Source organism: Ostrea edulis, chromosome 7, assembly GCF_947568905.1.
Source record: "Ostrea edulis chromosome 7, xbOstEdul1.1, whole genome shotgun sequence".
Taxonomy (NCBI): domain Eukaryota; kingdom Metazoa; phylum Mollusca; class Bivalvia; order Ostreida; family Ostreidae; genus Ostrea; species Ostrea edulis.
This window is the reverse complement of record NC_079170.1, coordinates 83,404,042-83,476,130: the sequence shown is the minus strand read 5'-3', so window position 1 is coordinate 83,476,130 and position 72,089 is coordinate 83,404,042. Positions and strand designations below refer to the sequence as shown.

Here is a 72,089-nt window from a genome sequence, read left to right as displayed (position 1 = left end):
GTCATATAACACAGTCGACGTACACAGTTCATTGTGACGTCACATTTAGTTTCGATGTTTTGTCTTTCAAACTAAGCTATTATCAACAATAAATGAACGATAGTATGGGAAAACTTGTCTGGTTATTAAAAATGTTTTGGTACTTTCCAAACAGTTCATCGATTTCCTCGGCATTTGAAATACTGCAGTGACGGCGACATTTTTCCAGAGCTCTTTGGGTATTCCTTATCATTTTTCAGCTGCTGAAGAGTAAATGAGGAGAAAGTCATATGGAATATATCGTCGCTTCGTTATAATGCACATTTTGTATTTGTTGAAAGAGTAAACATTATATCGTGAAAACTGTTGTAGACATCTTGATTATTTGATAAGCCGTTATTGACTTTTGATTCGGTCTCCTCGTGACTACACGGACTTAGTCAGGTATTGTTTGGTTTGACCGAGGTTGTATACTTTCATATAAAATACTCGAATCTGATTGGCCAAGAAACGATTGAATGGCCATAATTTCTCCAAAGTAGTAAAAGGCATATCCCCCAAAGTGATATTATCTATCAACAGGAAACATTACCTGACAATGAATTCATACATTGTATGCATTGAATTGATGCGCAGACGGTTAGTCGTACGTATTCAAAGATGGGATCTGCAGTGCGTCATGGCGACATCTTGATTGAAAGCGTTTAAACAACTGGGACTGCCATGGACAGTTCAAAGAGGCTACTGACGTACTGCTTCTATGCATTTGGAAGTCCGTTCCTTTTCATTCCAACTATCTTGATTGAAAGCGTTAATCAAAGGAAGCACACGCTAATAGGCAGGCTCACTGGTATATTGGAACAGATATGTAACTATGGTAGAAAGTTACTTACGTTAGTATATACATTTCGAAGTAACATGCAAACTTTGGTTTAATTTCTTTATGTTATATGATTATTTCATTCTAGACGAAAATCAATTCAGGTGAGTATTTGTGCTTTGTTGATATATATGCAGGGGATGCTTACTCCCCATAGGCACGTGGTCCTACCTCTGGTGTGTCCAGGGGTCCGTGTTTGCCCAACTATCTTTTTTGTATTGCTTATAGCAGTTATAAGATTGATCACTGTTCGTTATTGTCACCTTTCATGATATAACAATTGCAGTATTTCCATCTCTTGGAAAGCATTTGATATTAATCTTGGTTCCGCCTTTGCTGACAATGGTCTCAGGGAAAATTTTCAAAGTTAACTCAACTTCATGTCTTATCTATATGAGATACATGTGATGCAATATAATATACATGAAATGTGAATATAACGAACAGTGATCAATTTCATAACTCCCATAAGCAATACAAAATAGATAGTTGGGCTGTAGCATTCTGTAATATGACGTAGTTGTTCATGTTATTGAATTCCTCTTTCTTATTTTGAAGGAAAATGAAAACCTCAGAGTTAGTCATTCAAAATACCAATCAACGTCTGAAACAGAAACAGTGACACCCCTCAACCAGACACAAATATCACACAAACCAACTGCCTCATTGTTGGCGGATCTAACAACATTTGATCCACATCAAGAAGACATAGATAGGATAGCAACACAGTTTGATACTCCAACACAAAAACGGCCTTCTTTACGAACACCGCCATCTCCTCCTGCAACGACAAGTCTTCTAAGACATCCCTTTACAAGCACATCACAGTCACCAACTTCTGTTACACCATATCTGTCATCACCTGGTCAAATCCTTCCTTATTCATCCTCAATAAGACGTACAGTGACTCCAGAAATTACGCCACCGCCATTGACAAGTACTTGGGGACTACAACCACTTCCTCCTGCCGTCGTAAGTCTTCGAAGCCAATCCTTATCAAACACATCACAAAATCCCCCTGCATCATTACCTGTACAAGTCCTTCCCTTTTTATCAGCAGTAGGAAGAACATTGACTCCAAAACCACTGATGATTCCTCCAGAAATTACACCACCACCACCACGAAGTACTTGGGGACCACAGCCATCCTTTTGCCCTCAATCAATTGGTTCTTTGTTTGGTGATTCTGATTGTCGTAACAAAGTGGTTGTAACACCTAACAATATACCAGAACGACCAGTGAGGACAGAATATTTCACACCGTATCCACTGCCACCACAAAGAACACCGAATCCACTGCCACCACAAAGAACACCGAATCCACTGTCGCCACAAAGAACACGGAAACCACTGCCACCACAACGAATACCGAATCCACTGTCGCCACAAGAAACACCGAATCCACTGCCGTCACAAAGAACACCATACCTATCGTCATCACAAAGTACATTACCATCATCTACACCATATCCACCACGAACCACTACACAATACCCATCACCATCAAATACACAATACGTACCATCAAAAACTACACCACCACCAACTACATCATACCCAAATATGCTACGTTGTCCTCTACCACCGGGTTCTCTGTTTGGTTATTCTGATTGCCATAAGAAAAAGCCTGTAGTACTTGACAATATATCAGAACGGCCAGTGAGGACAGAATATTTTACACCGTATAAACGGTCATCAACATCACTATACCCACTCCCATCAACTACACCGTATCCATCACCAACACCTACACTTCCAAGTTCATCATTATCAACTAATTCACCACTAAGTACACCATACTCATCACCGACTACATCAGTCTCATTAAAAAATATACCGTATATATCATTTCCAACACGACCATCTTATCCATTGATACTACAAAATGTCACCAAACCACCATTATCAACAATGTATACATCACTTTCAATAGTCATGTCTTATCCATCATCAATACCATTATTCATTACACGTCTTGCATCATTACCAAGTTCACAAAATTCCCCATCAAGAACACAAACTATATCACCAAGAATAAACTCATTATTAAGTAAACGGACTCTTTCACTGAGAGTAACGTTAGATTCAACATCAAATAAACAGACTCCATCACCGAGAGTAACGCCATTTCCGACTTCAATTAAACGGAATCCATCAACGACAGTAACCACAAATTCCACGATTAAAACGAGAGAACTAGGCATAAAGTACAAAGTATTTGATGAATATAAGGTATTGTATATTTAGATACATACATGATAAGCGTTGAGTTCATTTATTGTATGTGCATACGATATCATAAATACCATATCACGTGTAAAAATATAAACAGCTGATGACAGCGATTTCTTTTCAGAACTCATCAAGGGAAGTAATGTGCTTCAAACATTTCGTGTTCAGGAATGGTGACTGTCAATTCGTAAATACCAAAACCTTTATGAAGATCACAGCCATTCTTGTAATCAAACTGCATAGAGAACATGCAACTAGCAATCATATTTTTGACCGTTTTATTGTGTGGTTAAATATTTTGTTTATAAAGCATTTCTCATTGCCTAAATTAGCGGAAGTGAAAAGTATTACCATTTACCAACATGAGAATAGTTCAATGCTATATCGTGCAAATGTTGTCACTGTTGTATCTTCTAAAGTGGATCTCAAAGACTATATTTCAACATTAATTTCGGTTTTCCATGGTCGAAACTTATCAGAAGAAAACATGATAAAAGAAACAATGGTCACGCCCTCCTTTCACTGTTACTTCCATTTTCAATCTGCATCTGATTATTTGAATCATCCGGGGTTTACAAGGGTAAAGGAAACCAAATATAGCATTCACGGAAGATTCGAATATTTTACATGCACTTTTTCGAAAACAATATTTTGTCCAATGTTTATTCTCAACAAAAGTGAGGTATTTTTCAACGATAAGTACAAGCTGTGCCTGACGCACTTCAACGTATGTTTTGATTCGTTAGTCTATCACCAGGGAAATTCGATGCAGGTATGCATGGACGACTATTTTGCAATATTAGATAGGAATTTCAGGAAAACAGCGAGAAAAGATATTTGGATGTACAAATACACACCGGAAGGGGTGTTGTCTCTAGTGTTGATGTGTCTATCAGCTCTGTGTCTCATAATAACGCTCGTAATTTACTTCCTGTGTCCAGAACTACGAACCTTGCCAGGCAAAAGTAATATGTTTCTGTCGGCTTCACTGCTGTTTGCTCAATTAACGTTCCAATTTGGGATGACACAGAATGATTTCCCATTGCCGTGTAAACTGATAGGGCTTTTTATTCACTACTTTTGGTTGCTTAGTTTTTCCTGGATGAGTGCATGTTCAATTCAAATGTTTCTAAACTTTGGTCGCTTTACAACTGGGACTACCATGAACAGTTCAAAGAGACTGCTGAAGTACTGCTTCTATGCATTTGGAAGTCCGTTCCTTTTTATTTCAACTAACATCGTATATTCTTTGGTTTCATCAAGCGGAAAAGAATATGGTTATGGTCTGGATTTGTGCTATATATCATACCCGCTCATGATTTTCATCACTTTCACAGCACCGGCTTTTCTAGTGACGATAAATAATGTAGCATTGTTCGTTATCGTTTGCTGTCGTATTGGACGACATAGACAGTTACAGTCAGCAAGCTCCCAATTTAGTAGAAGTAAAGTCCTTGTAAAGTTGTCATGCTTGACTGGATGTCTATGGTTGGTTGGTTTTGTGAATCATTGGGTTAAACTGGATGTATTGCAATACGTATTTATAGTTTTAAATGCGTCTCAGGGTATTTTCATTATGGCGTCTTTTGTCTGCACTAAAAGAGTTTTCGCCATGTTGCAAAAGAGATGGCAATCGTTTTCTTCATGTTGCAAAATATACAGATAAAAATGCAAAAATGAATTGATTTGAATTATTTTCAAACAGGACGTTGTTTCCAAATTAATTTCAAATAAGAGTAAACCTTCCTTCATACTCCATCCTCACTATTTGGAAAACTAACAATGAGAGTCAATATCAGGAATCAACCATTAAAACATGGTGTAGTTCTACTACATACCCATGTAGTTTATTGGTGATAACATGTGCCTCGATACTGATTCTAACTACGGATAACTCCTTTTTTCCTGATCAAGATATAGGGCTCAGGGGGTGTAACTGGTCGACAGAGAATGCTTATCCATCTTCAGTACCTAATCCAGGGGGTCATTGTTTGCCCAACTCTCCAATTTGTCAGTATTTCGCAAATGCTATGGTCGTTATAACGATCTAGTTTGCCTATACAACCTATCATTGTGTCATACCGATTGTTAGATAGTTTTTGGCACACCGATTTCGACAACGGATGACTCCGTTTGCCTGATCAAGATATAGGGCTCACGGCGGATGTGACCGGACGACAGGGGATGCTTACTCCTCCTAAGCACCCAATCCCACCTCTTGTGTGTCCATGGGTCCGTGTTTGCCGAACTATCTATTTTGTATTGCTTTTATGAGTTATGAGATTGATCCCAATTCGTTATCTTCGCCTTTCTTTTATCTATCATTGCTCGTTATCTTTACCTGTTTATGTACCAGCTATCACGATTTGGTATATGAACTGCTATAGTGGTACATTGTAACGCTGTCCTCTGATACTTTCAATTTCGCATTTTGGTTTTTTTAAGGCTCTCTTCTGTACATAAAAAATTCCAATGCAGTAATACTTGAAAAGATGTGCTGTAATTCTCTCAATTGTGTACTACTCGATATGATGTACTCTAGTGCATGCAATACAGCATTGTAGTTGTTGTAATGTTGTATTTTAATCCCGGTAATGTTGTATTCAATGTATTGAAATGTTTGTAATTCTTGTAATTCATTGTAACATTTTTATTGTTATTAGTATAACAATATTAATTAAGGAACGTAGCTTCGTTGGGCTCGAGTAGACACGTGCCTACAGTTTTTGTTGGGATTTTTTCATATTCAAAACACATTTTTGTTCATAAATGTTTGCAAAAAATAGTATGTTCATATTACATTTCTAGTTTTTAAATTCGGATTATACTTGATACTTTTCTTTAGAGGGGTGGATGATATAAAATTGATTGTGAAAATTTATCATCCTATATGGCTTATCTGATAGATTGGATAGTTTGTACAATACTTCAATGTAATTTGCAGATGTGCATATTGTAGGGGCAGGAGGACCCAATTGTTGTCCTTAAAGTTGTAGTGGATCTGAGGGGTGGAAGTATAAAATAGTTTGTGAACTCTTCTCCTATGTAGTTTATCAGCTTTCATAATGTCTATGTTCCTGCTCGTGCTTTCTTCTCCATACCATGCAGTACATAAAGAGGAGGAGGCTTTCTTTGGTGGACTTCCAATTTAAGGAACAATGAAGACATTTGTTTTGTTTTCATAAAATAATCTCTACTTTAGTAATATGCAAGTAAAGTTTATAAAAAAGAAGTTCATTCAATTAATTACTAAATTTTTATCATAGTGATTTATGATTTTTACCTATAGATTTTTTAAGACTGTTATTTCATCTAAACTTATGCACAGGAAACTTCCAAATATTACGTTTGGAAAATTGAGTGCAATACAAGGTAGAGAGATAAGATATTCCATAAATAAATCAAGGTAAGTTTAAGGTGTCGGCATAATGTATGTAATTACATTGTAATACAATGTATTCAATTTTCAAATAAAATCATTCGCCGCAGGCATGCTTATGGATATTTCCGTACAATGAAGGGTGTTTATAAATAAATGCAGAGTTTACATCGCATTGTTTACTTTTTGATTGTATTACTTTTTGATGGTATAAATATACTTCATTGCGAAGCACATGTATATTATATGGGGTGGAAGTCACTCGCCCCTTTCTTCTGACAAAGAACATATCCTTAAGCTTATTATTTGAAAAGAAGAAAATAAATATACCAGCCATGTGACCTCTTCCCACATTTACTGATATGAACTTTGGATAAGTACTACTAAAATTGGTAATGTATTTAAGAATGTACTCTCGTGGTAATTTTACCGCGAGTGGGTCGCCATACTTTTTAAAGTCGTAAATCTGGGAATGCATGTATTTTTGTATGCACACAGTATAATATTAATATCTGTTTTTGTTTGTAAAGTAATGTTAATAAACTAATAAAAATTAATTAAAACATGACAATTTTTTACTTTTTTTCTCATTTTATGACATTCATAATGACGTTACGATTGTAAACAAACTCGAGCTCGAAGACGCACACTGTAGGATTTCACATTTAAAGTCTATTCTAAAGCAGTCCAGAAACATACATGGGCGATTCGTTAGAAGTAAACCGGTAGTTATAGATCAGGCTGCATCCAATATTCTCACAAGTGAGTGGCAGACAAAGAAAATTACAGACAAGCAGGCACAACCACACACATGGTGACACAGTACGTGTACTGTACATAGTGTCAGACGAGAGGGGAGAATGGAAAAATGTTAGCGATGTAGTACCCGAACCAGAGTTGCTGATATAGTGTTGAATGAATTTGTAAGTTTTTCAATATACAAGACAGTTTTTTTATGAAAATAAAATCAGTATATGCACCCAGGGGTGCATGAGCCGAGTTGCATGGGATACATTGTAAAGCCAGGAATGATGTAGTATATTTATAATTGTGAAGAACTAATTTCAGTTTTAAACTTTTCGAGTTACTGTCCAGAAACCATATTTGTCTGAAGTTTTCAATCTATATTCGGACACTGTGACTTTGACCTTTGTTCTCCAAAATCAATAGAGGCCTTACTTTGCTGGTATCCATCAATCTATCCAAGTTTCATTTGATTCAAATTAAAAAATTTCGAGTTATCCTCCGGAATCCAATTTTTTTGGAATTTTAAATCTATTTTCGGTCACTGTGACCTTGACCTTTGACCTATTTTCTCCAAAATCAATAGGAGTCTTCCTTAACTGGTACACAACCATATCTTAAAATATCATTTGATTCGGATTTAAACTTTCGGAGTTATCATCCAGAAACAAAATATTTCTGAAATTTTAATTCTATATTCGGTCACTGTGACCTTGACCTTTGACTTTTTTTCTCCAACATTAATAGGGGTCTTCCTGACATGGTACCCAACTATATATCAAAGTTTCATTTGATTCGGATTTAAACTTTCGGAGTTATCATCCGGAAACCAAATTTTTCTGAAATTTTCATTCTATATTCGGTCACTGTGACCTTGACCTTTGACCTATTTTCTCCAAAATCAATAGGGTCTTCCTTACCTGGTACCCAACAATATATTAAAGTTTCATTTGATTCGGATTTAAACTTTCGGAGTTAGTATCCGGAAATAAAATATTTTTGAAATTTTCATTCTATTTTCGCTCACTGTGGCCTTGACCTATTACTTTTTTTCTCCAAAATCAATAGGGGTCTTCCTTGTCTGGTACCCAACAATATATTAAAGTTTCATTTGATTAGATTGTAAACTTTTCGAGTTATCATCCGGAAACCAATTGTTGACGCCCACCCGCCGGCATCACCAAACCAATAGCCGAGTTCAACTTCGTTGCAACTCGGCTAAAAATCTTCAAACTAATAGATGCAAGGCGAAGATAACGAACAGTGATCAATCTCATAACTCCTATAAGCAATACTAATAGATAGTTGGGCAAACACGGACTCCTGGACACACCAGGGGTGGGATCAGGTGCCTACGAGGAGGAAGCATCCCCTATTGACCGGTCACACCCACCATTATGGAACGCCGTTTCTGCCTTATAGTGTAAATCAGCCTTACGTTATGTCGATACATCTTTATATTATGTGGTTACATCATTACGTTATGTCGATACCTCTTTATTTTATGTGGTTACATCATTACGTTATGTGGTTACATCATTACGTTATGTGGTTACATCATTATGTTATGTGGTTACATCATTACGTTATGTGGTTACATCATTATGTTATGTGGTTACATCATTATGTTATGTGGTTACATCATTACGTTATGTGGTTACATCATTACGTTATGTGGTTACATCACTATGTTATGTGGTTACATCATTATTTTATGGGGTTACATCATTATGTTATGTGGTTATATCATTATATGATGTGGTTACATCATTACGTTATGTCGATATATCTTTATGTTATGTGGTTACATCATTATGTTATGTGGTTATATCATTATGTTATGTCGATACCTCTTTATGTTATGTGGTTAATAATTACGTTATGTCGATACTTCTTTACGTTATGTGGTTATATCATTACGTTATGTGCAAACATCATTATGTTATGATAAACTTTCAAGTGATCGAGATCGAAAGAGATGCAAAATGGCGCGCTTAAATTCAAACGTTGTGTTTTCAGAATTATAACATTATTTGCCTGTGCCCTTTTAAAAATTTGTCGTCTTTTCGTTATTTCGAGGCGAAAAGATGACAAAATGAAATTAGCGACTGTATCAATTAAATAACATGAAATAAATGCGAAGAAATTATTTGCCACTTGCATACTGATAGAATGAAATACACAAAGAGCATCGTATACATACAACACATTCAATGCTTGCAAAATACAGTACATACACATAAGTAATGCACGTAGCATACTTACCTAGAAAACGCATTAAATGCGGACAGCTATTTACATGTATGTGTACTTTTAAAATGTTAGATGCTCGTTCTGATGATAAATCTACGAAACAAAATCATAAACTCCATTTTTATCTCGACAATTGTGATCCCATTATACAGGGACCTGAAAACCCGTGCCAATAAGGATGTCTCAAGTTGAATCGGGAAATATTAAAGTCGAATATTTTCCCCTTATTCAATGCTTGACCGCTCAAGGTTTTTACAGTTTTTGATAATGCATGGGCATGTACACAGTGTATGTATTTGTATAAATTGCATGCACAATTCAATATTTACAGATAATTATATACAAGCAAGATTAATAATCGATAACATACATTTTGGGGGTGAAAATACGGGTATGACATGCAACTTTGTTGCAAATTTAAGGTAAATCGTGGTATCTTATTTCGGAAAATGTACTAAACGATAAAAGGAGCAATAATTTCTTCCACTCCCGGAGAAATAAATGACAAAATCCTTTGATTTCTTGAATTACTTTATTGGGAGAACTTAATTTTTTCCAAAAAAACCCTAAAATTTGGGTCATTTTATTAATTTCACCTTAGTAGAATGATAGAAAATAGTACAAATGACTTGAAAGGAGAAATATTTCAAGCCCCATAAAATCTGTAAAATCCAGGAGCTGCCGGGGACTTCGCCCCCTGGACCCACTGCCTCACAAAGTGGCTCAATTCCTGGATCCGCCTCTGGTTGTCTCTTCGGGATTGACAATTATTTACCGTCACTTTGCATGTACATGTACATACATGTGAGAGAGAGAGAGAGAGAGAGAGAGAGAGAGAGAGAGAGAGAGAGAGAGAGAGAGAGAGAGAGAGAGAGATAGGTATAGAGAGAGTCCTATTTCGATGTACAATGTCATTCGACAGGAGGAAAGAACATTGATCACTTAGCGTTAGCTTACAAACATTCATGAATTTCAACTATTGAAAAATTTTGTATTTACAATATAGTGGAAACTTACAAGAGTGACATCGGTGTTCATACTTGAATTCAATTAGAATTTTTTTTTTAAATTGATAGTTTGGGTTTGGACATAAAAATATTCAATTGTAAAGTACTAAAACTCTCTCAAATTGCACGAAACTCTAAGTTTAACAATTCCTTCTTGAAATTGAGATATAGAGGCACGTAGCATTGTTTTTTAAAGTAGGGGAAGGGTCAGCCGGGGTTCACTTCGCACTTGCATTAAAATTGTTGACAAACAATAAAGTACTTCTGTTCAAATCTCTTTATCTTATAAATCGTAGGAGGGGGGGGGGGGGGGCGGGGGGGGCAAAGATTAGTTCACTACACGTATTCTTCAATTCAGCACTTCCCGTGGGGACCCGGATTAGAATAGGTACTCAGTAGCCCTTGCTTGACATAATGGGGCAGTCCTTCGGATGACACCGCAAAATCCGAGGTCCCGTGTCACAGCAGGTGTGGTACGAAAAAGATCCCTCCCTGCTCAAAGGTCGTAAGCGCCGAACATAGGCCTAAATTTTGCAGCCCTTCACCGAAAATGGTGACGTCTCCATATTCAGTGAAATATTCTCGAGGGGGACGTTAAACAATATATGTAATTCATCAATCAATTCAGCACTTCAAACATCAACTGCCTTTCATTATTACTTTTAAAAAATGGGGAGGAGGCAGCAAATCAATCGAACTTTGCATGTAGAAAATATGGGATTTGTGTGTTAAAATAACGAAAAAGTAATTGTAAAAAGGGGACAGACCAGGCACCATGCCAACCCCAACCCCCTGTTTTAACGTGCCTAGTATAACATTCACACAAAAAGATTTCTTCAGTAGAATACAATTATCTGAGCACCATAATTTAATTCTAAATGTTTCCTTCTTTGTATGTGTAATTAATGATTATCCACAACCATCAGCAAATTTCTAACGGGAAAACCTGTACATGTATTTTGTTGTCTTTCGTTTTTTTTAGAGGCGAAAAGTCGCTAATCAACGTTTTGTCGTCTTTTCACCTCGAAATAACTAAAATGGCACAAATCAGTCACCATCCCTAACCCAATTTCATTTTAAAAGTAATCCTGGAAACACACTGTTTGAATCTGTGAATTTTAGCGCGCTATTTTGCATCTGTATCAATCTCGATCACTTGAACGTTTATCATAACATAATGATGTTTGCACATAACATAATGATGTTTGCACATAACATAAAGAAGTATCGGCATAATGTAATGATGTAACCACATAACGTAATGATGTAACCACATAACATAAAGAGGTATCGACATAACGTAATGATGTAACCACATAACATAAAGATGTAACCACATAACATAATGATGTAACCACATAACAAAATGATGTAACCACATAACATAAAGAGGTATTGACATAACGTAATGATGTAACCACAAAACGTAATGATGTATCAACATAACATAATGATGTAACCACATAACGTAATGATGTAACCACATAACATAATGATGTAACCACATAACGTAGTAATGTAACCACATAACGTAATGATGTAACCACATAATATAAAGATGTATCGACATAACGTAAGGCTTATTTACACTATAAGGCAGAAACGGCGTTCCATACACCATGAGCCCTATATCTAATATATTTGTACCTAAATTGGATCTTCCCGATCCCGCTTAGTCGGTCATGAACGAATTCACTGTATCATTATTGAAGCATCATTTTAATTAAAAAGTGTAATTTATATCATTGTTTTAAACAAATCGCCAACGTATACACTACTATACAGCGAATTTAATTGATTAAAAAGAATTCAAAGGGTCAGGGGGGTTATCCCATCTAGAGAACTATGATGTGCCGTTCGTGTACAAATTAGTTCAAACAAAAGATAATTTTGTTGACTATATATACATGTATAGATATGTTTCTAATGGGGTACTACATCGACAATGTGTTTCTGATGAGTTTTGGAAAATTAGATTAATTCATCAAAATTTCATTTTAATTATTCCTTAAAGTGTAATTGTCAAAAAGTTTTAATAATGTTAAAATTTGTTTATAGGGTATTGAAAATGCACATTTTAAAAAAAATCTGATTAGAATTCCAACATATACTTCATAAACAGTCATTTATGCACAAACAAATTCATATATAACATTTTGCATATATATGTCTTTAGAGTAACAATTTGTTGAGCAAGGCATTAAAACATCATCCCTTGCTAGAAAAAAAAGAGTTAGTTGAAGTTGGTGTATTAGCAGTCTGGTGGTCAACCTAATAGTATATTCTGTTCTATTGTTAAGAATTTACAGTATTGATAGAAATTGAGTTCCAATGTTTGCTTTTTAGCTACATCCATTTGGTAACCACAGTGAGAGGGATGCGTTGTGCTATCATCATATGAAGAACCATACCAGGAAGTGCAGATTTCTCTCTCATGGCCACATGGAAGTTGACTGTTAAAAGCAGTTTCTGGATAATAACTCAAGTACTTTGCATTCTATTCAAACCAAATTTGGACATGTGGATACATACAAAGAAGGGAAGATGCCTATCAACTTGGGGGTCAGAAGGTCAATTATCAAGGTCACAGTGCATGGAAATTAGAAATTTCTGATGTGGGGGCATATGTTTCACACATTATGTAGTTATAAATGAATTAGTATTGTATAAATGCATATACTATTTATGTTTTCTGGTTATTTATCGTATAATGAAATAAATATATAGAATTTGTAAATATGAATTGAAAAATACATATTTTATAACAAATCGTATATTGTTATTGTTTAGAATGTATGCCAGTGTAAGAAGGGGGGGGGGGGTCTTCAAATATGTGTGATATTTAATCCAATTATGTTAAATACTTGATTTTTTTGTAGAATTGGTGATATATTCTATGTAAAAGTTATTGAAATAATCAATTATGTTTAATTTTCTTAAAATAAAAGAAAGTCAAGATTATTGCTGTCCTTGATATTTGTTTTATAGTGTGTTTCTAGTGAAAATTGGTGATTTTCATGAAAAAGTAAGTTTCAGCAAAGGGGCAACTTTGAGGGGCTGTAATTCTTTAAAGTCCACACTAACATACTCTTTTTTATGGTTTAAATGTCTTTCGGATAAAGATGTATCAGATAAAATGGTTTATCAAAAAAGGTTGATACTTTTGAAAAAAATCAAACCAGGAGAGAACATCCTTAAGGGAACAATTTCACGATTTTTGAAATCGGTTTGGGAAAGTAAATTTTCTGTACTTAAGCCCCGTCCCCAATTTTTTAAATCAGGGATTTAGGATAAGTGAATACTTTATTTTTCTAATCTGGATAGAGATGTAAAGTGGTAAACGCACTTTACAGGTCTTTGCATCTTTTGATGTGACTAAAATTTTTGTCATGTGACAGAAACTGCCGAAACAGATATTTTTTTTTCCACATCATGGAGAACAAAATCAAAGGAGTTATTTTTAGTTGGGGATACAATTTTAGTATATTGATCGATCGGACAAATTTACATAGTGTATAATCTGCTCTTCTGTCATGAAATTATTTTAGTCGACGTTTTATATCGATCTATCAATCGAGCGAACTGCTGTTGACCTTTATCACTGTTCTTTATCTTTGCCTTTCATATTGCAGATTAAGGTAAAATCTTAAGACACAGCAATGCATTTGGTGTGTATGTACGTAGTCGAGTCGCAATACCGTGCGGCCTGACGAGTATTTCGAGCATTAGCGTGACACAGATTATCACGTGCCTGATTTGATATTCAGCAGGTCAAGATGAGATCAATTCAGGTTAATGAGGTAGAAAGAAAACGTGTAGTTTTTGCAATTTTTTAATGAATTTTCACCACCAACACAAGATTGTCCAGTCTTGCGTTTTGGATATAATTTTCGTTATTAAGAAAAAGAATTATGATAGAAAAGCGAAATCTTGACAACCTTGTGCTCGATATAAACAAGGGCTTTAAAAACCGGTTATTCGATGAATATCAATAGAGATTTAACAAAAACAGACACCCCGACTTCAAAAGCTCTTAATGTTAACGAACGTGTCAGTAAAATAAAATACCAAACCTGTAAGCTAAGGCATTAATGAACATCTTGGGGCATTGTAAATGGCAAAATTCAAACTTTGATGTTTTACTTAATCATCGAGGGCATAAATCACAGCTAAAGTTAAGGGTCCCTTTAGTGCTTGCACTACTGTTTCTTGTGCTCTTTTTCTTGTGTGTTTGGTATTTTTCTATGGAGTGTGTTTAACGTCATATTTTCAGTATTAGTGTCGCAATAATTTTTCCGAAGGGCTAGGTAGAATAACAATTATATCTGGCTCTAAATATCTTTGAAATTCAAATGTTTGCATGTTCAAATATTCTGCATCAAACGTGATGATTAATTTTCAACAAAGCCCTCTTTGCTGTTTTCAGATGTGACGTCGCATATTCGGTTTTAATTATTTTTACAATTGTCCGGAAATAACTGTCAAGAATACAAATTATTTGTTGAAATCATGGGCTTTATGCGTCTCCAAAACATGCTCGGGTTTTCATTTTTTACGCCCTTCTTGAGACTAGATATCCAGCGATCTATGTGTGTCAATCCGCGTATTCTTAGTTTTCTATTTTCATGTTTCTCTTACAGAGTAAACTGACACTTGCGTAGCTTCTGTGTGGTTTGTTTGATATCAATTTGCATTTTTGATCCAATTCGACCTTTTGTACTGAAGTTTGTACTAATTCCACCTCTGGAGTGTCCATGGTCCCGTGTTTTCTCTCTTCTTGCCATTGAATACTGTTTGTTATCTTCACTTCATTCGCAACATAAAAATTTCATTCCAAAACTTTCACTTGAGAGAATTCCAACCGCATACGATTGGTTCCAATATTGGGACAATATGTAGAATACTTCATTTTTTTTATCAAGACTTGGTCCATGATATGCGCTCGTACTTAATGCCAACCATTAGTCAAATAAGAAAATGATTGGAAGCGATCACACATGAACACGGATTAAATAAGAAGTTTAAGTAATAGACAATGCATAGGAGAGGCCCCTCCGTTTTAAGGTGATGTCCCAAAGACCCGTGATTCTCACTTCTAAACACCGTACAAAGACCCGTGATTCTCACTTCTAAACACCGTACAAAGACCCGTGATTCTCACTTCTAAACACCGTACAAAGACCCGTGATTCTCACTTCTAAACACCGTACAAAGACCCGTGATTCTCACTTCTAAACACCGTACAAAGACCCGTGATTCTCACTTCTAAACACCGTACAAAGACCCGTGATTCTCACTTCTAAACACCGTACAAAGACCCGTGATTCTCACTTATAAACACCGTACAAAGACCCGTGATTCTCACTTATAAACACCGTACATTTGGGGAAGCAGCAACCACTAACTATGTTTATATCTTAGATTTGGCGCCACCATACCACGAGTGAGACTCAAAGCTACGACTTCTTGGTTACAACGCGATAACACTCTACACACGTACCGCTACTGGTCTTACAAAGAAGTCACAATCTCAATTCTGACTATAGAATCACAATCTCAATTCTGACTATAGAATCATTATCTCGTCTCACTACAAAATCAATATCTCTATTCTCACTACAAAATCAATATCTCTATTCTGACTACAAAATCATTATCTCTATTCTCACTACAAAATCACTATCTCTATTCTGACTATAGAATCGTTATCTCTTTTCACTACAAAATCACTATCTCTATTCTGACTATAGAATCGTTATCTCTTCTCACTACAAAATCACTATCTCTATTCTTACTACAAAATCACTATCTCTATTCTGACTATAGAATCGTTATTTATTCTCACTAAAAATCTCTATCTCTATTCTTACTACAAAATCACTATCTCTATTCTCACTACAAAATCATTATCTCTATTCTCACTACAAAATCACTATCTCTATTCTTACTACAAAATCATCATCTCTCTTCTCACTACAAAATCATAATTCTATTCTCACTACAAAAAATACAACCTCACTACAAAATCATTATCTATTCTCATTACAAAAGCAATATATCTATTTTCACTACAAATCACTATCTCTCTTCTCACTAAAAAATCATTGCATCTATTCTCCCTGCAAAATCAGTTTCTGTATTCTAACTACAAAATCAGTTTCTGTATTCTCACTAACAAATCAGTATCTCTATTTTCACTACAGAATCACAATTTCTCTTCTCATTACAAGTCCGGTGAGGATCTGAGATAGAATAGGTCATCAGTACCCCTTTATTGCCATAAGAGGCGACTAAATGGGGCGGTCCTTCGGATAATACCGCAAAAACCGAGGTCCCGTGTCAGAAAGTGTGACACGATAAAGATCCCTCTCTGTTCAATGGCCATAAGCGCCGAGCATAGACTTAAATTTTACAGCCCTTCACTGTCATTGGTGTCCTCTCCGTATGAGTGAAAGATTCTGAAGCGAGACGTTAAACAAAATACAATTTCGTTACAAATATTCTGATTATAAGAGCATTATGTCTATTCTGACTAAAAAATAATTATTTCTACTCTGACTACATAATCATTATCTTTATTCTGACTAAAACTAATTCTTAGTGACAAATGGCATCATTCGTATTAGAAAAATTAAATCTTACAGTGCCTAGGTGTAGACCGACCATCTTATAAATAATCCACCTTCATGTTCGTCATCTTCATTCATCTATAGTCCATCTGGACAAATCATTATTGGTGATGTCGATAGAGTGGAAAATGAGGACTTGAAATCACTTATTTGAAAAGGTCAAATTCAGAGAATCCGGTCTTGCAATTAGCGGCACAAATTCATCTCTATTACGAATAATGTAAAAGATTATGCCAGACGATGTGTTTCATATGAGTAAGAATTTATTTGATAACTTGTCCGAAGTAAAAAGTATAAAAGGAATATCAAAAATCACGAATTAGACACATCAAAACAAAGTGAGTACTTTATATACCCTTCTGTGTTTAGTAGGCTAGAAGTGAAAAAAGAATTAGATAAGTTACATGAGGGATATGTTTTGGTTCCAAATGACAAAGTTTGTAACAATATTGTCTTTGATTGTAGGCTTTACTATTATAACTGTATTTTAAACTCACTTTGCATGAATTCCACATTTCGTACTCCAACTTATTTTCATTTTAAAAGATAAAATTCTCAAAATCACGCTTCAATTTAAACATATTTAATATACCAGTCAATGGGACGAATGAATATGAGCTACCGTACCTATACTGGAATCATAACTTCACAAAAGTCCTTACACACATAAATATAATACTGGAGCCTGTAAATGTTCTACCAAGGCCCTATCGTTGCTTCTCATGAACATATTTACTGCTGTGAATGAAAAAACGTTAAACGTATTGTACCACAATATATGTCAGAAGTGGTGTAAATCAAATAGAATTATATAACTTTCTGAAGAACATTAAGTAAATTTCAAACCAAGAAACTTTTCTCAAATCAACATCAAAATGTAAGACTTTTCGACACTTGACATGACTATTCCTCATTCTGTCGAGAAATAAGTACAGTGACACAACAAACGTTTATTATAGACAATGCAGCAGAAAATGTGAATATAATTGTCTTAGTAAATACAATGTAAGTATATGCTAGTACATGGTTGTCTAGCTGGAAATCTGATTTTGATTTGTGTGACGAGTTGGAGGTATTATTATACCTAATCCACAGCTGTTTAGGAACTTTGAATGAACCAGTTGTTGCACCCCCTTCACTTCCGCTTTCGTTTCGTTTTTGTCCCCAGGAGAGACAGAAGTTGGACTCGGCATACACAATACCAGTAGAAGACAGATCGACATGCCTGTCGCCAAATACGGCAGCGTTTCATCACCTCTACAGACCAGATGAAAATCAGACACGCTGATGTCGTAAACATTGTTGTCAACATGTATACTGAAGTGTTCATCCTCGGACTTCGGGACTCGGATAGTCAGATACTGGGTAGACTTATCTATCAATTTGTGGAACTTCACAGAGAGGTATCCTATATTGAATAAACAAGGCAATGCATTAAGATCCTACCAAAACCAAACTGCCTACATATACTAGATCAATTGCCATTCCTACGCAAAATGTTAGGATCATAATATATATATACATGGACATGAATGAGACGATGAATTATACATGGTGCTGTGGGGCATTGTGTTTTACAGCGGTGTTTGGGTGAGTTCAACAGAAAGGTAATATAATATACTCTTTACTCAAAGTGTATACATTCTTCTAATAACGGTCTTCTTAAATATGATTTTCACATACAAATAGACTAGGTTTGTGGTAAGAAAACCTCTGCAGAATTGCATTGGTTATAACACTATTTGGGACTGGACTCAGAGACCAAATTCAACAACGCCATCAACAGGCTTATTGTCGTGAGTGAATTAAATTCAGCGGTCACCGCCTTATTAACATTGAGATATGCATATCCCATTGTAAACAATTTAATACATTGAGAAATCCTTAAATTGTATTATCAATATTTAATCTAACCAATGGCAGTTGTAAAGCATTCTATGAGTTTCATCATAACACAATAAGCCCGGTATCCCATAATGTAAATGATATACATAAGTTAGATGTCTTATTTGATAAGGATGTTATCCTGATTGTCTAACGGGTTTATTTATTTATTTATTTTGTTTTATTTTCAGTTTTAAATATGTAAATAGCATACATGTATGTATACAACATACCTTCATATACTATTTTATATTGTATCTGTATAATACTGCTGTCTGTGTATATGTTTTCAGGACCACAATGTAAACTAGTTTTAAACTAATTGTGCTATCCTGTTGCAATAAAGGACATTATTATTATTTATTATTATAAAGGGTATTTCTGTTTACAATGTATATAGAGTCCCAGCTAAGTTTTCCTCTGAGTACAATATATATAGAGTCCTGACTAAGTTTTACTCTGATTACAATGTATATAGAGTCCTGACTAAGTGTTCCTCTGATTACAATGTATATAGAGTCCCGACTAAGTGTTCCTCTGATTACAATGTATATAGAGTCCTGACTAAGTTTTCCACTGATTACAATGTATATAGAGTCCTGACTAAGTTTTCCTCTGATTACAATGTATATAGAGTCCTGACTAAGTTTTCCTCTGATTACAATGTATATAAAGTCCTGACTAAGTTTTCCTCTGATTACAATGTATATAGAGTCCTGATTAAGTGTTCCTCTGATTACAATGTATATAGAGTCCCGACTAAGTTTTCCTCTGATTACAATGTATATAGAGTCCTGACTAAGTTTTCCTCTGATTACAATGTATATAGAGTCCTGATTAAGTGTTCCTCTGATTACAATGTATATAGAGTCCCGACTAAGTTTTCCTCTGATTACAATGTATATAGAGTCCTGACTAAGTTTTCCTCTGATTACAATGTATATAGAGTCCCGACTAAGTTTTCCTCTGATTACAATGTATATAGAGTCCTGACTAAGTTTTCCTCTGATTATAATGTATATAGAGTCCCGACTAAGTGTTCCTCTGATTACAATGTATATAGAGTCCTGACTAAGTTTTCCTCTGATTACAATGTATATAGAGTCCCGACTAAGTTTTCCTCTGATTACAATGTATATAGAGTCCTGACTAAGTTTTCCTCTGATTACAATGTATATAAAGTCCTGACTAAGTTTTCCTCTGATTACAATGTATATAGAGTCCTGATTAAGTGTTCCTCTGATTACAATGTATATAGAGTCCTGACTAAGTTTTCCTCTGATTACAATGTATATAGAGTCCCGACTAAGTGTTCCTCTGATTACAATGTATATAGAGTCCCGACTAAGTTTTCCTCTGATTACAATGTATATAGAGTCCTGACTAAGTTTTCCTCTGATTACAATGTATATAGAGTCCCGACTAAGTTTTCCTCTGATTACAATGTATATAGAGTCCCGACTAAGTGTTCCTCTGATTATAATGTATATAGAGTCCCGACTAAGTGTTCCTCTGATTACAATGTATATAGAATCCTGACTAAGTTTTCCTCTGATTACAATGTATATAGAGTCCTGACTAAGTGTTCCTCTGATTATAATGTATATAGAGTCCCGACTAAGTGTTCCTCTGATTACAATGTATATACAGTCCCGACTAAGTGTTCCTCTGATTACAATGTATATAGAGTCCCGACTAAGTGTTCCTCTGATTACAATGTATATAGAGTCCCGACTAAGTGTTCCTCTGATTACAATGTATATACAGTCCCGACTAAGTGTTCCTCTGATTACAATGTATATAGAGTCCCGACTAAGTGTTCCTCTGATTACAATGTATATAGAGTCCCGACTAAGTTTTCCTCTTTCAATTCAAATAAGTTTCCGACTGGATCTGAACTAGACACCATTCATTCAAAATTTTAGAAAATAATGATTTACAGTGAGACTGTATCAATGAATGACACAGTACCATTGATAAATCAATATAAAAATGTACCTTCAGTGTCCTCCTGTGAGGAAACCCACCGTCCAGTTAACACTCCCCAGTCACCGGATGCTTGCCTGACCATCACAGCACTCTCTCCAAACTGAGGTTCCAAAGTGGCAAAGCAGTGTGGATTTGAGACCTATCAATTTTAAAACAGTACAGTATATGTTGAACAGTTTGTTCGATACTGTAAAAGTTATTATTTACGTTAGGGGGTGGGGATGTGTTTTTTCCAATTCCAACAATACGTGTGGTGTAAAATACGCGGTAACTGAATATGTACATGTATATACTAGTATTATATCAAATATTTATAACTATACGCGTAGGGGAAATTTACGCGCTTACTACGTGACCGCGTAATTAGTGTAAATCCCCCCTACGCGTAAATAGCCACTTTTACAGTAATCCGGGGATAGCAGTGGGTGAAAATTAAACGGTTTAAATTGTTAACCCTGCATATAGAACTGTACCTGGTATGGCAGCGGTAAATGTATGGAATCAACAGCCTTTGCAGAACACACTATTTTCCCATTCTGAATAAACTGAATGTCTGCATTGGAATGGTGAGGGCTATACACAAATCTACAGTCCACTTGCTCATTGCTTTCCTTTCTCATAAATCTATGAAATACACAAATTTATATCAGTGGAATAGTTCTAGTAGGTATATGAATACATTGGTTTAGCAAGTGCGGCAAACGCGAAGCTGATCATCTGCTGTTTCCATTATAAAAATCATAATTATGAATAGCGGTTAAATGCATAACGCAATGGTTAGTTTCTTTGTTATCCCCTCACGCAACTAGCAGCGAAGGGGATATAGAATCGCTAATGTGTCTATGTGTGTCCGTTACAACTTGCGAACAAAATTTAAAGAAACCCCTTGCACTAAGGATTATCACACTTCGCATACTTCTCTGACATTGTAAGAAGATGAACCCTGTTTATTTTCAAGTAAAACATTTTTTTTTTAAATATCGCGTAATTAAACCGTATAAAAACTAAATTTTATGTACGAGTTAACAATAGAGACTTCCTGATAAAGTGAAAGTAAAATTAGAAGAGTAATAGAATGGGGAGCGAGGGTTGCAATAAGAATAAAAAATTTATGAATTCCGGTATATTGACAGCGTGCACGAATTTAGGTAAGTTGGTGAGTTAACGTTTTATTTGTATGTTACCATATTATTGAAAGTTAATGTGCACAAATCTTGTGTATGAATTATAAGTGTCATTCGTCAGCAAACTTTGTGTAATCAAAGTAATGAAAGGTGAAGACAACGAACAGTGATCAATCTCATACCTCCCACAAGCAATACAAAATAGATAGTTCGGCAAACACGGACCCTAGGACACACCAGAGGTGGGATCAGGTGCCTAGGAGGAGTAAGCATCCCCTGTCGACCAGTCACACCCACCGTGATCCCTATTATCTTGATCAGGTAAATGAAGTTATCCATACCGGTAGTCAAAATCATTTTGCCATGCTGATTTTAAACGAGACTGATGGAACCCCTGCACCATCAACTTGTTTGTCAGCAGCCTGCTTCGATTTAAAAACTGACCATACGCAAAACAAGCTCTTGGGCATCGAATCAGTTGAGAGATGTAATGTGATAAACACATTTTTATGAACATCGCGGTTTCATTACCACTCACGACAGTTAACAATATAGAATTAATCCGTGAGGCTTTGGGAAGTACGAGATTCTTGAAAACAAAACAAAAAATGACAAGCTTCAGCGATCTCTCATCACCGGAATATTGTCGTCCCGTTTCATTACGATAAATACTGCTGCGGCGGTTGGTAAAATCCCACAAAATTGGACCTGTTTTGCACTCTGTGTCGAAGCAGTGAGGATTCTTTAACGTGCCCACGCCTCCCGTGACCCATACGTCACCTCTGCTTTTCGATTTGTATCCAAAAGATTCGAGATTGTTAACAGCATGACAAACGGAATGACTTCAGCTTTCTATGTTATGTAGCAATATGTCGTTATCACCTGTATATATTGTGTTTACGTCTCTCAACTGATTCGATACGCTTGGGACGTGTTCTGTATATAATCAGTTTTTAAATCGAGGCAAGTTGTTCTTACAGGGGTTGCAACAGCCTTAAATTTTATGGACGTTATAAGAATCTAATTTTCCAATAAAATCTTCATGGAGGTCAAATGCTGTCTAATATGTTTCATACCAATATTTCGGCCGTTCTCGGCAAACTGATTTTGAATACATATTACCCAGTTTACCTCATCAAAATATAGGACCCACGACTGGTGTGACCGGTCGACAGACGATGATTACACTCGGAGGCACCTGATTCTACCAGGGGTTCGTATTTTCTCAACTCTTAATTTTGTATTCCTTGTAGGTGTTTTGCGATTGATCAATGTGCGTTATCGATAGCTTTTCTAAATGCCAAGCGTTTGACAACGAAGCAATGGCTACCTATATCTATGTCTAAGATTTGACGAGGTCATGGCATGAGCGGGACTCGAACTTAAAATATCCTGTTATGAAGTGAACCCCTGAGCTGCCACGACCATTGCAAAGTGCAATAAAAGTATGTCAACAAACATCATTAGATTGTAATTGTTCGTTCCATTCTACATGTTTACTAATAGTGATGCTACCAGTTTATGTTGATCTATACATGGCTTTTAAAGCCCTAGAAACAAGTGTTGGTTGGTTGCTTTACCTCCAGTTGAGAATTTTGCACTCATATTAAAACATCACCAGCTGTTAGTGAAGTACCTATCCTAAACAAGCACCGTACACGGTTCTTCATGACAGGTGCTTGGTGAAAGAACGCTACTCTAACCTCTCGAGTTTAATGCTGGACCGGACTTTTAAGAATCTTACCGGGGTATCTCTGTTGCGAGGCGAGCAGCCCTAACCACTCACCTATGTTGGGCAACATAACCAGCTCCGCATGCTTGTGGCTCCAAACTCGTTGGTTCTATTGGAAATACTTTATCAACATTGTGTGGCATTGCACACACAGACCAGTCACCTGTTTCCAGGATATAATGTCTGTCCGGGTAAACCTCAGTAATACAGGCAGATAGGTACAACAAGTTTTTATCTTGTCCCTCTAGAGAAACCGTTTTTTGAAAGCGATAAACACTCGAGCGATCTAATAAATCGAGCAGATCAATTTTTCCTTTACCAACTACTTGTTCACGAGAGAATATCTTTCCTTTCCGTACTTTTAAATAAAAAACCAGCCAACGATGGGAGTGGAGGGTACAGGATATTAGTTCATCCACTGTCCACAACATGGTTGGTCCAAAGAGTTCACATGTTGGTTTGGGGATCTTCTTGTCATCCTCTGCGAGAAATATTTGCAAAGTGAAATCATGACCGTAATCGCCATCTGGAATTCTGTCGACTGATAATGATTCTAATTTTAATTCTCTTCCAGATCTCGAGAGACTTTTATCATCAAAAGAAGATGGTGAATACAGTTCCTTTACAGATAAACCGCGATACATTGCCCCTGGAGTATTGAAATCCTCATGGTACATTTCTTGCCACAGTCGTCTGGTGTCTATTGTGGATAATGTTAGTTTGGAATTCGGAGATCTATCTACTGTCGTATCGTCATGGAATAATATTTTCCCAAGAAGGCGAACCGTGTCCTCTTTGTATGCGAAAGGATGCAGCTGGTGGGTATGCCAGATTAAGTCCTGATCGTAACAAGGGACGATGAAGAGTTTGTACGAATTTTTACGAAGGAATAGAAATTTCTGGTATCTCTGTACGGCAAGCGTTAGAAAGCGATGGTCTAGATAGTGGGGAAGCGAGACGTTGTAGTAAAAGTTTCCTTGACGCGACACAGCTGCCTCCAAATTGTACGAAATATCGGAATCCATTTTTATCTCAGACGAAGCTTCCAGCATTTTCTCCTCTGTCAGGTCTACTTCAAAAGGTTCGTTTTTGTATTTCGCATCCCATAAATGTTTAGATCGCTTCAACGCATGCTCCCTATCATGGGAGCGGAACAAGCGATGGTTTATCAGTCCTCCAAATAACTCCTCGCAGTCTCTAATGTATGTAACCGGACACAAGAGATGGCAGTGCCAAAGCCATTCGATATCAAGTGGCGCCGCTAGCCGTTCCTCTGCATGTTCAGCTGCTAAAGGGAGCCACAGTTTTTCATATCTCCTCCTGGTGTTTTGAACAGTTTCTTTAACGCATAGTGCAGTGTGTTGATTGACTTCTCTCAAGAATTCCACTTGTGCCAAGGCGGCGTCTACGAGGTCGACACTAAAGGTCTGGCGTAAGGCCTGGGTTATACATTCCGATCTTGAAACTGAAGAAAGAAAAAAAGATACACCATTTAAGTAGAAATAAAACCCACTTTCTCAACATGGAACTCTTAGCCATAACACATTAACCAGGCGTCACTTGTATCAGAATTTAGGCGGGTTTTAACCAGGTAGAATGTGTGTAGACTAGGTGGATAATGAGGTGTAAACAGACGAAAACAAGAGGCAAATTATTTTACCCTTATTAGATCACACATAGATTGATTGAATATTGTTTTACGTTCTTCCCGAGAATATTTCACTCATATGGCGACGTCACCACTGCCGGTGAAGAGCATACATCCTTTAGCGCCCAGGCAGTAAACTATCAAAAGGGTATGGACACGATTTTTGATAGATGGAAATTGTTAGTTTTGTTATAAAATTGAAGACAATTTATAAATAAAATGTGAAGATAACGAACAGTGATCAATCTCATAACTGCTACAAGCAATACAAAATAGATAGTTGGGCAAACACAGACCCCTGGACACACCAGAGGTGGGATCAGGTGCCTAGGAGGAGTAAGCAAATTAAACATATTTTTACACAGGATATACTTGGTATTCACATAAAATCTGGCTCCCATAATTGTGTCTTTACATATTTAGGAAACCACGTGCGTAGGTTTCTAAAACATATATCACAAGCATTCAACATTTCGACATGCGTTAATGATAAATCAATTTAGGGACCAAGTACAAAGAAGAAAGAACAGGGGGAAATGGTGTACCAGTTTTTGTTTACCAAAGTCATCAACGTTGGGCCGTGCTGATAGTAGAGTTTAAATGTCGCAAAATACACATCTGTGTCAGATGGTATGTTGTGACGTGTTGCACAAATGGGCCGTGCTGATAGTAGAGTCTAAATGTCGCAAAATACACATCTGTGTCAGATGGTATGTTGTGACGTGTTGCACAAATCAAACAGTGTCATACTATTTAAAAAAATTCTAAGTGTTTTTTGTTACAATTTCGTGCCCAAGCCGCTTTAAACAGCAAACTTAAATGCATGTAGCATTACTAAAATGAATGTAACTTGCTTTGAACAAAATTTTCATGATTTGTCATTTATTATAGTGTAGGGGTGGTTGGGTGGATGTATATTGTTTAATGTCCCGCTCCAGAATCTTTCACTCATATGGAGATGTCACAATTACCGGTGAAGGGCTGCAAATTCTGTTATATGCTCAGCACTTACGACATTTGAGCTTGAAGGAATCTTTATCGTGTCACACCTGCTGTGACACGGGGTCTCGGTTTTTGCTGTCTCATCCGAAGGACCGCCCCATTTAGTCGCCTCATACGACAATCAAGGGGTACTGAGGACCTATTCTAACACTGGATCCCCAAATTGAAAGTATTGTTCATAGATTGATCACTGTTCGTTATCTTCACCTTGCATATGTTAGGTATGTGTTTTCCTTCTTTAGTGTGAACCTTGATGTCCACGAAAAATATACCTAAGTGAGTTAAATCGGGTGCTATGGCTAAAAGTCATCTTACGCATGCACAAGTGTACGTTAATCAGGATCGGGGTTCACCGGTTGCTATGAGGAAAACTTTATACAATGGAACCTGACAGGATACAACGTGACGGTACTCAAAGAAGGGGGGGGGGGGCTCAAGGGAGGTAAGTGTGCTAATTCACAATTACACGTTTATGAGGATCGGCAATGTTTCATATACAGTTATCAGGATTTTTTATAAAGTTTTGTAACAGATGGTTTGTGAAAAATAGATTAAAAGGGATGTCATTGGTGAAGTTTCATCAAGCTATTGAAATGAAAACTTTGAGGTCCAGATAAAATACAAGGCTATGTTTAAGGTCAAAGCTACAACTATTTCATATTCATTGTTTCAAGATTAAGAAAATATGGTTTTAAAACTTTTTTTATTTCAGTCTGGAATATTAATTTTCTGTTAGAAAGACACGCTTACGGTCCACGTCCTTTTCTACTGGACAGACACTTGTTTGTACATTGCTTTACGTCCTTATTCGAGAATTCTTCATTCATGTAGAGGCGTCACTAGCTTGAGGTGAAGTGCCACGAATTTTAACCAATGCCTGACGCTCAAGATCGTACAGTGAGACGGGACCATCGTCCTTAATTAAGATCATATTCCAAAGACCCATGATTTTCACCTCTTATGATCGCTGCGGTGGTCTATAAACGGATGTCACTTGCACAATGGCCGTAATCGCCGAACATGGACCTAAATTTGAAGCCCTACACCGGTATTGGTGACGTCTCCATATGAGTGCAACATTCCTGAGAGGGATGTTAAACAAGATATAATCAATCATTAATCACCTCTAATGTTGGATGTCTAGTGCGGACACAGCTACACGTACCAACTATGTCTTAAACGTCTTAGGGTTGACTCGGCGCCGGTGTGGAGGATTCATGTTTGCGTTTATTACGTCCCGTCGAGATTTCTTCACTCAAATGAGACGTCACCAGCTGTAGATGAAGCACCACATCAGACCTATGCTTAGCACTCAGGGTCGTAGCAGTGAGGGTTCTTTATCATGTAAACGCCTGTCGTGATACGGGACTTCCGCTTTGGGGTCAAGCCCAGTATTCTGACGGTCCGATAGTCCGACATATTGACCATCACCAAAATATTTAATTCATAGAGTTAAAATTTATTCATGTCAGGCATTATTTTATAGAAATTACCAGAACCCGCCAAAATCGACACGGCCTGATTATAAATCAGACGATCAATTTCTGACCAAAATCATTCGAGTGTGAACTAAATCCGAGAAACCCGGTATTTATGGAAATTAAAACTGATAACAGTGACTGATGAAATACAGTCAAAATATGTAGTAAATGACCCTACCATCGCAGAGAAATTCAACCAATTTTTTACACGGATGGACAAACATCATCAAGCTTTAAACCGGATTGCTTTGAAATCCGGCCAAACACATAACTTTTTTAAAATAATTATTGCCTTTCAATGTTATGTTTAAATCTCTCCGTGTCTTACTCCCTGACATGATAAAATTCTTACATCGTTTTGAGATCTAACTGACTAGGTCTCTGTGTATGGATATGAATTTAGATAATGAGGCAAATGATATGTTGGTCCAAGGTAAAAGACTGCTACACGTGTTGTAAGTTTTAATCTGTATAATCAATCAAAACAAAATTAGTGTTACAATGAGCTGTCGCGTACAATAAGTAAAATTTAAGAAAAAAATTGTTCACATTAATGGTATGATTTGGCAAAAATAACATTCATTCATACATTCATAATACTTGCAATAACCATGTTTGTTGGCAAAAAAGGGAAAGAAAAGAAAAAACGGCTAAAAAGCAAACAAAGGAAAAACAGCCCCGGTGTCGTTATCCAGGTGATTCGAGACCTTATAGGAAGTGACTTAATTGTATAAGAGGTTATTTGGATAAGGTGTGAAATATGCCCCGATTAAAAAATATATTACAAATGAAGTATATTATGCTGCTAAATCCCCTCTAAACAAAATTTGGAATAAAACTCAAAATATCACTAAGTAATCGATTGAGATTGTAAATTACAATGTCATGTCATTAAACGGCGTCCGTTACGAAGAAAATGTTTACACTAGTTTATATCAAAGTTATTTTTAGGAAATGCAGCCTAGTAACAACATGTTTATTCCATTCCTAATAAATTTATAATGTGTATAACATAGATATTCAGATAATGTCAGCTAATACTGTAAATATTTGTATGTTTGTACGACTTTTACTGACCCCCTTTTTTCGGTTTTCCGCTGTAGGACATCATTCTCCTCACTAATACCATATTACCAGACCCAACTTATCAGAATGCCTGTTACTCAAACACATGCCTGTGGTATAAGCTGATATTTGAAACATAGAAGGAATGCTGTTTTAAAACAACTTTCCATTTATCTGATTTCTTAGTAAAAATGAGAATTATAACCAAATTTCCCCTTATTATGCAATTTTTTGCAATATAATTAACATATACCAGTGACTAACAAAATCGCTAAAAAATGTAACATTATACAAATATTGCTGTTTGTTTTAGGTCAATACAGTGATTAAGCAGCCTGACTAGTACAATATTCACCGAGCACAAAGGACGAGGTGAATACTGTACGTCAAAGATGACTAAATCATCGTACGGACTGAAAAAACCCCAGCAACATTCAGTTTATTATATGACTTAATGATTAAATTATACAAACTCATTAAGTTACCCATGCCATCTTACTTGTTGATATACCGGCCCGTGGGAATACCGGCCCGTCGGACTATCAGACCGTCGGAATACCGGACCGTCGGACTATCTGACCGTCGGAATACTGGGCGGTCACCACTAAGCTACCGCGACCGGTGGGTGGGAGATTGAACCAGGACTTTCCGGTTACAAAGCGAGTACTCTCACCCCTAGGGTAACACTAGAGCACCGCGATCACTAGTTAAGTTACTACTCGCACCACTAGGGTACTGCGATCAATAGTTGAGTTACTATTTCGTGAATAAGGATTTCTATCATTTTGAGAGACAAGGCATGAATATAAATGTGAAATTGAAAATTAAAGGATCGGCTGATACAATGTGCATGGGACTCCATTGAAGTCGAACATGTTGACTAGGGAACTTTGAACAGCCTGCGGACTCGTGTTTCGCACCTTGGTCTGGTTAATCGTCAAACCTTGAAGTTACAAAATCATTGAGTTTCTGAGCTACGAGTATATTTTTTTAATACCTTTACTGTCTGTTTTTTTATCATCGCCGTACCTGCTTCAAACCAGTGTTTTAACCTCTGACCCCGCAAACACTTCATGGGAACGGTATATATGTTGTCTTGGTGTGTTTACATGACAAAGGAGTTCACAAATACACATATCTATATTTGATCAACATCGTTATTTATTCTCTATCGGTATTACAATTGTCATTCAAAAGTACTACGATCCTGTGGGGATCCGGGTTAAAATAGGTCCTCATTACCCCTTGCTTGTCGTAAGAGGCGACTAAATGGGGCGGTCCTTCGGATGAGACCGCAAAAACCTAGGTCCCGTGTAACAGCAAGTGTGGCGCGATAATGATCCCTCCCTGCTCAATGACCATAAGCGCCGAGCATAAGCCTAAATTTTTACAGCACTTCGCCGGCAATGGTGACGTCTCCATATGAGTGAAATATTCTTGAGAGGGACGTTAAACAATATTCAATCAATCAAAAGTACTATAAAAGTGTTCTTTTCAATTAAACGTACTGCATACATAGTATATAATCACAACCCAAATACATAGTAGATATATACAGTATTCAGTTACGTACTTTATGAGAATGATGAGTACTCACGTATTTTGCCATCCACAAATGATATCCGTGCAGCTGTGTTCTCCTCCGTCACTTCCGTCATTGTGATCTGGAAAACGCGAATATGAAATACGTATTACATACAACAGTGAGTGTGACTCCTGCCAATTAAGTCAATAGATTGAACTATATATTGGAATATATATACTTAGAGAGAGAGGAGGGGAAGGGGATACTGAAAGGCCACGATACTGTTGGGAGAGAGAGGGGCACTGAAAGGCCACGATACTGTTGGGAGAGAGAGGGGTACTGAAAGGTCACGATACTGTTGGGAGAGAGAGGGGGGCACTGAAAGGCCACGATACTGTTGGGAGAGAGAGGGGTACTGAAAGGCCATGATACTGTTGGGAGAGAGAGGGACACTGAAAGGCCAGGATACTGTTGGGAGAGAGAGGGGCACTGAAAGGTCACGATACTGTTGGGAGAGAGGGGGGGGGGCACTGAAAGGCCACGATACTGTTGGGAGAGAGAGGGGTACTGAAAGACCACGATACTGTTGGGAGAGAGAGGGGTACTGAAAGGCCACGATACTGTTGGGAGAGAGAGGGGCACTGAAAGGCCACGATACTGTTGGGAGAGAGGGGGGCACTGAAAGGCCACGATACTGTTGGGAGAGTGGGACATTGGAAAGGCTACGATACTGTTGGGAGAGAGAGGGGCACTGAAAGGCCAGGATACTGTTGGGAGAGTGGGACATTGGAAAGGCTACGATACTGTTGGGAGAGAGAGGGGGGCACTGAAAGGCCACGATACTGTTGGGAGAGAGAGGGGTACTGAAAGGCCACGATACTGTTGGGAGAGAGGGGGTAACACGTCTCTTTATCAAGAGACATACATACATATTATATAAACAAATACCACATACTACACATTACAAAAAACCCTGACAAATATTAATCGTAATATACGTCTCTTGACAACCAACAGTGTGGTAGCCTTCCCAGTGCTTCTATCAATTTCTTATTGGTCTTTTATCTTTACACTTTACTTTTAAGAGCGGACACTCTAAGTAATATATATATATATATATATATATATATATATATATATATATATATATATATATATATATAATTGAAAAGAAGGAAACTATGCAGTTCCAAAGTACATGGAAATCACTAAGGCCTTCTGAATCCCCAGGTGATGACAAATTGAAAATACATACATACTTACATACATGTACATAGACGTTTGTAATGATTATTCTATTTCTAATATATTTGCGTGAATCAAATGTATGATAGACGTACAACATTTCTAAGATAATATAAACAACTATCCATTATTGGGAAATATAATCAATTTCAAAATTCTCGGGAAATATACATTAATTACACATTATTAGGTCATTATCTGTAAAACAGAGTCTGGCTAAATCTGCGACAAACAAATATTAGGACAGAAGCCATAAAAATATTCCAAGAGGTAATAGAATTTGTACATTATGCAATCTTAAATGAGATAGAAGATAAATTTCGTTTTATTTTAAAATGTCCTTTTCATAACGAATATCAACAACAAAAAATACAAAAAGCCAGTGTCTTCAAATTCGTAAAGCGTTTTAGTGTAAATAAAACAAAAGAACTCAGTAATTTAGAAAAGTTCCTACGACAGACTACACAATCACGATCCTCATGTACATGTAATTTATTAAATGCTGTACTTGTAACGACACATCATTTACGTGAATTGTTACAGTATATGCATGTTGAAATGCATTGATTGTATTCTTAGCTTCTGAAAAAATGTCTATTGATATAGTATGGGTGTGAACATGTGTTTCTGCATGCTTACTTTTGTGATCTTCTGTATTTTATTTTGTCTGTGATAGTCGGTTTAAGAGTTCTGTAGAGCTCATGTTATTTGTTTATGTTAGTACACAGTGCTGACTTTAAATAACATTTACTCACATATATACTTACCTCAAAAGTTGGATATGTATTTCTACTCACCCTCTACTGTCTTATTTGTACATACATGCATTCGTATTTAAACCGATGAGATGTACATATAACTTAAGGAAATAAAGATTCTGAATCCGCGGTAATTCATACACAATATAATGAACATATAATGCATGTACATGCATGTAATTTATTTATACACGATTCGTTCTGGTTTCATATGTTGGCACCGTGACACACACACAGCTCGCCTAGTAGGGAAATATGTGAGCGGATCTAAAGATATGATTAAAATCATAACGATCGATGGTGATTTTAAACACTCGCACCAGCTCACACCTGAATACGGGTATTACAAAATGTACATAGAATTGATAGAGACCACAAGATTTATCTATTTACCGAATCTTTAAAAAGAAAATCTAAGCCGTGTAAAAACGGAAATAACATACCGATACGCACTACCTGGTCTACGGTCAGGTTTTCTCTGGACCAACGACACCCTGTAGGATTGTTTACTTCGTCCCGAAATGAAAGAGTCTCTCAGGTAAACAAAGAAAGAGTTCCCTCAAGGAGGATAACTCTAAAACTTCTTCCAATATATTAGGCGGATCTCAAAACTCATGATAATGCTTTATATAGATCAAACGAATCAAATTAACCTACGATCAGTGCATACCCGTACCTGTCATTTCCTTATCCACTGTGTTCAGTACTAGCCTGCGGTTAACTACCCATGTACGAATATTTAATGTGTCAACCTGGATATGTCAAATTGGTGGATTAGGATATTTTTCCGGGGTCGGCGATCTGAAAGGTTTAATAAACAAAACACATGCGTATTTAGGAATATGAATCGATAAATCGGCTAATAATTCGGTTTTACATTGAAATACTTGGATAAAACCACTGCCTCGAAATATTCTCTAATCAGCTTCCTCCTGTATATTACCAAGTAAAACAATTCCTCTTGATATTTTTAATAGTTTTGAACAGTTGCACATTGAACCAGTGCACAAAATAATTCCAAAACAAGTTGACATATACACAATCATAAAATAGCACTGTTTCACAATTACAAAATGTACATAGATTGTATTTACATTTGCATGTACATTGCTTTTGTCTTTGACATTTTTACCAATTGAAATGATATCAATAACCTCGTGGATTCGCTTCAGTTGTGAACAATGCACGTGTCCTTACAGATAAATATGATACGTTTATATTAACGATTGGGAATTCCAACAGACATGAAACTATAGAATGTAGATATAAAAAATGAATTTCTGCATTGGAAATTAATGAAGGTATTCATGAACTATAACGCTGCGCGTCGGCTCACCTTTTCTAACTCTCTAATGCGCTTCTTCAAAAGCATACCGGCGAGAAACATTAAAAATGAAATTAATTTCTGTTAAAATTATCTGAAAGTTCAATTTTTCTAAAAAGATGAATCGGAACAGATATAATTCATTGGTACTCGGTATTGAAAATACTAAAAAAAAAAAAATAATAATAATAACGTATCTAAAATTAGATTTTTTTATTTGAGGTTTACTGAACGAAAGAGAGTTTCTTTGAGATTCTCTTACAATTCACATTGAATTGGAAAAAGAAAGTGGTGGGTTTTTTTTTCGTCTTCTTTCTTTTATTCCCTTATTGCACGTGTTACATTATCGATGTCGTGGCGGTTCACGTTGGTGTTAATCCACATGCAGATTTAGGTTCACACCAGTACGGGTTGCGCATGCTTGTTACATAATGTTCAGTATAAACATATCATTATCAGCTTCCACTCTTATTTATAGAGATTTTAAAATCGCTTACACAGAGATACTAAATAGTTATTTGGGGGGAGGAGGGGTTTCAATGAATGAATTCATGATTATATAAATGAGTAATGCGATACGTGATCATCCACAGGATATAGGTCGGACGGTTTGTTTACAGTTTTAAAGACAAATATGTGACTCTGCCTGAGGATTTACCCGGTAGCTTTACACATTGTAATTTCTATATGATATTACGCCAAATATCGTAACTATAAGCCCGCAATGTAGCCGCGAGTCCAACGTCTCTAATATAAGATTACGATAAAGCTCTGTTCCGTCTAGTTCCTACTAAACATTTGCATGTATACATAGCTGTAGCAATGATCATTACAACAACTGTGCACCAATGAAAAAGGTATGTGGATTTCCCCTTTTCTCGTGCATTTTGGGGTTTTGTTGTAGTATGCGATTGTAGCATGCATAGGTATGTTTATATGCATAAATTGCAGAGAGACCAATATATTTTCTTCTAACCTTACACCGACTCTCAATCTCTATTAGATGGGTAGAACATGTGTCTTGAATTAGATAGCCCGAAAAATTGACTATAAAGAAACAAGGGGGGAAAACTTGATATGTTTGATAAATGCTTACCGCAAAATCTTGACATTTCCGCTGGTTTTACCCGAGATATCTTTATCAATTGAAATGATGGCCATTTTATAATGTGAACACTGTATGTATGAATCTTGGTGAATATTAGTACAACTATCTTAATGGCTGGGAATATTCAGACAGAAATGAAAGTAAAATATAAATATAAAAATGATTTTCGTATTTCAAAAATGCATGAGATCTCCCGGTATGAACAGCAACGTTAGACGCCAGGGTATTTTTTATTCAGGCGTATAAAGCTTGGCAGTTCCTGCCCCCATTTATTTTTTGAAATGATATTTATTACTTTTAAATATGTACAGCTGTAGTAGATCTATAGTTTGCATTGAAAAATATGTTCTTCCTTTCTCTCTTTTTTGCAATTCATTTTCCCCTTCTTTGTAAAGGGTGGGAGATGCATCGTTGAGGAAGGCATTTTTGTCTCTGTGTTTTAATTGTTTGCTTGTTCGTTTGGTGTGTGTTGTTTTGGCTTTTTTGTATTTTTGTGGTGGGAGGGGTGGTTTTGTTTAGGTGTGTGTACGTGTGTTTATGATTTATTTATAAGTGTATTTGTTTACTAGTATGACGCAAGAGTATTTAACTGAAATCCATGGCATGTGGTAATCGATGTAAATTGATTTGCGTGATAAACATACATGTACCTCATTATTTAAGAAACATCCTAAACATGCAACGCTTAAATCATGTAATAGTGCATGCATGTCACGTTTTATTGTTCTTCAACATGTCGTTCAGCATGCTTTGTAACAACGACAGCCGAATTGATGGAATGTGACTGGTTAATTTGACAATGAGTTATCAGCATGTTTTGTCTATACACATTTTAGGAGGAAAGCTATGATTAAAATGAACATTTGCATATCCAGTACTTTAGGCGGGAAAGAAATTCCTCGCACGGGTTGGGATAAATATTCGCCATTACATGTATGTTGCGTCCTTGTATGTCCACCTGCATTAAATGTCCGCCCAATTTTGGGCCGAACTGTCATTATATGTCCGCCTGCACTAAATGTCCGCCCAATTTTGGGCCAAACTGTCATTATATGTCCGCCTGCACTAAATGTCCGCCCAATTCTTTCCAAAGTGTCATTATATGTCCGCCTACTTTTTAAACAAACAATTACAGTATGTGCGCCTATAAGAATTTGATTACGAAATAACGTCGGTGTAAAAGACATAATATTTCGAATTCAAGCAGCGTGACGTTTGCAATTCTATCTTATGTATCACTGTATAAAAGACAGTGCGACGTACATGTATGTAAATGCACCATTAGTATCATTACAAATATTGGCAGTGTTGTGAATGCAAATTGAATCCATGTATCTTCATTTTACACGCATGGGTAGCGAGACGCATACAATTTAATCATGCATATCATCAAATCAACAGAATTAAGTTGTGACATACATGTATGCATTTCATCAATTCATATCAATACATATAAAATTAGTTCAAGGTATGTAAATTAAGAATATATATTTACATATTATCATAACCTTTTTCCGTGGCGGGGGATTCGACATTTGGTAAGAAGAAAAATAAACATAAAAGATTTATAGTTCAACCCAGAACTTGGTGGCGGTGGTGGTGGAGGTAGGTGGGTAAGTGGTTGGTGGTAGTGGTGGTGGTGGAGGAGGTAGGTGGGTAAGTGGTTGTTGTTGGTGGTGGTGGTGGAGGTAGGTGCATGGGTAAGTGGTTGTTGTTGGTGGTGGTTGTGGTGGAGGTAGGTGCATGAGTAAGTGGGTGGTGGTGGTGGTGGTGGTGGTGGTGGAGGTAGGTGCATGGGTAAGTGGTTGGTGGTGTAGGAGGAGGTAGGTGGGTAAGTGGTTGTGGTGATGGAGGTAGGTGGGTAAGTGGTTGTGGTGGTGGTGGATGAGGTAGGTGGGTTTGTGGTGGTGGTGGTGGAGGTAGGTGGGTAACTGGTGGTGGAGGTAGGTGGGTAAGTGGTTGTGGTGGTGGTGGTGGTGGTGATGGAGGTAGTTGGGTAAGTGGTTGTGGTGGTGGTGGTGGTGGTGATGGAGGTAGTTGGGTAAGTGGTTGTGGTGGTGGTGAAGGTAGTTGGGTAAGTGGTTGTTGTGGTGGATGAGGTAGGTGGTTGTGGTGGTGGTGGAGGTAGGTGGGTAAGTGGTGGTGGTGGTAGTGGTGGAGGTAGTTGGGTAAGTGGTGGTGGTGGTGGTAGGTGGGTAAGTGGTTGGTGATGGTGGAGGTGGTGGAGGAGGTAGGTGGGTAAGTGGTTGGTGGTGGTGATGGTGGTGGAGGAGGTAGGTGGGTTGACCCTTTATTGCATCGATTAAATTCATCGGTTCATACTCTCATATCCACTACTTTATATGTATATATAAATGATGTTCAATATTCAAAGCATTCGATCAAAACGTAACATTCGCACTCCCATAGGTATAGATCTGTGGATTGCAAGGGGGACGGGTTTCATTTATTTCAACCCCCCACCCCGCGATCAACAGTCCTGCAGTTACACTCTGCAATGAGCAAGATGGACGATGAAAATTTGTTTTATCGTTTATTTTCCATGTCAAAAATGTATCATCATACTGTAATTCACACTATTATGCACATATATCTGAGTGTATTTCCAAATTCAAAGTTCGAAAGAACGCTTGCATCGATTTCTTTGTTTACTTCCAAGGAGTGGGTCATTCTTCTCGTGTTTCTGCCCCTTACCTTAGGGAATTGGATGTTGCCTTCACTCAACAGCTCCCCTGAAACAACATCACATTGTATGGGTAAGACCTTCACATTGCATCGGTAAGATTTTCACATTGTAAGGGTAAGACTTTCACATTGTATGGGTAAGACTTTCACATTGCATCGGTAAGACTTTCACAATGTATGGGTAAGATTTTCACATTGTATCGGTAAGACTTTCACATTGTAGGGATAAGACTTTCACATTGTATCGGTAAGACTTTCACATTGTATGGGTAAGACTTTCACATTGTATGGGTAAGACCTTCATATTGTATGGGTAAGACCTTCAGATTGTATGGGTAAGACTTTCACATTGTATGGGTAAGACCTTCACATTGTATGGGTAAGACCTTCACATTGTATGGGTAAGACCTTCACATTGTATGGGTAAGACTTTCACATTGTATGGGTAAGACCTTCACATTGTATGAGTAAAACCTTCACATTGTATGGGTAAGACCTTCACATTGTATGGGTAAGACCTTCACATTGTATGGGTAAGACTTTCACATTGTATGGGTAAAACCTTCACATTGTATGGGTAAGACTTTCACATTGTATCGGTAAGACCTTCACATTGTATCGGTAAGACTTTCACATTGTATCGGTAAGACCTTCACATTGTATGGGTAAGACTTTCACATTGTATCGGTAAGGCTTTCACATTGTATGGGTAAGACTTTCACATTGTATGGGTAAGACCTTCACATTGTATCGGTAAGACCTTCACAATGTATGAACAGGAACACGTTTCGTCGCAAACATCAAACTTGGCCGCAATTTCTTGGTAACCTTTAAGATTATATAAAACAAACCATTGAGAAACCTTCATGTTTTTGCATCTAAGCTTATTCAGTCCCGGGGATAGTCTTTCATCATAAATGTATTGGTAAGGTTGTGCTTCATATAATAACATGCCGGTCTCAAATGCTTGGGTAAGATTCTCCAATAGCGACACCACATGGAAGGAGAAGGATGTCCCTCACATACCAGTCTCGTATAACGACAACACACGGACGAAGAAGGCTGTCCTTCACATAATTAGCTGCAGAACTGTAGCTCTCTCTGAAACAATATTGACGGAACAGAGAGCTACTGATCCACCCCTTATAAAAACCTTCGATTTACGGTGCACAAAAAGTTGCGTACGGTTGAAGCCTGATATCGTTGTATTGTTGTGTTGTTGTCTCATAAATTTTATATTAAAAAAAATTCTCAACATATTTTCCTACTATACTTGTGTCCAAACATACCTTCAAATATTCATTAAAGCCCCATACGACCCGAAAACGCACAGCTTCAATTCATTTCGTTTGTTGACGTACCCATGTTGAACTTCCTACACAACAGTTTTTCAACCTCCACGGTTAAGACTTTCCACATAAGATGGTTTCACATTGTATGGTTAAGATTGTCGTACACACACCGTTTCACATTACATGGTTAGGGCTTCCATCATTTAACGCTACACCTGTAGTACTACATGTAGTATAGGGAAGACACATCAATCAAAGGGCGCTGTTCCGAGACCTATCGTGTTCATATAGAACCAGTCACTCTCTCTCTCTCTCTCTCTCTCTCTCTCTCTCTCTCTCTCTCCTCCTCCTCCTCCTCCTCCTCCTCCTCCTCCTCCTCCTCCTCCTCCTCTCTGTGTTTCCAATTATGCACTCTGACACTTTACATGTACACTGTACGTGTAATCATAATGCCTTCTCGGTACATGAAAGTATCATGTACCGATATACATGAGGGCTCACGGCGGGTGTGCCGGTCGACAGGGGATGCTTACTCCTCCAAGGCACCTGATCCCACCTCTGGTATCTCCTGAGGTCCGTGTTTGCCCAACTCTCTATTTTGTATTGCTTATAGGAGTTATGAGATTGGTCACTGTTCCTTATCCTCGCCGTTTATACCGGTATTTAGCTTTCGAGAAGGCCACTATATCAAATAATTTTTTTCTATTGTTGATAATAATTGCTTTATATAACATGGTTATTACTTTGATTTTTATATCAGTACCTGGTTTAGATGGGGAGTCTCCATACTTCTTCGGAACATCGGATTTGGCATGTGTAACAACGAAAGGACGATTCCACTTAATTGTGAAACGATCAGTCCAGATGAATTCCGAGAGAAACAGAACCCGGAGAGCAGCACAAACAAGGCACGTGTTCTCTCCTACACACCGGTGGATTTATTATAAAGGGATGTTCTATGAATGGGGAACTGACGGGGGAACGAAAACTCGCTTGTTTGGATTCTTGAATGACGCTAAGAGTTACAGCATAAAAACTGGACTTCCGTACAAAGGGGAGACATGTGATTGGTTAATGGAATCTATGCCTGCGGGTTACTCAAGTGTATCGGTTGAGTGTCTTATGGGTTGTACAGCAAATTACTGGACTGTGTCGGGCGATTACAACATTTTACAAAATAACTGCCATCATTTTGCAAACACCATTTCAAATATTCTGTGCTCTAATATTTGTCCTGAATGGTGTTTCAACATTTTGTGACGTAAGAAATGTGTTGTGCTTGTAATGATAATGGATGTGTACAATCTGTTATTTCCCAGTTTGACTATATGATAATTTGGACTTAACCAGCTAAGTATGTACAAATATAGAAATAGAGAAAATATCTAGAACATGGAAACTAATTGTAACAAAACGTTTCTTTTCATTTTTAGATAGCTTGATATATTCTTAAACACATACAAAAAGTTTATAAAAAGATATGGACGAAAAAGCTGCTATTTTGAAGCTAAAACACTATTCAATTGATGAAAACAAATCGTCAGTTGTAGTAGAATTGTATGGAGAAAGGGAATCAGTTAGCTAAACGAGTGAAATGTTTTCGCACTTACACTGTACATGTAAGTATAGATATTTTCATACACTGTAGATGATATATCGTTGCTTAAATTGTTAGGTCCCAGAGCGCTTTCTTTGGTGTTTGAGGGATATGATACCATAACTGGCTATCAAAACCTATTACATTTATACTATGACTCTGAAAAATGGTGTAATCTGTGTGTTGTTGTGTCCAAGAGTCCGTATTTACCCTCTCCTCAGTTTGTATTATTTATAGGATTTATGATATTGATCACTTTTCGCTATCTTCATTTGTTCATGTATCTTATAACGAACGTATTGATTTATCATTGTCGATTATCAAAATAATTCTATCCTTAATAAAACTCCATTGCACTAATCCGATGAATGAAAGATGAAGATCAATTTCCCAACTCCTATAAGGAATACAAATGTGTGATATCTCGAAGTATAATCAGACACCAACCATTCTGTTAGAGCCTGTGCTCTAGATTTTGTATTATACAGCGAATGATAACGGGATGCTGAATACAATATCCTACAGGCGTGCTCAAGGAGACTTTCAAATTTTTACACTGGGCGATGTGTCAGCCATAATGATCTCGTTATAGTTTACATGTATATTCATGGAAGAACATACTGTAAATCAATTTGTATTTGCGGCTACTTTATGTTGTAAGCTCGTTCGCAGTGAGTAATTTTCGCGATCCAGCATTTTTGGAGCCTATGTCAAACATTCAAGGACTGGTCCTCGACGGGAAATATTCGCGACAATGAGGTTCGCGCGAATTTTTCTCGCATACGAATAAAAGTTGGTTTTCAGTATATCGAGCATCAAGTATCGTCGGGGACAGAGTATCGACCAGCAGAGATACATGTTGGAAGGTTAAATGAAAGTAACCAAAGACTACTAACTGAAGTGATTGATTGATTGATTGTTTTGCTGTTTTCTGCCACACTCAACAATTTTTCAATTATCTGGTGGCGCCCAGTTTTTATTGGTAAAAGAAAGAACCCAGACACAATCTACCTGGGAAGAGACCACCGACCTTCCGAAAGTAAATTGGGAAACTTTCTCACTTCCCGGCGCGAGCGGGATTCGAACCTGCGACGACAGAGGGTGAGAGGCCGTGTGACTGAAGTGGCATACCGGCGAAGCATGACCCCTAGGTGATATACATATATCTATGTGTGTATGTTCAAACATTATAACCATACCGTGGCGTTGTGTTTTACAGAACCACACTCGTTCTTATCAGTAACCGAAAAATCACTCGAACGTCGATCGAATGTAAAAATTACATTGAATCGATACAATTATTCGCCGGATATGCGCATGCGTGATGAAGTTAAAGCCTAGAACAGAGATCATGCATAACAAAAGTTATTAAAGTCTCATGCACTGTAATACATCAACATACAAGTGGAAATTGATAGAAGTAGAGTATCTGAGGTATATAGCTACTATTGTTTTAACCACAGGTGCAATGCAATGATGGTAGATTTGTATCTGTGTAAATATATGTAAGAAACAGGCATGGATCCAGCCATTTTGTCCTTAGCTAGTTCTCACCCCTCTTAAAAACACAACACACACCCTTTAACAGCAGAAAGACATAAAGGGGGAATTTGGGTTCTGATTTGGAAAAATAAATCTTTTCTATCTCGGTACAATACCCACCATCATGCAATTTTATTGGAACTTGTGACAAGACATACTAGCGGTTTAGATCAGAGACGAGATGTAAAGAAGCGGATGAAGATGGCGCGGACACATTTACCCTAGCTAATGGCGTGCAATATTACGTTAGTGGTGAATATAAGAAACACCGATGACAGGGTCTCCGTAAGATGACTGAACCAAAATGGCGGTAAACCCCAATCAATAAATCAGAATAACAGAAAAAATCCAGATTATATCAGCAAAGAGCTTGTGTTGTGGTAATCAATGAAGTTCATATTCATCAGAATGTAGGGCATAAAAATGTTAAGATAACGAACAGTGATCAATCTCATAGATTCTATGAAAAATACAACATTGAGAATGGGGCAAACACGAACCCCTGGACACACCAGAGGTGGAATTCTATGTGTAGGAGGATTATGCATTCCTTATTGAACGGTCACACAGCTAAAAGCTCCTTATCTTCATCAAGTAAAAGGAGTAAACCGTTGTCAAATCAGTGTGTAAAGAACAACCTAACAATTGGTATTTGACGTAATGACAGGTATTATTTGCAAATAAAATCATTATAAAAAGTACAGGATGTATGAAATGCTAACTTTAAACGAGACTGTTTAAACCCATGTAATATTACCTAATTATCAATAGCCTGTCTCAATTTAAACATCATACACAGAACATGGCTACGTCAACGAACGAAATCATGAAAAGCTGCGAGTTTTCGGGTCATACGGTGGAGGTTGAAAAAATGTTGTGTAGGAAGTTTAACATGGGTACGTCAACAAACGAAATGAATTGAAGCTGTGCGTTTTCGGGTCGTATGGGGCTTTAGTGAATATCTGAAAGTATATTTGGACACAATTATAGTAGGAAAATATGTTAGGAATTTTTTAATATTCGATTTATAAGACAGCACAAGAATACAACGATATTAGGCCTCAACCGTGCGCAGCTTTTTGTGCGCCACAAATCGAAGGTTTTTATAATGGGTGGATCTGTATCTTTCTGACCTGTCCCAATATTTTCTCAGAGAGGCAGATACAGTTCTGCATTTAGTGCCTGGAGAAGTATGTATCGCTTGTCGATCAATCACTCATGCCATGCATCATATATCTTGATAAAATAAACAAAGAAATCCGTAGGTATTATTAGTATTAATAGAACGGTCTAACAATAATTGATATCAAACACGCCAGAAAGCATTCGACCTAATGACAGGTGTCATTGGTTAATGACATTGTTATAACGACCACAGAATTTGTGAAATGTTGATTTGAAACGAGATTGTTGAATCCCCTGCGAGAGCAACGTTTTTGTCAATAGTCTACCTCGATTTCAAAACTGACCAGACGCGGAGCAAGCTCTTGCGTATCGAATCAGTTGAGAGAAATAAACACCATATGCAAGTGATAATCGAATATTTCTACATAAGCATGGGAAGTTGACGATGGAGAAGCTAAGTCATCACGTTTATGATAATTTGAGTGATTAGTTTAGTGTCAACATATATTTTCAATAAAATATCTAAATATGAAAGAAATGTGGAATACTAGTATTCGGTGGTGCCTTTTATTTCAAGTTATTTGACCTGGTAACATGCACTTAGTTTTTCCCACGGGTGTGTGGTTCAAAAGATGATTTTTTGAACATATTAGATATATTGCATTTTTGCCCCACCAGTTCCGCCCCGGGGTGAAGGAATCTTGAAATTCATAATTTATGTTCCTCTTGTCCCAAAATTGCTTCAAAGTAAACTTGATAGGAATTGGATGGGCCATCAAGAAGTTAAAATTGTTATTAATCTATACAGTTAATAATCATGACTATTTTGGCCCCATCATGGTTATGCAAATCCCCTTACCCCTGTAATCGTTAAATTTACAATTTTGGTAAAGGGCTACCTGTTTAATGTAGTGTGAACAAGTGATAATAATAAACATTGATCAATCTCAAAAATCCTATAAAGAATACATAATTTACAAAGGTAAATAAGGACCCCTGGAAACATATATGTCTAGGGGGAGTAATGATCCCGTTTACCTGTCACGCCCGCCATGAGACCTATATCCTGACCAGGTAAACGGAGTAATTCGGCCGAACAATTGATATGAAACACGTCGGACAGCATTCTACCCAGTGATCATATAAAGTCGTTATTTAAAAGTTTCACACATAAACACCAGAGGTCCCACAGTGGAGTCAGAACCTTTACTTTTGGAATTTGTCGGAGGTTCTTACTCTACATGACTTTGCAAATATTTTTGTAGAAACGTTTGATTGAGATATTAGACGAGTTTTGAAAATTGGTCCTATTTTGGTAGTTTTCCCTTGCGTTTAAGGTCCAAGGGGAGCAGAAGGCTTGCAAGTTACAATATGTGTTTCTCCTGTGCAAAAGGTGCTTCATACCAAATTTGAAAAGAATTAAGTTATTGAGAAGTAAACAATTGTTAATGCGCGACGCCCGATGAAGGACGCACACGAATATGAAATACTTCACATTGAAATTAATATCGTTTCATAGGGAACTCTCACCGGTTAACATTTCAAACGTTGTCTGAGCTAGCGTGGATATTTTTATTCCTATATAACGTGTATCGTGAGATGACAGCAACACCATTCTTAGTTCAATTGAGATATAACTCAACCGAACTTTTCTAATCACATATTGTCCAGAATTTGTGCATCTCTCTGTAATCTTTATACAGTTTTACATATTCTCCATAACTACTGGGCGAATCTTTACGAAAAACTTGCTATAAAGCATCCAGGTGTAAAGTTGAAAAAGGGGAATTCTTTCCAAAGGTCACACCCTTTTCAAAATAAAGAATCAAGAATATAGGGTTATTGAACTTATATTGATGAATATTGTCAAGAGTTGGCTGTGAAAATGCACGGGCTTGTTCAATAACCCTTTTAATATATAGTTAAACTATTTAATAGTTAAATTATATCCCCTTTCCCTCAAAATACTCCAAAATAAACGAGAATTCATCAGTATTGGCATTTAAGGTGAAGGTGTGCTATATCAGCATGCATTTCTTAACTTTTCAATATTAAACCCGTCATTAATGCATGAAGCAAACAGATTTTGTGAATTGGGACATCATAATGTATGTACAGTAAAACATTTTCTTTAAATAAATGAATATGATATCGAATACCGACTCTACCAGATTCAGAGGACCGTCGTCTGCCATTTTGGCTTGTTTACTTCGTTACGGTAACTTCAATATTGAACGCTCATACTCGGAATGTTTCGGGCGCACAAAATCTACCCAATGCAACGTTAGCGTTCAATAAATTCTCAGGATATTTAACGCTAACATTCTCTAGATTCTACGCAGATTTTATAATATACTATTTATTAGCTATATGATAAATGGTAATATCATGGTGGTCGCAAGGGAGTTACAATGGAAGTTTTACATGGGATGGGATCTCGGTTGAGGATCAAAGTTTTACATCAGACAAAATCTTTAAATCATCTTGTTCTCAATAGGAGGATAAGTATGCATGTCAATGTGCAAATATAGATAATGTAGATTTAATATTCATCAAATCAATTCCATGGGGTAGGTTTGTGTGCACAATACGAATTCAAAGTTTGATATGAGAATGCATGCGTGACCGGTCGACAGGGGATACTTACTCCTCCTAGGAACCTGATCCCACCTCTGGTATACCCAGGGGCCCATATTTACCCAGTTCTCTGTTTTGTATTGCTTATAGGGGTTATGAGATTCAGGGCTCACACTGGACCAAAATTTTGTGTCGCAACCTGGCGCGCGTGCTTCGACTCATACACGTTTACTGTAGATCTATATTTCATGTATATTATTCAAGAAGCATATACAACATATCATATCTCTGATTATTCTTACACAATGTATACAACATAGCTTTGTTTAGCTTTTATCACAAATCACTATAATTATTAAGATATTGTGAAAATCGATTGTATTTCAGCAGATTGCTTTTTAGTCAGTCTGATGACATTGCAGCACAATCATGGTTTTATTTCTAAAATTGTTTTTGGCTAAGTTGACTCAATTCTATTTCATACCAGAAAAAATAGGAGTATTTCATAGCATATAAACTGGCTATATTAAATAAAGACGAGAAATGAGTTTCTAAATGTTTATTAATCATTTTAGTAGTGTAAATGACATATATTACTCATTAAATTTGCAGTCTAGAAAAAGTAACTGATGACAAAGTTACTGAAAATTAATTACTGTAATACATAACACATGATCATAGTTTCACATCACATTTTCACTGAAGAATCCTGTTTTCATCTTGAAATCCAGAATGACAAAGTGGTCCTTTGGTGAATCTCATCATGTAGAGGAGAAGGGACTTCATGAAGTCTGAAACAAATTTAAAATGGCTTAAGATGGTGTGAAGTCAAAAGATGACAGGATAGCAATTTCAGAAGAACCTACTGTTTTGTGTTTCCTCATGGCCATTTTCTAAATAGATCAAACTAAAGACCTAAAGAATAATGCAATTTTCCAACATTCCTCTATTTATACACTATACTAACGTCAAATGGATTAGAAAATATAGCTGAACATTCTAGTTTACCTTTCTAGATGAAATCGCTTTTGTACTGTGATGAACCGACAAATTAAAATTTTATATATTTTTATTAACACGGAAGTATCTTCCATTGACTAGCTTATGTACACAATCACACGCTTTTTATTCCATCCAGTACAAAACAGGTAGCTCCCCAATAATGACTCGGGGTATCTCTATATTTACAATATGTACTGTAGGCAACTGGCACGCGCAAAGTTCATTTCATTCACACCTACCTGTACATAGAGGATCAACCCTTTGTTTTGTGTAAACTGCTAAATAAACAAGACGCCCCTAAGTCTTATTGTTCCCACGCGACAGGGTATCCACATTCTACACAGGTAAAACTGCCCTGAGGCTGTTTGGATGCCAACGGCTGAAATTCAAAATGGCGCGCGAATACTAAAATACGAAATGTCCGTGTCGCATTTCTGTCGCATTTTTTCTGAAAAATCGCAAAATGCGACAAATGCGATGGGCAGCGCGAGTCTGATTGATCACTATTCGTTATCTTCGCCTTTCATGTGCAGGGAAATCGGTTGCTTCCATTATGGACTACGGGTTTACGATGCATGGGATTTGATCTGAAAACCTGTTTTTTCCTTGCTTGTCAATAAAGAGACGGGGGTTCTAAGGGCAAAAATAGGCCCCATCTCAGAAATGAACCTAGCGTTTCTGAACATATCCTATGAATGTCTATTTCTTAGCAATGATATTAAATTATTTAAGGAAGTCAATATAAGGAAGAAGCATTCCACGTACAGAAACGTTTCATGTATATATATATATATATATATATATATATATGTATAAGATAAACACAGGCACTTCCTTTTAAAACAATTCATTCTCATAGCTAGAAATTTGTAGTTCAAATATAGCTTTGTCCGTCGGAAGTAGGTGTTTAAGGAATTTATGGTAAAATACTCTATGGAAAGAAGGACTTCCCTGTTATATTAAATAGTACTATTTTCTACCAACTAATGAACTTTTACATAGCGACATTGATCTTGGTGACATAGTTAACCGACCTTTGCTTTAATTCCACATTGGTAATCGTACTAATACTCCAACTGCCCTTTCAAAAAAATGAAATTCTTCAAAACCATCTTCAGTTTTAGGTACATTTACATGTAATATCACAGTCAATGGGGCGCATGAATATGAGTTATGGTACCTATACTGGATTCGTAAACTTCATAAAACCCTTACAAAGATACATTGCTGGGTCCAGTAAGTGCTTTACCAAGCCCCTATATCTGCTCCTCACGAAAATATTAACAACATCTGTGAAGGAGAAACTTCAAACGCTCTGTGCCACTACATATACCAGAAGTGGTGTAAATAAAATGTAGATTCTAAAATATTTTTTAAAAACTTTTTAGTAAACTTAAAATCGCAAAGCCTTTCTCAAATCAACAACATCAAAACGCATGACTTTTCAACACTTTATCCTATCATTCCTCACGATGAATTAAAAACTAGACCTTTTGATATCATAGACAGTTGCTTCGTCAACAGAACTGGGAAACGGAACTAATAATATCTAGTGAAAATTACTTTGTTAAACACCACTCTGATTGTACGTACAAGTACTCTGAAGTTGAAATGAAAGATATGCAAGAGTTCCTTATTGCCAATATTTTGTAGTCGTTAACGATCAGGTCTTCCAATAGTCTGTTGGAATTCCCATGAGCTCGAATTATGCTCCCTCTTTAGCTGACCTGCTTTTATATTCATATGAAAAAATTATTCAAAACCTTCTACAGAGTCGTCCACTTCTGCTTCATACTTCGATATTTTAACTCAACTTTATATCGATACGCAATAGCTTCTGAGTATGATCAGTTTTCAAATCGAGGCAGGCTACTAAGGGTTTCGTTAAAAGTCAGCATTTCGCAAATTCTATGTTCGTTATAACAATCTAGTTTGCCAATACAACCTATTATTAGGTCAATTGCTGTATTACTTGTTTCATACAGATTGCAAGGCCGTTCTTAGCGCACTGATTTTGACTACGGATAACTCTCTTTACCTGATCAAGATATGGGGCTCACGGCGGGTGTGGCCGGTCGACAGGGGATGCTTACTTTTCCTAGGCACCTGATCCCACCTCTGGTATATCCAGCGGTCCGTGTTGGTCCAAATCTCTATTTTGTATTCCTCATAGGAATTATGAGAATGATCACTGTTCGTTATCTTTACCTTTCATTGAATAGGGGGACTCAGTATTTTGCTCAATTCAAGAATTTATTTAGAGCAAGAAATCAACATTTTGTCATCATTTTTACCAAGACTAACAGTTTTACATATTTCCGATTCTGACGTAACTTCAATGGCTTCCCATCCATTACCAACCCCAATTCAAGATTCCGATCTATACATACTGTTCTTTCCACTGATTTATGCCGTCACACATTACAACTCTTTTAAATGAATACAAGCAAAGTCGACCATTACGGTCCGAATCGAGGTTACGACTTGTAGAGCTAAGAATTAGAAATTTTCTTGAAATTTGCATAAAACTTCAAAAACTCAATTTTATAAATTAGCTTTAACATGTATAAATCTTGGACTGTCTTAACTATCAAACTCCCCCCAAAAAACGTTTTGGCTATCGATCTTACAAATAGTGTTTTAGTTTGATAATTTTACAGATATAAGGTCTTATGCAATACTGTCATTTAATTGTGTTTTATTGTTGCCTTCCTCTTCTTACCCTTGTGAAGCGCCTGGGAATAATTTGATTTATAAAAGGCGCTATATAAATTTTATTATTTGCAATATTATTTTAAATAAAATATTTCATATTACAATTTCTGTGTGTTTCCTTGGAAACAGTTTAGAATATATAAAATTTTAGCGGCCGATTTGATGCTTTACATCAAACTTATTTTGAACACATCTTGTGTTTGTCATATTGAAGGTGAAGATAACGAGCAGTGATGAATCTCCTATAAGCAATACAAAATAGATAGTTGAGCAAACACGAACCCCTGGATATTCCAGAGAAATATTCAAACTGTGGATGAAAATCGCAGTTAAATACAGGATTGCCGGTATTAGTTTTTAATCTAACAGCATATTGTAAGATAAGTTTTATTCTACAAAAATCGTGGTGGTTCGTTTGCCTCAACGTACAAACTATCTACAGGAGAGGTTCAAAGAGCTCCTGCACAGTCAAAGTCCTTGATGGTGGATTGTATCGAGGGTTTCGATAAACGATGTTCTTGCCGCTCCATATACTATACAGCCGTAGTCTAATTTCGACCGGATTAGAAAGCGATACGGATGTAGAAGAGTAGTACTGCGGGTCTAATCTAACCCGGATCGCTACAGGTTACAGGTCAAATCAGTTATCTTTTCAAAACATTTTACAAGCACATCCAAAACGAAATGCATTCTAAAGATTTGAAGAGTTGACATTTCTTGATGCACATTAAAAGGCGAAGATAAAGAACAGTGGTCAATCTCAAAAAGCCTTTAGAGCATACAAAATTAAGAGACCCCTAGAGAAACCAGAATAGAGAATGGGGCAGACAAAGACCCCTAGACATACTATATGTTGGATCAGGTATCTAAGAGGAGTACGCATCCCCTGTCGACCGGTCACATCCGCCGTGAGCCCTATATCTTGATCAGGTAAACGGAGTTATCAGTAGTCAAACTCAGTGTGTAACAACCTCACAATAAACAGTCTCGTTTAAAGTCAGCATTTTCGAAATTCTGTGATCGTGATAATGATCTAGTTTGCCAATACAACATGTTATTGGGTCATGTTTCATAGCAAATGTTAGACCGTTCCTGGCACACAGATTTTAATTGGGGACTACTCCATTTATCTGATCGAAAAATAGGGCACATGGTAGGCGTGACGGGTTGACAGGGGATGTCTACTCCTCCTAAGCACCTGCACCACCTCTTGTTTATCCAGAGGTCCATGTTTGTTCAACACTTACTAGTAATTTGGTATTCTTTATAAGAGTAATGAGATTGATCACTGTTCGTTATCTTCACCTTTTTATCTTAGACAATTTTTCATTGCGAGAAATTGATTTTTTTTATCAGAGTACCGTTATCACAATATTGTTGAACCTATTCATCATCTCTTCCTGTGTGTGTATTCAGACTTGTTTGATGGGCACTTAGTGTAACCTCTTCAGTGCAAGCAAGGGTCAAGTATAGTAACATAACAAATATCAAATTTAAAATAAAAGTCAGTATGGTTTGTTTATAATGATTTGACCAAATTTTTCCTGGATTATCTAAATAGATTAATTTGGAAATTGTTATAGTAATGACCCATTCTTGAGTGACGGGCCGAGTTGCTTTGAATATGAAAAATCAAGACAATGAGCAAGGGTCATAAAGGATACAGATTTAAGTGTAGGGTAAACACGGACCTCCGAACACCAGAGGTGGGATCAGCTGGATCTAGAAGGAGTGAACATCCTCTATTAACCGGTCACACCCGCCGTGTAAGATCCACATGTTCGGTATCTTTTATAAGGTACATATGACAAGTATCATCAATTTGATTTGAAATTTGTATGCATGCCAACATTTGATATACCAGTGTTTTCATTATTTGAATAGGTTTTCCCCCACTTCATTGGGCTGAAACTACTGTAACAGTTATGTCTAAACAAAATCCATAATTCGTCTGATGTAAACGGTTTTAAATTTACCAGAACTAAAACTGCATACATGCATTTCTTTACCACAGTGATCTGCAATAATTATTGCTATTGGATGGGACTCCAATTTAAGTTGTAACCAAGATTAATTTATGACGTGTCATTTTTTATACTTACACTATGTACGAGCTTTCCTTCATTCCTCATAACGCAATACCATGATAAGATTATCGAATATGAATCACGTGTTTTTGAATATGAACGATAAGATTATCGAATATGAATCACGTGTTTTTGAATATGAATGAAAAGTTTAGAATATGAATAACAATTTATTGAATAAGAATGACATGCTTTCGAATATGAATAACACGTTTTAGAATAAAAATAACATGTTTTTGAATATGAATGATAAAATTATCGAATATGAATAACAACTTTTCGAATATGAATGATATGCTTTAGAATATGAATTACAAGTTTTCGAATATGAATAACAAGATTAGTATAATAGTGCAACGTTTTACACGCCATATATATGTGTTTTATTACATTTGTATATTCCCATGGAAACTTCACAGCATGTTAATATGCGAGTAACGATTATAGATAAAATCAAAAATATAAACAAGTTATCTGATGAAATAATTCATTACTTGAAGTAATTATTATATACATTATATGTAAATTCAGAAATATAGGTAAGTTATCTGTTGAAATGATTCATTATTTGAGAGGGAAACATGCTGCTTCAAACAGCTGTCTTCTTTTGTGAGTGCAACTAAGGCCAAGAGGCTTCAGCAAAACTGTAGAATTCATTTTTCATTGTGATTGACTTATATAATTCATGATCAGCATTTCAACATTTTTAATTCAAAAATAGAACATTTTTAGATATTTATTTCATAATCTTTTTGTTAATGCTGAACTTTTTTTTGTTTATCTTTTTATTCATTTATCTATTTTTACATGCAACTGAGTCCAGCAAATGCAGTTGAATTTTATATAAAGTTTCTTAAGGTTCTCAGCTTGTCTTTTCGTTCTTTTTTCTGTTGTTGCTATTAGGCTCAATTTAATTTCATAAAATGTTCTTCAATATTTGAAATTGAACCTTTCAAAAGCGGAACATTATTTCGTCCATTTCTTTCATTGCTTAGACAGAGGTCATCAAGCTTGAGGTAAACGAACTATATAGGTTTGAGCATTAGTTACTGTCCTTCAAGCGGCATATTTTTCGAATCTTTCGTTCCAATTTTTTCAGTAAAGTGAGTCCGTCAAGCTGAAGTTTAACTTCGTAAAACGTAATCGGGACATTCGATCCTACTGTCTTCTTCACGGGGTCAGATTTAACCTTGAACTTAGCAGCTGGTGGGTAAAGAAATTCGCTTTCATCCGGGTACTGAGAAAACTGACTGATACCTTTTGGTCTCCATAAACTTTTCCGTGAATTGTCAATGATCAGGAAAATGTTGTTTGCATTAGGAACAAGAAATGCCATTGAAGCTTCCCGATTATCAGAAGAAGACGTGAATTGCGGTAACACTATGCTTTTTCCTTTTTTGTAAAAACTTAGTGTAGTTGTGATGTCTCCCCTTAAGTCTCCTATCCCGCGATATGTTGTTTTTGATGTTCCGATTATATCCCCCCAGTACAGGATTGTTGCAAACAGAGCGGTTGCATATGGCGCTAATGCCTTGTCCTTTGGTGAAAGTGTTTTAGATGTACAGTCGTGTTGCGCAAGGACATAGGATAGATCTCCATAGATTTCATCTTCTGTGTACACACGGATAAGTGTTGCTTCCAGTTCGTCCAATTTAGATTTACTTATTCTGTTGTATGAACGTCGATATTGCATCTGAAGTGCCTCTGCTATTTTATATCTTGTAGCATTCCTTTCATTTTGTATGAGATTGAATATATGTCCTAGTGATGTGAAAAACTGTCCTTGGTATTTTTCTGATCCATCCGATAACACTTCAATACCGTAATTCATCAAATCCATACCGTTTTCCTGTATCATCTTTTGACAGTCGAATTTTTCGACGTATGCCCTTTTCTGTCTATGGTGTAACTGGTGGGTGTAATTCAGGGGAAGATGCATGGCTGTCACGGCAAAGGCGAAGGAGACCACAACGAGAAACATGAATTGTGTGTCCATCATTTCAGTCGTGGAGTCTGATTAAAATGATGAAAGTTAAATAAGGAAACATTCCTTTTTTCTGCTTTAATGTTTAATACCATCGTAATATGTTCTATTTCAAGCTTACTAAAAATAAGATAAACCTTTCGAAGGTACTGATTCACGTTTGAAAGAAATAGAAAATACTTAAAGGACACATCTCTTGTTTTCAAAGTATACAACATTACATGCATTTCGTCTTCTTTATGCTTAGAGTAATTAATTCTAATAGTTCGTTTGCCGAAATTTTGCGATAATTAACCACAATACAGACTTAAATCTAAGCCCCGATTTCAAAAATGTAGGTAGTCACGTGGTACAGTGACGTCACATGCGCCCTTCGGATTGTGAAAGTACTGCGAGATATTATTAAAAACTCAACTTTTAGGGGCCCATTTTATTTACCATGGGCAACATTTAAATTGATCTTGACAAATTGTCCGAGTTTTATATAACGATGTAAATACCTAGATATAGCGAGTAAAGCGTGTATGAAATCGGCAATATTGTGAGTAAATAATGTTTATATGGGTCGCTGTCTACAAACCGTTTGGTGATGTTATTCCATTATACATCTGTAATTGGCGCTGTTTTTCTAAAATAAACAGTGCAATCATTATTTATTTTTGGATTAGACAAATTATGATACGTTAAATTGTTGACAACTAGACCCTATGCCAAGCTATTTTTTGTCACGCCTGCATTTTGGAAAGAAAGAAAAAGACAACACACACAAATCAATAAAAATATTCAAATTTAAAGTGGTAATCACGTTATTTTATTTTGAAAAAACAATCTTATTACTATTTTTGAATTGTGATCTGCACTTCTTTAGGAAGTACGAAGTGGGAGCACGGCGTTATAGCCTACTGACGCACTCAAAATGCTACGAGTTCAATAAGGAAATAATTTTATAATTCAATTCAAAGTTAGGAAATACAATATTCTATTATTTGTATAATTAAAAGTTCAATTATTTTGTATCTTTGTGTGTGTGTGTGTGTGTGTGTGTGTGTGTGTGTGTGTGTGTGTGTGTGTGTAAATTTACCAGTTGGTAGAAGTTACATTGTATCGTCGATATATGTTGTTACAAGGTGTAGGTCAATTGATCCGAGTGTGTATTGAATCTGAAGAGCAAAACAGAATGTATGCTATAGGCCTACCAGTGCTTATATCTTCGATATGTCCATTTTCTCACAGTTTGTCAGGGTCTCTGTCCAAGCGGTGTTTGAAAAGGTGACTGGGTGTGTTTTTTAAGGTAAAGTTCTTGCTCCAACAAAAAAAATTATCCACGTCTTTTTTCTCGTACCTTCCTTCGCAAAATTGAAAAATATTCAGTCTAAATCCTTTCTACCGACAACTAGCACACCTGAGCACGGCACAAAACATCTTAATGCATTATTATTTACAAGCCGTTAACGTAGTAATTGGTGTTTTTGTCGATTAAATCTAATCTGTTTATGAAATGGCTAATAAATGTTTTCAAACCCGAGGGTGCATATGACGTCACTCATAATGGCGCGTAAACTAGCGAAAGAAAATATGCATATCGCAAGATTTGAATTTCATCGCTTTCAAACTCGAAAACTACGCAAAATATTTCATTTAAAACACATTTAAAGTAGTTTTAGGCATATAAAGAGTTAATTTTGCTGAAAAAATGAAAAGTTTAGAAACATGCGTTGTGTCCTTTAAGATTTAAATTTCATATCATTTTTGTTTTCAATCTAATTATCAATTTCAAAATTAACAACAACAACAAAAAGATGAATGGTAATTAAATATTGAATTAAGAAATGTTAATGAATACTAACGATACCTCGAAAGCTACGGGAAATATATCTCCAGTTATTAGAAAACACTGTCACTAGATGAAATAAGAAGTATATCAATTTTGTTCACATATACATGGTGAAGTTCTATAAAGTGTGCCTACTCCGCAGCGTTTCCGTCAGCACCATGACATCACTGAATCTTTGTTTTATCAACTTACATTTATATGCATAGCAAAAAATCCTAGCCACAGTTTTAAATAATGCCATGTTTTTTCTGCATATTTGAACAATAAAATATGGTATACATACCTTCATACAAATTATTGCTGAATGAAAGGTGCAATAACGAACAGTTATTAATCTCATAACTCTAATAAAGAACACAAAATAAAGGGTTTGGCAAACACAGACCCCTGGACATACCAGAGGTGGGATCAGTTGTCTAGGAGGAGTAAGCATCGACCGAGAATACTGTTCTTCTTTACAGAATTTCTGCAATATCAAAGTTTTTAAATTGTCTATGTCAATGCTTTTAGCATGATGATAAGTCATCAAATTTTTTTCTTTAGTGAAAATAGTGGCTAGATCCTTTGCTTCGTGCATGAGACGGGTGCTGGGTACGAATCTTGATCGTAAATTGGCTGTGTCAAACTTAAGATTTGAAAAATGAAATAACTGTAGCTATTCTTTCCTCAAACAACATTTGAAAATGAGAGTCACGGGTTTCCAGGAAGAGGGATTAAAAACCGCGTTCCCAAGTCATGTCAGGCAGTGTAGATTCCTTATTTTACTTTAATATGGCGAAATGACTTGTATACGTCAAATCGTGCGAGCATGAATCCGGGTATAATTTGTTAATCAAGAGTTTGTACATGTATATTAGCAGCAGAAAATAAAAAGCGAGTTGTTTTGTTTTTTTCGCGAGTTACGTCTCTCGCAAAATTAGGCGATAATAAATTCCTCGCATATATTTAGGAAGCTACAGTATTGACGGGATAAAGCAACAGCCTTGAGGGACATAGTTAGTGTACAATTCCACCTACAGCTATTGATATATGGATATGAGTGAAAAATTCTCAAAAGGACGAAAAACAACCAACACAAAATGAGGCATCAAATGTTCAGCATGTTGAAAATACCAACATATTAATTCACCAGGTCTATTACTGTTTCTTCTGTTGTAATATTCACTTCACTCAGATTTGATAAACAAAATAATAGCCACACTTTCACTTAATCATATCATCACGGAAGTTACACACAATCAAGTTAAAGTAGGTGCTTTTTCGGGTTTTTAAAGATAGCAATTCAAATCATTGATCAATTTTTACTATGGAAAATCAGCAAACAAATGAACACAAAAAGATAGGTGATTAATTTTCAAAATGAAAAATAAAGACTACGACGTCAAAGAAATATTGTCATGGAGATGATGTCAAACTGACACGCATAATGGGACATGTAATTAAAAAGGGTTTGGTTTTTTGTAATTACATGTCCCATCAATTCATACATCATAGCTTGACGTCATGCCCAATGCTTCCTATCCTCCAATTCTGCTTTTATTTCAATAATCAAATACAATATATTCGTGTTGGTTCAAGCAGAATTTTTAGAGAGGATTTAATTTTGGTATTATTCGCAAGATTGAAGAGATCGCTAAAGTTGACCATCGCTGACAATTTATTCCATATCAGACGAAATCATTATCTATCCTGGAATTATAAAGTCCCAAAAATTAGCTCTCGCTAAAAATACATACACCCATTCTTATGGGAAAATCGCTAAATTTGTGTCTCGCTAGAAAAAAATCCACTTATACATTGCATGGTATTACATATGAGTAGTTGAAACCTCTCCATTTTTCCTTTTATTAAAGATATACAAATTACAATCGCTAGAGAGCTGGGAAATCCTTTATAAATATAGAATATTATTTAATGTCTGAGTTATCTTTCGTTTATCTGTAATCGAGAAGCGCAATACAGTATGAGGTATTTGATAATCTGAAAATTAGTTGATTGATTGATTGTATCTTGTTTAACGTCTTACTCGAGAATTTTTCACTCATATGGAGACGTCACCAAGACCGGTGAAGGGCTGCAAAATTTGGCCTTTGATGATCAGTTGCAGGGACGGATCCTGGAATTGCGGTTACTTGGGGGGGAGGGGGGGGGGCTCTACTTTATGAGGTAGGGGGTCTGGGATTCTACAGATTTTATAGGGCTTGAAGTATGTCTCCTATTTAGTCATTTGTACTATTTCCTATCATTTCTAATAAGGTGAAATTAATAAAATGACGCAAATTTTAAGGGTTTCTTGGAACAAAATTAAGTTCTTCCAATAAAGTAATGCAAGAAATCAAAAAAAAATTGGCATTTATTTCTTCGGGAATCAAAGAAATTATTGCTTCTTTTATCGGTTAGTACATTTTTCTATTCAAGATACCCCGATTTACCTTAAATTTGAAAATTTTAGTGGGGGCGAGCGCCGTTTGGTTTATTGTTTTTAAATCGGCTACTCTATATTTAGAGTTATATACCTTTAGTCTTTTATAGTAAATTCGAACCCAGGCGATATAATTGCCTGTGGTTTGAGGCCTCTAGCCTGCATCATATAGATTCGGTCGAACGCATGTGTCCTTAATCACGTGCGTGCCTAAAATATCTATATCATCTCATTATGACGAAGTAATCATCTTGTTATACATGTATGGCGAGATGTCCTCGTTAGAGCGACTTACTTACTTTAATACAACAACTTTAGTATGACGAGCTGAAGATAAGGATTATTTTTCAATCTCAAGGTGACTATGACGATAAAGGAGGAAGCATGTGCCTAGGAGGGGAAGCATCCCCTGTTGACTGGTCACATTGCCGTGAGTCCGATATCTTGAACAGCATTAATAGAGGAAGCATGTGTCTAGGAGGAGGAAGCATCCCCTGTTGACTGGTCACATTGCCGTGAGTCCGATATCTTGAACAGCATTAACTGAGGAATCAGGTGCCTAGGAGGAGGAAGCACCTCCTGTTGACTGGTCACATTGCCGTGAGTCCGATATCTTGAACAGCATTAATAGAGGAAGCATGTGTCTAGGAGGAGGAAGCATCCCCTGTTGACTGGTCACATTGCCGTGAGTCCGATATCTTGAACAGCATTAATAGAGGAAGCATGTGTCTAGGAGGAGGAAGCATCTCCTGTTGACTGGTCACATTGCCGTGAGTCCGATATCTTGAACAGCATTAATAGAGGAAGCATGTGTCTAGGAGGAGGAAGCATCCCCTGTTGACTGGTCACATTGCCGTGAGTCCGATATCTTGAACAGCATTAACTGAGGAATCAGGTGCCTAGGAGGAGGAAGCACCCCCTGTTGACTGGTCACATTGCCGTGAGTCCGATATCTTGAACAGCTCAGCTGAGTAACCATCACGATTCGTTATCTTCACCTTTCATATAAAGAACGGCCCGACAAATCACAGCATTCAGCCATGTGGTAGCTGGTATTTGCAAATAAGATCATTATAACGACCATAGACTTGGAGAAATACATACTAGAAACCTATTAACGCGACTGTTCCTGTAACATTAACCTATTTGTAAGTAGCCTACAACAACCTGTTTAGAGCGAAGAAAGAATACTGATGATCACTTATTAGAACTGAATAAAATCTAGCTTTGTTTGAAGGTGATTTTGATGAGGAAAAGTGACATGATCATATTTTTATCCTCACTTACAATTTCTCTAACATAGTAAGCGTCATCTTGTGCGTGCATTAAACAGCTAACCCTTAAACAGCGAGGGGGGGGGGGGGGGGGGGGTTATCACCATAGTTTGCATCACAAGGAGTTAAAGCTGAAAAGTTCACGTGAGTAATTGCTTTTCAGATGCAAAAACAGGTTTTTATTTTCTGTTGTACAAAAATATCCCCTCATTTTGATCCGCTATGTCAAATACAAACACTGCGGCTTTACAGCTATCATCTTACGATTGATATCACATTCTGTTTTATTTTTTTAGCCTCCTCATTTCTAATATACACGGGATAACACTGGGATCAAATTGTTGTAATCTACGTACGTTCAAAATCTTGGGTCAAAGAGAAATGACTAACATGCGAGGGGGAGGACGGCCGTTAGGGTTACTGAAGGTGTTTTTGTTTCTTCCGATGCTGAAAAAAAAATGCTTGGACATATCAAGGTCGAATTTTCTCTGTCCTATTCGATTAGAATTCGCAAAGCAAACGACACTTAGAGCTCCTTGCTGCGCTCGCTATTATCATCGTAATGACAAATTTCCCCGTTAACATTCTAATGAATTATCTCTTTCATTTTCGGTGATGAATTATTATATTATGCATTGTTGGATTGATAGTAAGTGATGTACATGTATCTATGTATGCACAATATAGTCTATATAGAATTTACATCGAGCCTGGCTGATTGTTTTCGATCAAATATCGATTTAGCTGAAATAAACTTTTGACAAACCAAGGTTGTACAATTTGTGGATCGACTTGTTATTGAAACGACGAATAAAAGAATACATTCATTCATGTAAATAACGAAAGAAAAATGATTTAAATCAAATTAATGTTCATTGTTGAATAAAGTGAAGCAGATTAAATTCACATGAGAAGTTGACCCTTTTGCACTTGAGACTTTTTCAAAAATTTATATACCCGTCTTTGGTAAAAATCAGAAAAATATATTTTTCTAAAACTGTACGCGGTAAATGATAAATTTTATTTCATAAAGAGAAAGTGTTTGTAATTGTAATTAAAAGATTTATATAGCGTCATATCAACATTAGTTCTCTAAAGCGCTTTACAAATGTGAGAGAAAAGATAATATAAAATCGATGTGCACATACATGTGAATAAAATATTCAATATGTCAGAATTAAAATGCATAATTATTATCATTAATACATAGCGCCTAATGTAATGATATCCTTACCCTAATAACATATAAAACAATTTAAAACAACCCTTAGGAATAATTAAATACATAGAAAGGACATCAGTATAATAACAATCTACAGTTCAAATAGCAACTGCAGGGGTTGGGGGGGGGGGGGGTGTTAACAATCACCGCTGTGGTGGCCTACTGGTAGAGTGTTCGCCCTGCATGCGGATGGTCGGGATTCGAATCCCGGCCGTGACAGACCTAAGTTGTTAAAACAGGTACATGTAGTGACAGTTCCATTGCCAAACGCTCGGCATCAGGTGTGAATGTCACGGGTCCTCGGAGGTGACCATAAACACGGATGTCCCGTGTCACAGTACACCTGTAGGTGTTGCACGCTAAAGTACACTCACTGCTCAATGGTCCTAAGCGCCGAGCATAGACCTAAAGAAGCCCTTCACCGGTATTCTTCTCCATGTGAGTGAAAAGTTCTCGAGGGAGACGTTAAATAAAATACTATCAATCAACCAAGAGATATGTATGAAAATATAATTTCTCTTAAAACTATGTTGAAAGAACGTAATCCTTCTAGAGACTTCAATTTAAAACTTTTACGGTACCAATTTTGATGCACCAGATGCGCATTTCGACAAATAATGTCTCTTCAGTGATGCTCAAACTGAAATATTGGAAATCCGAAATCACGATAAACTTGTAAGAACTTAAAAAAAAAATTAGAGTGCCAAAGACTGGAGTCAAATTCGTCTAAGGATCAGAGCTATGCATGAGGGAGATAATCCTTAATTTTGAAATGATTTCTATCCCAGCAATTAAATATACATCCGTATTTTCAAGCTAGTAACGAAGTACTTAGCTACTGGGTTGTAGAGACCCTCGGGGACTAACAGTCTACCAGCAGAGGCCTCGATCAAGGGGTCATAATGTAAATCTTAAACGGTCTAATTTTGATTTACCAGATGCGCATTTCGTCAAAAAATGTATATGCAGTGATGCTCTTGGGGATTATATCAGTTATACCGATAGAAGTTAATTGATGCATAATTGGATAGTTGAAAAAATGCCGTCAGTTACAACTTGTATTGAATACCTTACAAACGAGGACTCGGCTACTTTGCTTAATTCAAGAATCCATTTGGAGTATAAGAAATGAACACTATCATCATCCTTACAATATCAATAGTCTTACATATACATGTAGTCATAGCAACATGATCGTCTATAAGCCAGGGATTATATTAAGTTAATTTTAGGCGATTTATACATTGTATTATTCAAATTTGTTAAGCTGAGATTTTGGAAAGAAGATGCTCTTTCACGCACTCGTTATAACGAGATAATTAACTAACTCGTTATAATGAGATCACGAACTCGTTATATGATGAGATACATGGCATAAGAATATATATTAATGACTAATAAAATCATTTTATTTATGCAAAGCAAGAGAAACCTGTAAAACACTATGTGTACGTGCGATAACCGCTTTACATGTAAGTGCAAAGAAATACAATGTACATACCGAATAATCACTGTCTTCAGAGACAATATTTATCTAATCACTAAAACAGCTCATTCATGTGCCTACTTTGAGGTTAAAACGTATTTAAAACTCTACAATATCGGTGATATTACTGAAATATACAGTATAAACCAATCTGCATTGGATTTTTGGTGACAAAATGACAACCAATGCCCCTTTAACGCGCTAGCACTTTTTTTCAGACTTTCGGTATGTTGAAAATTTACAATGCTAGTTTTTTTTGGATATTGTCCAGGTTTCTATTTCCGGGAATATGGACACGGCGTGTTATGTACTGGTACTGTAGATCGTACACGTACTTCCGTTTCCGTTTTAAAAAAATTCTCACAATTAAGCAGGGAGTTCCGTGTTCACAATTTTGATTAAATGTTACTTAAGAATAAAAGCATCAGGGGATGAATCGTATTTTTGATTTTGTTTCATTAATAAATAAAGATCAGCGAATGAAATAAAAGTGTAGAGAGAACATATTTAGCTGCATAATCACTGGTTTACAAAGGTAAACTCTCCCATACAAATCGGCTCAAGGGACTGAATATCGCGAAGTGTTTAACGCTGATGACAATTGGGTAATTAGTATGTTATTTATTTTTACTACCACACACATCTCTTTGAATTCGATGTACATAATGTGCCTACTTGGCCATTAAGCTCCGTGCCCTTCTAGAAATAAATGTCCTGTTTACACGACAGACACACCCCTTTCATGTTACTGTCGTTTGAAATAAACACAATCAGAATGTAGGCCCACCTGCTTAATACGAAAACACAACAAAACGTATCTGAACGTAACAGCACGGTACTGAATTTCCTTTATTTTTATAGGGGACATTAGCAGTGAATGATAGATCGATTATTGGTAATTATTATCATTGATACAAAAGACGTGGTAGTACCATAGTATGTCAAACGTTGCAATATTTCATCTTTTCCATTTGTATTGTATAATTTTCCATTTGTATTGTATAATTTCAATTTGTATTGTATAATTTCCATTTGTATTGTATAATTTTCCATTTGTATTGTATAATTTCCATTTGTATTGTATAATTTTCCATTTGTATTGTATAATTTTCCATTTGTATTCTATATTTTCCATCTGCGTTGTATAATTTTTCATTTGCATTGTATAATTTCCATTTGCATTGTCAATTTTTTTTTATTTGTATTCTATATTTTTTTATTCATATTGTTTAATTTTCCATTTATATTCTATATTTTCCATTTGCATTATGTATTTTTTTTTTTTTCGTTGGTATGCAGTACTGAGTAGTATTTAAGTTTGAATCTATGAATTAAGTCACCCCTCACACAATTAAGGATTTTGAAGTTTGGATTGAAGTAAGTTTTAAGAGTTTTGTTTTTTAAGTGTCTATCAGCATGGCTGTCGTGCCAATAATTTTCACTATTCGCACGACGGTCGCGCTTATAATTAGATATTCTTTTCCCAATTATAAATTTCTTCTGCTTGCCTATGAGACAGAGTGAGATATATTTAATTTGTATGATTTTAAATCTTATAAGCTTCTGACAATTTAAAAAAAATCAAACGAGATGTCTACACAATTATTTAATTTATCTGTAACTTTGACAAATGACCAGTTCAAAGTTCACTTCTCTATGTAATAACATATGTAGGCCTATATATATTAAAGCTAGACACTTTATTGCAAATAATAAGGATACTAATTATAAACCAGGTAATTTAGGTGGTGGGTCACTACCCAACACCCAACTGGTGGTCAGTCCATTTTCAGCAGTCTGGTTTAAACAACCGCCTTCTCTTTACGATTGTAAGGAGAAAGGGGTGTATAAGACGAGTGTAAGGAAAAGGAGGGGGGTAATAGACGATTCTAAGAAAGGAGGGTTTGTATTAGACGAATTTAAGGAGATGGGGTGTATTTGACGAGTGTAAGGAGAGAAGGGGGTTGGAAAAGTCCTGAATTATTTCTGACTTTCACTAACTATGAAGACTACTAGTGTTTTTCAAAATTTGTCGTCGGTCGTCGTGCGTATAATCTCGCCCCCCCCTTTTTTTTTGTAAAATTTTCTTTTAAAAATATTATCTGTATAGATCGTAGTAGTTGTCAATATTTATATTTTGTAAACCCCCCCCCCCCCCCCCCCCTGATTTCAAAGGGACTCTACGACGTGCCTAGGTCATACTGCCGTGATTTGTTGTAATGCATTATAATCTATTCTCTTTGTAAAATTACCATTAATAATAAATCCCCCCCCCCCCCAAAAAAAAAATCACAATACAATGGGTCCAGCAGTCGGTAGAGGGGTATTATCGAAATTTTACATGTTTGTGCAATTCAGAATTAAGATTTTTAAGTGTAAAAATGATTGTTCTATTATGAAATGGAATCTTCAAACATGGGTATGAAAAGCAATATTAGTGCCAATAAATAGTTTCTCTTAGAAATTCTAGAAAGGAACTTTTCCATAAAAGATATGCTAAAGTAAACCTTTGATCCTCTTTACCCATTATGTAAATAAATTGTACCATAATATAAGGGGTAAATCATTATAAACTTTGGGGAAATTTTCCCCTATGACCTTTGACACGCATATATAATTAGGTAATTAAATATGGCGGCACCGAGGGTGCAAAACATCTATTTAATAATGTGAATATTACTCGGATGCTAGAAGATAACCATTACTTAACTAATTAAATCCTTCGTAACAAATCAAAATAAACAATCCCTGGTATACAATACAAATGAAAAATCATACAATACAAATGAAAAATATAGAATGCAAATGGAAAATTATACAATAGAAATGGAAAATGCAAAATACAAATAGAACAATATGCAATACAAAATGGAAAATAAAGAATACAAATGGAAAATTATGATACAATACAAATGAAAAAGATAAAATATTGCAACGTTTGACATACCATAGTATTATTAGTGAGTGATAGATCGATTATTGGTAATTATTATTATTGATCCAAAATGCGTGGTTGTACAGTGTTTGTCATCTAAAATATCAGAATTTCAATTATCCATACACAACACAGAGAAGGATCTACTGATGGTTAAGGGGGTTACACCTCTCTGGATGAACAAATTTTAACATAATAGTATTCTTTTTATTTTTACAATCTGGGGTCTTCATCCACCCCACCCCCTTTTGGGTGTTGATCGTACAATTGTAACCACTCTCTCCGTATGAATTTTCTTGGACCCACCTCTGTACCCTATAGCGTTTGGAATACTTTTTTAATGCTTTTAGTTGACCCGAAATACAAGTACATATACTGCCTAAAACTATACTAAATAAAATGTCGACATGTACATATAATCACATAGGATATTATATATATATAAATCCCGTCTTCACACCCATAATATATATATATGGGTGTGAAGACGGGATTTGCAAAACTCCTAGATTTTGATAACTTAACACATCGGTTTATCTTCTTATAGACAAAGAATGACATTTTCCCCTTAATGTTGTGAAAGTCTTAATCCTACAACAGAAATAACCCCTGTGCGTGTGTACGATATCATGTTACCACTAAGCTGTTTTCATTCTAGACGAGAGGAAACCTGATTGAATAACAAGAGCACCGCTAAGCGGAGCATCCCATCGCGACAGGGAATGTTATGCGAACATGAGGAATGAGGCCAACTTCTTTAGTAGAAAAATCAAGATGGATTTGTCTATCTATCTATCTATCTATCTATCTGATAGATAGATAGATTTGATGAAAGGAAATTTGCTTTCATTGTCACTACCCCCTTCTCTCTCTCTCTCCCTCCCCCTCTCTCTCTCACACAGTGGAAGAAGTATCTTGTATATCAAGGAAATGTTCCAAAATTTATACTGAGTCGACAACACTATGTATACCAACTGAAAAACAAACAGGTGCAAAATATCTTCCGGGGGGAGGGGGGTGGGTGGTGCATAACATACAGTATAAGTGGTTGGGCAGTTTCCCTTATACCTAGCAGAAAGACATAATGTATACTCTAAAGTTTGATAATTTACCTATCGTACAGTTACATGCATAAAGCATCAAATCTAAAAAAAAAATCCACGAAAGCATTTTTTTTTTTTTGCAATTTAATTGGACAAAATTCGGGTGTTGCTAAAACGCGAAGCGGAAGACAGAACGGGACGGAAACTATTGTATGCAATAATGTTATGTGGAGGTCAACATTTTGCAGAATAAAAGGTTTATCATGAACAAGAGAAGCAGAAATTATAGAGAGAATTGCAATTTCCCGATGGTGATACATGATTCTGTTTATGTACGTCTCGCATCTTAATAAGTGTGATGACCTATTTATTTTATTTGATAATTTGTTAGTGTTAACTCTAATAAATGAAAATACGGCTTTTAAACTTGTATCAGATGAAACTGCGAATATAATAATTATAAAAATCTATCTATAACGCATCTAAGAATAATAACAGAAATAGAATTTTACAGATATGTTCGTATCATTGATTTTTTACCTTGTGAATGTTCTGAATTTCTCGGCAATGCTGTTTGTACGTTCATTTTGTCGGATTTGTAAGGAAAGTTTCACACCCTCTATAGTGTTTCTGTTTGTACGTTCATTTTGTCGGATTTGTAAGGAAAGTTTCACACCCTCTATAGTGTTTATGGATGTGTTTACTTGTGGTATTCCAATATATTTTTATCCCTTTTCACAGTTTAATGTTTATTATTAAATGCATGTCGCCGTCTTCCCAGTAAGATGCTCACCTTTTCTTTAAACTCGACACTTGTTTTCATATTGTACTGTTGAAACACAAAAGTTGTTGTGGCTAAATCACGATCGAAGAGTTATATATCATGGGATAGTATTATCTACAGAAGAGTGTGACCTTCTATTAGAACACTTGTACAGATAACCCACTCTTTTAACAAAAGAAAGCACGCTAAACTATGGTACAATGCATGGTAATACATAGTCCCCTACCGGTTGCAAAAATTGTTGGACCGCAACAATATTCGAAGTTCATTACGAAGGTTATAGTCAAGGGGAAAATTGAGGAACCAGGATTGAAAAGGAATGATTGAAAATCAACTAGACCTGCTCTTCAGGTACAAATACTAGACCTGAAAAATAGACAAATCTATAATTAGGTTTAGGTCTCTCACCAGGTCAATGAATTGTAAAATGTAGGTGATACTGAATAATTGACCTATAATAGCGCTAAAACTTCATAGTTATTTCGGATTTTAAACATTTCGGTTGAGCATCACTGAAGAGACGTAATTTGTCGAAATGCGCATCTGGTGCATCAACATTGGTACCGTATAAGTTTTACATTGTTGTATTGCTATCTAGAAGTTTTAATGAGTGTAGTACTCTTATCTACAGAAATTAGAAACTTGTTCAATCTCATAACTCCTATAAAGGTGAATATAACGAACAGTGATCAATCTCATAACTCCTATCAAGGTGAAGATAACGAACAGTGATCAATTCATAACTCTTATAAAGGTGAAGATAACGAACAGTGATCAATTTCAACTCTTATAAAGGTGAAAATAACGAACAGTGATCAATCTCATAACTCTTATAAAGGTGAAGATAACGAACAGTGATCAATCTCATAACTCTTATAAAGGTGAATATAACGAACAGTGATCAATCTCATAACTCCTATAAAGGTGAAGATAACGAACAGTGATCAATCTCATAACCCCTATAAAGGTGAATATAACGAACAGTGATCAATCTCATAACTCCTATAAGCGATACAAAATAGATAGTTGGGCAAACACGGACCCCTGGACACGTGGAGTCAAAATCAGTGTGCCAAGAACGGCTTAATAATCGGTATGAAACACGTCAGACAACATTTGACCCAATGCGAGGTTGCAAATATCAAATGAATATCTCCAAGCACAGCATAAAAAAGTTCGGAAAACTGATAATTCATGCTATTTTTGTAAGTTCAAAGGTCATAACTTAATGATAAATCAACGAACCGATCTGTGCAAAATCGACGGACCGATTTGAAATTCTATCCGGATCTGTAACTTGTTATGGCAAAGCATTGTACCAAATATCAAATGAATATCTGCAAGCATAACCAAAAAAAAAAGTCCGGAAAACTGATAATTAATGCTATTTTGCTAAGTCCAAGGGCCATAACTTATTGTGAAATCAATGGACCGAGACGAAATTCGAACTTGATCTGTAACTTATAGCTAAGTGATGTACACCGTGGTCAAACGTCATTTGGATATAATCATTCCTACGCATAAACCAATCGCGATTTTAACGCAGAGTTCAGCCAACCATAACGGCAATTTACTGTGGAGAGAAGATGTCCACGAGGAGGTGTTGGAAAGTGATCCATATTTATTCTTTATACAGATGATTCTTGATAAATATAAAGCTTTTCGGGTGACGCAATGAACATCTTGTCATTCGCTAAGATCCCCTACCACTTGTCCAAACACTTCAGCACAGAAAATGTGTAAATTGGTCTCTTCATGGTTTTAGAAAACAGAAAAAATACCTAAAATGCAATTACATAAATAAAAGGACAACATCGTTACAAATGTATAGACGTCGCGCACGCTATTGGTGTCAATTTTGGTAACGTCAAAATGACGTTAAAACACAACGTAATAACATCGATATGATATAATTTACGTTACAAGAAGTTTTGATGAAAACAAATATATATAACATTGATATGACAGGGGTATGACAAATGAAGCGAACGCAGCATAAAACGAATGAAATATTTTTCCTGAGACATTATACTTAGGTAAATTATAATGGCTAAACTAAACTTGCGACTTAATCAGAATTAGCCTATATTTCCTCCGTGATCTTCATAACTGTTCTGTTTTAAACCAACAGGAATATATTATCATAATATTTTAAAAGAGAAGTCCATAATGAACTCTTCAAAATGTTTTCATTCATATTGTGATTTTCAGTAATTTGTCATGCAATAATTGTAAATTAATCTGAAATGACTGCAATAAAAAGGAATAGTTAGAATTATGTAATTTGGTACAGATGTATGCGCCATTAATTAGCACGTCAACCACCGTTACACATAGATATTATTTCTATATGCGATTTCTGTTAAATTAGAAAAATAAAATGTTGAATATAAGCATGCTACGAGGATTTGGGTATGAATTTATTTCTTACATGCATGCATGCGGACTAAGTGAAATTTACTATCCATAATTCAGTGCTTGCCTCTAATACTATACAGGATGGGTTTTGTATATATGTGTAAACACCACATCAATGAAGTGAACACAAACGCTTACACTGTAAAATTTTGTGATGAATACATGCATGTATCCTCCAAAATCACAATTTTACTCTGCATTTCGATTTTAGAATACATCTATAACATTGATAAAATAATCACAATTAAAGATATTTTTCTGGTTAACCTTGAATTCTAAAAGATTGTTTGGCAATGCAGGGACGTAGAAAAAAAAAAGGGGGGGGGGACCTTTTTTGACAATGATCAATATCTGTTATTTCTATATTCAAATGAAGATGTTTTTCGTGAATGCCCCTCCCCCCCCCCCCTCTTCCCCACTATATGTCATTGTAGTATAGTGAGTGAGAAGAGTGTAAGCTATGATGTGACGACATGTAATGAAGGATAAATCCCCAGCCTCATTGCCTGGGGAAATATGAGGCAGTGTTAGCTTATGAGGATCCTACCCCTCCCCCTTATTTTTGGTTTGCATTTCAAGAACTATATACGAATCTTCTTCGGCTGCCCCCCCCCCCCCCCCTTTGAAAAACGATGCTACGTGCCGGTGTTGTAGCATAGACTTTCCCCCCGGAAAAACGGACCCGGGATAGATCTTCCCCCATTGGGTGAAAAAGCGCCCCAGCATATAATTTTCCCCTATGTACAAAGTTAGTATAGAATTTCCCCTCTCCTGTTTCCGGATTTCATCGACTGGAATCGTTTTCTTCTCGTGTAGAAGCTTTTGAATAAATATAGAATGAAGCAAACCCATGCAACTGAAGATAAAAATCAATGAAATTTGTTATTATTGCTATAAAGATGTACATGTTATCACCAAAAAAAAAAAAAGTTGCAGAAAGAAACAAATATTAATTTTAAATCAAAAAGACATTAACTTCTTCCCAACTTCACTATTTCAGATGTTAGATACTGGTAGATAACAGCAAAGACTTGTGATGTATGAATGAATATCGGTATACCATTACACGATTTGAATAATTTCCTTTTTTAAAAACAAACATAAGATGATGATTGTGATACACAAGACCCTGCTCAGAATTCCTGGGTCGAGATAAGCAGGAGAATTCTAGTAGTAGAGCTGGAAACGGATACATAGCTAAAATGTAAGAAGGGGGCGTACTATCATTTAGGGGGGGGGGGATTCTATACGGGGGCGGTTTTTCCTAGGGGGATTGGGCCCGGTTAATTCTTCTTCGGGGGAAATTCTATGCCAGGGCCATCTTTCCGCGGGGAATGTCTATCTTGGGCCCGTTTTTCCGGGGGGGGGGGGGGTCTATGTGGGGAAAATTGTATGCTACAACACCGGCATTGAACAAAATATTTTCCACGAACAACTCCGCCTTCGGACTAGAATGATGCCCCCCACTTGTCGATTTCATATGATTAGCACGAACGAAAATTGTCCATGCAGCTTGATCTCGTGGGCCTTAATTAAATACTTAGCCCGGTCCGTTCCTAAGTTAACAGAGCAATTAGGATGTAATTTTTAGAAGCTAAAAGGAAACATTGCTACATGTACATGCTTTATGGTGATTTGTCAAAGGCATTTAATCATGCATGGCGTAAGGGGCATCTTATTAAGATACAAATTTAGAGTTAGTGATAAATTGCTAAAACTGTTCTAAAGTTATCTATACAGAAATGAAATGGTATAATTCAAACTTACAAAGGATCTGTATTAGGTCCTCTTTTATTTTCTTACATGTCAATGATATTGCTAGAATGTGTCAAAGTTACATGTATGTATAAATTTATTTGAAGTCCCCTTTCTAAGACAAAAATTTACATTTGTTGTTTAGCACTTGTACCTGGAATTAGGAAATGGTGTTTGGATCCACTGTCATTGCGGAGTTTTGTGTGTGTGTGTTTTAATGGTTTTCTCTTTGCCTAAATTCTTCATTATTTTGTTTGTTGCATTCTCTCCCCCACCCCCCTCATTTATTCTTTACTCATTCGTATCCGATCAGAAGCTGCCAATGTGCATGTGATTGTGTCTCTTGTAATATGTAAATATAACACGAAAATGTACTTGTATACATAACCAATGCATTATAAAACTTTTTGAGTTTATCTAAATACAAATATATTTTTTAATTCAATGTTAAATAACATTATGTTGTATAATTGTATTAACTGTTTCACAACAATGATGAACTTTGTAGTTATAAAACCGATATTTCAGTTCTTTTGATATACGTGTATTGATATGTAATTACAAGCACATGTTCATCGTAACGTCAAAACGGTCTTCTTTTTACGTCTGTGACAAAACGTGTTGACATTCATTTTTTGTTGGAATTTTGTAATTATTAGACTGCATATATTTTGAATTAAAGAAAACACTTTTTCAAGAGATGCACGATTGATTTTGAAACAGTTATTCAATTTCAATTAACATAATACAATTACGGCAAGTTGAGACATTCAGTGTTGACTCCGTAGATTGTCTCAAAAACAAACAAATTTTAACAGAATCAACTCAAATTTTTTGTTATGATGAAATTTTGATTTGCACATTCCGTAAATGATGTTCAAAAGGTGCACATTACTAAAAATGCATTCTTAAGTTACTTTAATTCAATACATATCTTAATTATCTGTGACGTTTTGGACGTCAAATTATCATTGTGACACAGCTATACATTCAATACCATTTTAACTTTTACAATAAACTACATGTCATGTTAAAATTTTGTTCAAAAATATATTTAAAAATAATATAAAAACCTATTTCTAAAATCATTTTTATTTAACACAACCCGTTAACTCAATATAACCAAAAAACTCTATTAACAGCCATTTTCAAATTGTAACTTGAGACGTTGTGACACATAATCTAATGAGCATAACCGCAATGAATAATCCACATATCAAACACCTATAATACAATATTCACCGTTTCTTAAGTATAGTTATTTTCATATTAAAATCACTTATCCAAAGATTAATTCAAATTTTGAATAAATAATTCAGAAT

The 72,089-nt window shown here is 36.2% G+C and overlaps 5 protein-coding genes and 1 long non-coding RNA gene across 10 annotated transcripts in view; 2 read left to right on the top strand and 4 right to left on the bottom strand.

The window, feature by feature from the left end:
- The window catches only part of LOC125654643 (uncharacterized), a 7,119-nt gene extending 74 nt beyond the window's left edge, over positions 1–7,045 (top strand). Inside the window, exons 2-4 of the mRNA XM_048884635.2 lie at positions 948–963; positions 1,418–3,091; positions 3,216–7,045. Of these exons, the coding sequence (XP_048740592.2) occupies positions 948–963; positions 1,418–3,091; positions 3,216–4,757 (3,232 nt within the window). The 3' untranslated portion in view covers positions 4,758–7,045. The remainder of the gene's footprint in view (positions 1–947; positions 964–1,417; positions 3,092–3,215) is intronic.
- A 10,303-nt stretch (positions 7,046–17,348) lies between these two features.
- On the bottom strand, positions 17,349–33,100 carry LOC125654092 (uncharacterized). Its single transcript, XM_048883872.2, has 6 exons — positions 33,000–33,100; positions 30,626–30,692; positions 23,887–25,297; positions 21,450–21,600; positions 20,986–21,115; positions 17,349–18,511 (listed from the first exon to the last, which is right to left on the bottom strand). Exons 2-6 carry the CDS (start codon positions 30,684–30,686, stop codon positions 18,135–18,137), a joined length of 2,130 nt encoding a protein of 709 aa, XP_048739829.2. The 5' UTR covers positions 30,687–30,692; positions 33,000–33,100; the 3' UTR covers positions 17,349–18,134.
- A 3,389-nt stretch (positions 33,101–36,489) lies between these two features.
- On the bottom strand, positions 36,490–38,541 carry LOC125654644 (integumentary mucin C.1-like). Its single transcript, XM_056145874.1, has 2 exons — positions 38,525–38,541; positions 36,490–37,276 (listed from the first exon to the last, which is right to left on the bottom strand). The coding sequence occupies exons 1-2, from the start codon at positions 38,539–38,541 to the stop codon at positions 36,490–36,492; spliced, it is 804 nt and encodes a 267-aa protein (XP_056001849.1).
- A 1,156-nt stretch (positions 38,542–39,697) lies between these two features.
- LOC125654645 (uncharacterized) lies at positions 39,698–40,346 on the top strand. Its single transcript, XM_048884638.2, has one exon. The coding sequence runs from the start codon at positions 39,698–39,700 to the stop codon at positions 40,223–40,225; it is 528 nt and encodes a 175-aa protein (XP_048740595.1). The 3' UTR covers positions 40,226–40,346.
- A 6,004-nt stretch (positions 40,347–46,350) lies between these two features.
- Positions 46,351–47,199, bottom strand: LOC130047561 (uncharacterized). The gene is made up of 2 exons (XR_008796439.1): positions 47,048–47,199; positions 46,351–46,597 (listed from the first exon to the last, which is right to left on the bottom strand). It is a non-coding gene; the product is annotated as an uncharacterized LOC130047561 (long non-coding RNA).
- A 4,571-nt stretch (positions 47,200–51,770) lies between these two features.
- LOC125654099 (uncharacterized) lies at positions 51,771–55,578 on the bottom strand. Of its 5 annotated transcripts, XM_048883885.2 has the most exons (3): positions 54,791–55,225; positions 54,175–54,222; positions 51,771–53,623 (listed from the first exon to the last, which is right to left on the bottom strand). In XM_048883885.2, the coding sequence occupies exons 2-3, from the start codon at positions 54,200–54,202 to the stop codon at positions 52,653–52,655; spliced, it is 999 nt and encodes a 332-aa protein (XP_048739842.1). In that variant the 5' UTR covers positions 54,203–54,222; positions 54,791–55,225; the 3' UTR covers positions 51,771–52,652. The 5 variants fall into 5 exon arrangements, with proteins under 5 accessions (XP_048739842.1, XP_048739843.1, XP_048739845.1 ...); XM_048883886.2 differs by lacking the exons at positions 54,175–54,222; positions 54,791–55,225 and adding an exon at positions 55,447–55,578; XM_048883888.2 differs by lacking the exons at positions 54,175–54,222; positions 54,791–55,225 and adding an exon at positions 55,442–55,541.
- Positions 55,579–72,089: the final 16,511 nt, after the last annotated feature.

Bases quoted from the DNA above. Each gene is read 5' to 3' on its own strand.
- LOC125654092 (XM_048883872.2), bottom strand. From the start codon at position 30,686: ATGACGGAAGTGACGGAGGAGAACACAGCTGCACGGATATCATTTGTG. The intron at 25,298-30,625 runs GTGAGTACTCAT...TTCTTTCTTCAG, and splicing joins ATTTGTGGATGGCAAAATAC to TTTCAAGATCGGAATGTATA. The intron at 21,116-21,449 runs GTACAGTTCTAT...TAAAATTGATAG, and splicing joins ATTTACCGCTGCCATACCAG to GTCTCAAATCCACACTGCTT.
- LOC125654645 (XM_048884638.2), top strand. From the start codon at position 39,698: ATGGTTATTACTTTGATTTTTATATCAGTACCTGGTTTAGATGGGGAG.
- LOC125654099 (XM_048883884.2), bottom strand. From the start codon at position 54,244: ATGATTGCACTGTTTATTTTAGAAAAACAGCGCCAATTACAGATGTAT. The intron at 53,624-54,174 runs GTTTGTAGACAG...CATTTTAATCAG, and splicing joins TGGAATAACATCACCAAACG to ACTCCACGACTGAAATGATG.